This window comes from Lycorma delicatula, chromosome 5 (genome assembly GCF_047948215.1).
Source record: "Lycorma delicatula isolate Av1 chromosome 5, ASM4794821v1, whole genome shotgun sequence".
NCBI classification, from domain to species: domain Eukaryota; kingdom Metazoa; phylum Arthropoda; class Insecta; order Hemiptera; family Fulgoridae; genus Lycorma; species Lycorma delicatula.
Genome location: NC_134459.1, coordinates 113,844,764 through 113,916,852, shown reverse-complemented (window position 1 = coordinate 113,916,852; position 72,089 = coordinate 113,844,764). Strand labels below are relative to the sequence as shown.

At 30.7% G+C, this 72,089-nt stretch overlaps 1 protein-coding gene across 2 annotated transcripts; it reads right to left on the bottom strand.

Annotated features, from left to right (window-relative positions):
- Positions 1 to 13,653: 13,653 nt before the first annotated feature.
- LOC142325310 (sodium channel and clathrin linker 1-like) lies at positions 13,654 to 55,852 on the bottom strand. 2 transcript variants are annotated; one of them, XM_075366893.1, is made up of 11 exons: positions 55,171 to 55,852; positions 48,369 to 48,491; positions 45,021 to 45,282; positions 30,630 to 30,860; positions 27,912 to 28,054; positions 25,762 to 25,970; positions 22,677 to 22,850; positions 21,606 to 21,728; positions 19,010 to 19,144; positions 16,165 to 16,240; positions 13,807 to 13,927 (listed from the first exon to the last, which is right to left on the bottom strand). In XM_075366893.1, exons 1-10 carry the CDS (start codon positions 55,264 to 55,266, stop codon positions 16,213 to 16,215), a joined length of 1,524 nt encoding a protein of 507 aa, XP_075223008.1. In that variant the 5' UTR covers positions 55,267 to 55,852; the 3' UTR covers positions 13,807 to 13,927; positions 16,165 to 16,212. The 2 variants fall into 2 exon arrangements, with proteins under 2 accessions (XP_075223007.1, XP_075223008.1); XM_075366892.1 differs by lacking the exon at positions 16,165 to 16,240 and having other exon boundaries at positions 13,654 to 13,927.
- Between the last annotated feature and the right edge of the window lie 16,237 nt (positions 55,853 to 72,089).

The following is a 72,089-nucleotide window of genomic DNA, read 5'->3' as shown; positions in this document are numbered from 1 at the left end:
AGCAGGAGGTTTATTTAGCGGTATGCTGACTGAAGTGGTTTTCAGCACAAAACTGTTAAGTCTTTCCATCAGAGCTATCTTTCTTGTTTGAATTATTATTAGTTAGCTTTAAAATAATGGTTTTCTGTGAGACCACTTGGTCAGGTAGTACTGAAAAAGCTGTTTCAGTTCACTGCAACATCCGCACTGTGTAATTACCAGCATCTGTATGGATTTCTTTGATGTAGTGACTGCAAAAGAGACACCTGTTTTTACCAGGTTCCGGGAGTTTAACATCTTATACTCTTTTCGAACGGCTGGAAAAGAAAGCTTCTGCTCAATACAAATTTTTAGAATTGCCTTCTCTTCTTTGAATGTTGGGCAATCTCATGAGCGAGCTGAATGTGATTCCCCATAGTTGACACATTTTTCTTCCTCCTGGCATTCAGAGTCGTGGCCTTCTTTGCCACATATATTGTGCACATATTTCAGTGTTCAAGCAAGAAATTGTAGTGTGGCCGTACCTTTGACACTGGAAACATTGCCTAGGGTTGGAAATTAATGGTCGCAATTTAATAGACATGTAGCTTACTCTTATTTTCTCCAGTGGTACGAGAAGGTTAAACAATAGTATAAGAGAGGGAATAGGTTCCTCCATTCCAACCTGATGTTTCATAATTTGTCTCACCTCTACAACACCATGGGACGAAGTTCATCGGCAGTCTCACTAATATCGATCTCCAAAAGGTCTCGACAAAGGATTACTCGTCGGCCGGTATTCAATCATTTGTGGCATACTGCTTTTATATTGATACCACCCATATTGGTAAGACTCAAGAGTGACTGACTTTGTTTGTCATTAAATGTCTCAACCAGTATAGTTCCGTCCCTCAATTTCTTGGTGTGTTTAGGTGAACCATATGAGCCTGTTATCACTCTATTTATCAGGAAAGGTGAGATCATTTGAAGGGAGCCTCTGCCCTGAATGTTTTTAAGAACAACAAATCTTACGTTCTTATACTGTTGTCGGGATGCATTACCAATTAAACTACTCTCATCAATACTGTTTTTATCCTTATCAGACAATGCTGAGTGAGGTCTTTTCACATGACTTCCGATGGTGTTTTTTTCAGATAGACCACCAACCATTATATGGGTTTCTCAGAGTTTATTATGAATTTTCATATGGTTCTTTTCATATGGTTCCCTTGAGTATCAGCGATGTACCAGCGATATAAAAGACCACTCCAGCAGAGACATGCGTACTGGAGCTAGAGCTAAATACAACTGGGTTTGCCCAACTGCCCAGAGGACATCATTCAAGACTCACTACGTAGAGCCATCCAACCATTGGTACAATATTTTCCATCTTGGGTTACGGTTGCGTTTCGTAAAATGTTGCAACACTGCCGAGTGTGTGAAGAAGAAATAGTGTCGAATTTTGTTGTGTAGGGGGTATATGTTGTAATTTATGTAGTGTTCTTGGTGTAGTGTATGTGTATAGTGTAAAGTGTTCTACAGCTTAGTGTATAGTGGGAAGAAAAGCTGCAGAGGCTAGGCCTTTGGAGATGCCCCAAAGTCTTAAAGAATAAGACTCTCTGTCAGGGTAAATAGAAACAGTGCTTATTTGATTAATTTGAAATTTATCAAATAAACACTTCAAGTTAGTAAATTTTAAATGTATGGTTTCTATCTGCTTCAAAGTGGCTATAATAAAATGTGCCCTCTGCTATTACTGAAGGAGCTGAGTATAATTTATTGAGAAGAATTTCTAAATGGTCAGCCATTGAAGATATTATTAATTCTACAATGGTAAAATATTGCTATTTCCTAAATAAAATCACACAGTGATGAAGTACAGTCATCAGAAAAAATAGCCTCTCTAAGGAGTACAACTATCTTTCACCAAGTACAATTAGGAATTAGCAAAAAAAAAGAAGAAAAACAGGCAACAACAATAAGTTCATAATTAACAAAAACAATATGAAGTATAAAAAATAATGTAATTAACAAATATAAAAACAATCAATTATCAATAGGAAAGATATAATAATTTCAAATACTACTAATAAATGAAAATGTTGAGTAAATACGGTTTCTTGCAGTATTTACTCAACTGCACTCAACAGTTGCCATTTATTAGCTTTTAGTTTGTTCTATTTGTATCTAGCATGGGCGTAACCACGGTGGGACAAGATGGATTATGGCTTCCCTGTCTCATTTAGTCAAACGAAAACTATAGGTCAATATCAATAGGTTATAATAGTATTGCACAGCAAGAAAGCATGTTTGAATCGTGTCGGGAGCACTCTCTGGTGAACGATTGGGGGGGTAACTGGTAGTTTAAGGTCTGGTTGGTACGTGGTAAAAGAAGATACCTGCGGTAAAAAATGTTTTACTGATTTTCAAAAAGCTGTAACTTTGTGAAAAGTTATTGTATGGAGATGATGAAAAAAATATTTTTAAGCTTGGAGTTTCTAGTTGAGAGTCCATTCAGAAGCTTAGTTAGAATTCTTAGTTGCTTTAATTTTTTGGGGAAGTGTAGTAGTAGTTATTTTCTTTTTGGGAGACAGAAGAGGAAGAAATCCGATAAAAACAGCAGTGAAAGTGATAGCAGCAGAGAAGAGAAATCAAAGCAAATGTTGGTGAAAAATCAAGTGGATCTTCACTACCATTTGGTACTGGTGTACAGGAACAAATGAATTTTGATAATGATGTGGGTTACTGGCTTGGATGTTCGTTTAGTATGGCATCTCAAAAAATGGAAGTTTGGAAGTTTTAAAAAACTGTTGGTCACCAACTTCAAGTTACGACTTAGCTAAGGATGCTGTGCAATTAAAAAGAAAATTCAAATACAGCTGGTTGGCGGATTATGCTCCTTGGCTGACATACGTCAAGAAAATTAAAGGGCGCGTTGTGCATTTACTGTGTGTTGTTTTCACCAACTAATGTGCATGGTGTTTTGGGCTTTTTCATAGTGAGGCCCTTTACTCACTATAAAGACATGCATGAACTCGCGAAATCTCACACGTCATTGCACTGGCACAAATCAATGGCCACAGCAGCAACATGTTTTGTTGAAAATATACCCGTTGATGTACAGCTGATTTCTGTCCATCAACAAGAAAATTGTTGCATCAATAATTTTGACTATTGTTTTGTGGTACACATGACCTACCTTTGAGAGGCAAAGAAAATCATGAAGGTGTTTTTGACGTCTTGATCAAACTCAAAATTGGCGCTGGTGACCACATTTTAAAAGAGGTCATAGAAAAAGGTGCAAAAAATGCCATTTACTTGTCGCCACATTTTCAAAATGAAATAATTGTGCTATGTGGTGATGTCATTAGAGACGACATCACTACTGATGTAAAGAAAGAATGTGCTTACAGTATCCTGGCAGATGAGAGCAGCAACATATTAGGGAAAGAGCAACTTTCCATTGGGGTTAGAGTTTTTGATGAAGAAAAGATGATGGTTCATAAGGAATTTCTAGGTTTTGTAGAGTTGATTGAAATGGATGCAAAATCAGTAGCATCTGCAATTAACAACTTTGTAGAAAAGGTAGGCCATGATCCAGAAAAGTGCATTACACAAGGATACAATGGTTATTCCAGTATGACAGGAAAGGATGGTAGTGTCTAGAAAATTATTTGAGAAACGTGAATGAGAGCGTTATACTTTCACTGTGCTAATTACAAACTGAACTTAGTTAAAAACAACTTAAACGAAATAGCAGTGATAGTGATATGAAATACAGTCTCCACAATTAAAGAATAAATAATATTCTTCTGAAAATCAGCCCTTTGTCGAAAATGAATACCAAATACACCAACGTCCTGTGAAACCCGTTGGTCTCAAAAATATAAAAGTATCGCTACATTAAAGAAACATTGTGTGCAAATCGTTATGGCGCTTGAAAAACTATCAACAGACAGTAACAATGCAATGAGAAAAACTGCTTTTCAAATGTATTACGCTGCTACAAAACCAGAATTCATTGTTGGTGTTTGTCTTTCCGCAAACATGGTTAGCTGGTTCAGAGGGCAATGATGTAGAACATTCAAGATGTCCGGATGAGGCCTGCAGCAAAGGCTAAAGCTGAGTTTATAAATCACTGATGTCTACTGAGGCATTTACATCAGTGGCATCCCAACGAAGCCTGGCTTATTACCGTGGGATGTAAAAAATCTGAGAAATGTCCCCTATCTGGTTGGGGTGTTAGTGTTTGTCTCATGGCAAAATATTCGACACTCCTGCAACCGGTGGTAAATGCTCTTCAGTCAACAAATAAGGACTTACTTCAATGTGCAAATCACATAAAAAAAATCACAGACGTAATGAGAAAACATTGTGGAAATGCAGTTGTTGAAAGTGAAAGTATTATAGCAGAGGCTGAAACAATCGCTCAGCATCTTGGGACAGATTTCAATATGCCACAAGTCATAAATCAGCGGAAACATTGTGCGAATCCATTAATAATGTCTTTGGAACAGTGTTTTTCTAAGCGGAACTTGTCCGCATTCTCATTGCTTACGTTGCACCTTCATATAATGCTTGATATGACATGAGGATTTTTTAAAACAACCTACAAGGTTTTGTAGTTACAATTTGAATGATTTTCTCGGTGAAGCTGAACTTTGGTACAGTCAATAGAAAGGAAAAAATGTGCCATATGCCAATCTGAAGTAAATAGAACTAGCTTCACTAGTTAAAGAAACCCAATTGTTCTACCCATCCATAAAACGGGCGCTTACTTATATTATTTGCTCAGCCCTGCACAACATACACTATCAAAAACTTCTTCAGCACCTTACACAGGGTAAAAACTTGATTACGATCATCAATGACAGAAAATCTGCTTGTCGGTATTTATATGATGATTGTGTATGAAAAGAGGGTTCTGGAAGCTAAAAATAGATTTGAGAAAGAAATTTTGTCAAAATTTAGCCAGAACTCTCATAGGCTAGTGCTGAAATAAGATTTAGATAGGTTCGAATAGCATTGCAAATAATTACTGCGTTTTCAAATGTTCAAATAAAACACCATTTTTTAACAAAAAACATTATCTTATTTTTGACCTCGCTGGAGAAAATCCTGGCTATGCCTATATGATACCTGATCTCGATTAAAATACTTAATCCTGAACTTGTACAGCACTGGACAAGTTGTAAAATTGTTTACAACTTCTTATCTTATATTACACAAAGATCAAAGCTTGGAGGTTTGAGTGTAAGTAAAGTAGCTTTGCTCTGACTTTAAAACAACAGTTTATTAAATTACAATGTTCTTCACTGTATGTCTAATCATTATTTAATTCTACTTCCTTAAACACTGAATGACTGCAACTAATTGGTTAGCATTACTTTATAATCAGAATAATATTTTGTTAATCCTAAAACCACTTCTACTTTAAAATCTGGGTATTGTAGATAATACAAAGATCATTGCAATCTTCCTCAAATTTGCAAGAAATTCTTCAATTTTCTTAATTTTCCGAGAAATTGTTCAATTTTTCTTGGACTTGCAAGAAATTCTACAATTTCTCTTTAATTTGCGAAACAGTCTATAATTTTTTTTTGAATTTGCGAGAAACTCTTGCTAACACTATAGCTAAGTATTTACTCACTACCTCAATTTTCTGATTAACATATACAAATTGATTTAGAGTGTGGTTGAAATTTTATTGAGTTGGTTCATTTAATATATTCACTGTGTGTATAATATTAAATGTTGTTTAATATTATACACACAATTTAATATTAATTACTTTTAGGTACATGGTGGTGTAGCCTCATCAATTACATTTCTGTAAAATGTTGATTATTTATTGCTTTTATGTATTCACTTTATTTTTTATTGAACCTACAACCTGTTTTACCATGTAAAATAATTGTGTAATCAGAAAAGATCGGTTTATACGTTCCAATGGCATTTTGTTTGGTGGTTGTTTGATTTTTTTTTGTTGTGATTTACTTTGTTTTTGTTTGTTCTGACAGCTATAACTTATCCAGATTTTGACATATTAATAAAGATAAAATGAACGTACATTAGATGAATGTAATAATATTATCATATTTCATAGCAGGAGATATGGGTACTTAGCATTGTTTTTTAAATTCTAAGTAAAAATTCTTCTCTAAGAAATGAAAAATATTACGAATATAGTGTGTGAATATTATGAATGCAATATTATCAGAACCCTTCTGCTATGCAACTTTAAGATCTTTTATGCACAGATGCAGTATTTATACATCACAGATTTTGGTATTTATTTTAAAATTGTAACAGTTTAATTTTAAAAACTGGTGGTAAATATTTAAGATAATCTGTTAATGGAGTATTATTAAGTATTACTAACTTCAAATAAATCTCCAGCAGGAAGCAAGTAAGTACTTTCCCCCAACACTTTTTAAAGATTTTTTATTAAAAAATGCAATACATAGATGAATGATGAAATAAAGTTAAATATTATTCACAACAAAATGATAAACAAAATTTCAAGAACAATTACAAAGTTCAATTACAAAGCTCAATTGAAAAACATAACAACATTAACAGATTAATTATATATTAACACTCATAACATTTTAATAACAGTGTAATCATCTTGGCAACAACATACGTTGATATGGACAATGTTTTCCAGTGTAAAAGTTATTTGATTTTGACATGAAAGTTATTTGATATGTGAGCCACTCTCACATGTTCATTGGCCCCAGTGCTACGCTGGTGGGGTTCAAATGTAAAAACTAGTTTATGATACATACCTACCAACCTTCAGTCAGATATTACGTTACCATTGAGTGAAAAATATGGATTCAATTCCTAACCAAGAGTGAAGCTTATATAATCTTTCTTAACCTGTGGTATTATGCTTTTTCATACCATACTTTGCATTCTGTGTTTACCAAGCATATTTTGTATATAACGGTCGACAATGTTTCGGTTTTAAGATTATGTATTTTTAAAATAAAAAATCACTATCAAAATAAACACACAATACTGTATGGCAATGATAACAAAATATGATGGGTGTAATTAGAATAAAAGAGCTACCAGAACAAACATTTACTTTTTAAAATAAGTCATTCATACAGTCATGGTGATAATCCCAAAAAATGTTATAAATCTGAAAAGTTGTTATAGTTTTTGTGTAAAAGAAAATAAATGTTATTACACGGTTAAACATAATATTGTTTCCTAATATGTGAGTGATACTTAATTTTAATCTATTTTGTGATGTTGAAAACAAATGTGCACTCAGAATCTTTCTCACCGGCAATATTTGAAAAATGTTTAAATTGTAACTAAAAGGATTTTTTTCATTTTTCAATGTATAGTTAGCATTTTAAGCTTCTATATTGCATATTGTTAGCTCATTTTTTATTGTTAAACTTTGTTAATAAAATGAGTAAGCTATAAATAAACAAAACTAGACAAAGAATTAAATCATATCATAGACATCATATCTAATATTGAAGTGTCACCCTTCATGGACAAGATTAATCATGTGTGTGCAGGTCAAATATGTCGCTGAAAACACAGCAGTGTTGTTTGTATTAAGCACTGGATTTAGGAATGAATTAATTTTGATCAGTGTTATTGCTGTAAGTTTGTTAATGCAGTGTCATGATGCCTCAAAATTGTGTAAATGATGTGAATGCCTATTGTTATGTATGTGGTTAGTTTACCGTAATATCATATAGAAAAATCATTATACATTTAATAAAAAAAGCATATCATTTGTACTTTTAGTGTAAAATTGGTGATCAGGATTAGATGTGGGGTATACCTCATATAGTATCTGCTAATTGTTCTGTATATTTAAGAGGATGGCTAAAAGATTTTGAGGTTTGGTGTACCTATGGTTAAGCGTGAACCAAAGAATAATGTAAACAATTGTTACCTTTGTTTAAAGAGTGTGTTTGGCATTTGTAAAACATCTAAACATATGGTAAAGTATCCTTAATTGCAATCTGGAATCAGGCTGTACATCACAGTGAAATTATTCCAGTTCCTCAACCACCTGTGAATGTATGTTTCAGAAGCAACAATGAAGAATCAGGCAGTACTAAAAAAAAACAACAATGATTTTCATTTCCAATTATCTTCCAATAAGTGAAATCTTATATCACAAGGTGAATTGAATGACCTGGTAAGTAATATAAATTTATCAATAAATGAAGCTGCACTGTTATGATCAAGACGGCATAGTTGGAATTTACTTCAAAAATATATAAAAATTCCCATCTTTCGAAGCTGACAAAAAGAACTTTCTCAGTACTTTATTGAAGAATATAATTTGGTTTATTGCACAGATATTGATGAGCTTATGACCCTAGGATACCAATCGCTTATGGTAATAATTTTAAAGAGACATACGATGTGATGAAGACGTTTTTGAAAAATAAATTATAAAAAACATAATTGTGTCACTTTCAAATCATATGTGGTGATTTGAAAGTTGTAATTATTTGTTAGGCAAGCATTTAGGCTATACTAAGTGCATGTGTTTTCTATGCAAAATGGGACAGCCGAGCTAGGAATAAACATTATGTTACCAAAGAAAAGAGGAAATGAGAACTTTACTTCAAATGGGATTAATAATATTATTATTCATGAGCTTTAACTTGTAACCAAAAATATATTTTTACCCCTTTCACACATCAAGCTAGGGCTAATGAAAAATTCTGTAAAACCAATGAAGAACAATAGTCCCGGATTTTTGGACATCAGGCAGAATTTAACGAATGTGAGTGAAGAAGAAATTAAAGAAATTAATTGTTACTCCACAAATAAGAGCGTTGGTAAAAGATGATATTTTTAAACTAATGTTAAATAATGTAGAATGTGCAAAGTGGGCTACGTTTAAAGACATTTGGAAAATGTTTTTCAGCAAACAAAAATCCAACAATTGCCACGATGTTGTTAAACAACTTCTTACTTCATACAGAACTGCGGGATGTTAATACGTTTTTGAAAATACATTGCCTTCACTCACACCTGGATCTTTACTTGGAAAACCTCAGAGATATAAATGACGAACATGGTAAATGTTTCCACAAAGACATTACGGTGAAGAAAAGCCGCAATTAAAGAAAATGTAATACTATCATGCTAGCCGATCACGGTTGGTCATTGATACAAGAAATGCCTGAGGCTATTTATAAAAGAAAGGCTTCTGTAATATCATTCTAACACAGGAACTGCCAAGCGAATTTTTAATTTTTATAAACTGTAACTATAATTTCTGTTAATTTCTTTGAAGCGTAAATTTTTTTAAACTGAGGGTGATAGAAAAATTGTATTTGCAGATCTGTAATGTCCACAAAAACCAATTCAAGAAATAGTATCACACAAAGCGAAACATAAAAAATTTCATTTTTTGTCCTAACAGTAAAATTAAATCAATGACAACACATATTCTCGCTTCAATATCGCCAAGTACACTTAATATTGACCACCATCAAAAAATACTTCAGTAACTACACAGTCAGAACAGATAAGCCAATAAAAATTAAAACAATGACAAACCAAATTCGCAGAATTTACTTAACATTGACCGCTTTCAAAGTTTAATTCAGTAGCTACCCAATCAGAAGAGGAAAACCGATAATAATTAAACCAATGACAACACACACTCACCCTTTAATATCAAAGAATACACTTAACACTGACCATACATAGATTATTTCAGTAACTAACTACCCAATCAGAAGTGGAAAGCCAATAAAAAAAACCAATGAAAACACATTCACCATTCAAAATCCCAGATTATTTCAATAACTCTCTTATCAGTTAATCATTACAGAAAAGCTGATAAAAACACTGAACAATTTTTTTCCTAACATGCAATATGTTTTTTTAATTGGTATTTTGATATTGCAAACAAATATGAACTCAGAATTTATCTATCATATACAATTATTTTAAAATTTTTTACAAAGAATTTTTTTCATTATTTAACGTATAGTTAGCATTTTAAATTCCTATATTGTATTATGTTAGCTCATTTTTTATTGTTTAACTTTGTTAACAAAATTTTTAAGCTATTAGTAAACAATAGTTGACAAAGAATTAAATCTCATGATAGTCATATATTATGACTTCGTACTTAATGCAGGAGAATGAGCCTTCATGGACAAGATTGCCTGTGCAGCTCAAAACATGTAGCTGAAAAAAGCATGTTGATTGTATTAAAAGCACTGGATTTAGGAATGAAATAATTCAGCGTCAAGTCACTCTTAAGTTAGTTAGTGCAGTAACATAATGCCTCGAAATTGTGTAAATGATGTTGATGCCTATTGTATGTACATGGTGAGTTTACCGTAAAATCAAACAATAATATCATTTTACCTATAATAAAAAAAGCATATCATTTTTACTTTTAGTGTAAAATTTGTATATGTATAAGAAGTAAACTTTTCATATAGTATGCACTAATTGTTCTCTATATTAAAGAGGATGGCTGAAAAGTACACAGAAGGCTTTGACATTTTGTGTACCTATTGTGTAGCTTGAACCAAAGGATCATGTAAGCAATTGTTATTTTTGTTTAACAAGTGTGTCTGGAATTTCTACAAATTCTAAACATACTGTAAAATATCCTTCATTGCAATCTATAATCAGACCTCTTCATCACTCCATTTCTCCATTTCTGGGCTAACTGTAAGTATATGTTTCGAAAGCAGAGATGAAGAATCAGGAAGTACTGAAGAAGATATCAATGATTTTTATTTTCAATTATCTTCCAATAAGCAAAATCTTACATCACAATATGAATAAAATGACTTGGTAATAATTTAAATTTATCAAAAATTAAGCTAAACTGTTATGATCAATAATGCAAAATTGTAATTTACTTCAAAAAAATACAAAAATTTGTGGCTTTCGAACCTGACAAAAAGAACGTTCTCAGTATTTTATTGATGAATAGTTTAGTTCATTGCACAGATATTGATAAGCTTACTTACTTCATAAACTTGAGGACTGGTGTCTTTTCATACATACGTCCCAGTATTATTTCAAAGTGGGTCTACTACTGAACAGTAACAAATATCTTTCAATACCAATCACTTATGGTAATAATTTGAACTAGACATATGATGTGATGAAAGACAAAATTCTTCATTAATCTTAGTTTGATATGTAATGGAGGTAGATACACATTTTTATGATTACATAATGGGTCATATGTTTTAAGATTTTTCTGTTCAGGAATGATTGAATGAGTGATTCACATTTAGGCATTTTTTTCTTTCCTAATGAAATGTTTTTTCTGTCCCTACTATCCCATTCACAAAAAAAACAATACTTTGTGTAACAAAGCTGCAGACCAAGAATACGTGCAATTACCTTCAAATCACTACAAATATTCTATTCATACACTGTATTATGAAGCTTTTCCAATATAAATTTAAAGTTTTCATATGTTACTTTCATACTAGCAGAGTGAAACATGTGCACTGATAGGAATTTATTGCCATTATGCAGAAGCACAGCTTTTAAACTATCTTTAAAGGAATGATCAAGCTTGTCTGCAAATCTGAAGATACATATTATTTGAAAATACAATGAACAAGTGCTATTCTGTTGGATTATGTTCATTACAAAGTAACCGTAAAAGAAGAAATATCATTACAAAACACCAAGCCATTTTCTTCAGAAAAATAGTCTTTAAATTCAGAATGACGATTACGGTAAGTACTTATCTTTGTATTCTTTTGAAGAAGATTCCATCCTTTTAGCCAGGAAGTAAGCTTTTCAGTCAATAGGTGCTTTTACTTAACAATGGAAAAATGGACGAAAAAACATTTTAAAATATTTAAAAAAATAAAAATAACAAAAAACTGTGGGTGACAGAGAAATTCTGAATACACATTTTAAAACAGGATAAAAAACTGCAGTAAGTACACCTACTGGTACTCATTAGACAAATATCATGTAGACCAGTGTTATCGGAGCACACACTGTCCTTGATGGTGCGATGACTGATTTACATCTAATTAAACTAGCAAACAAAGAAAAGAAAATTAACATATGTTGGTACAATGGGAAAAAACAGAAAAAGAATTCCACCAGAATTTCTTCCTGAGAAAAAGGAGTAGTTGGTTCTAGCATTTATGGATGGTCTCATTCTTCTTTCTTTTATCAAAGTGATCAGAAACAGTAACTTTATTGTTATCAATGCACCACTCGGAATACTTTGACAAAAAGACTGTTAAGCCAGAAATGATTTCATATTATAATCCAACTAAATCAGGCGTTAATACACTTGACCTCAACTGTTCAAATTGTTGCACAAGAAGATGGCCATTAGCCAGCCATATTCTGTCACATTATATCACTGAGCTAAGTAAACAACAGTATTTTGTATGTTTCTAATACACACAAACACAGCAAGGCAATTTGATTTTATGAAAAAATTAGCCATAAGTTTGACCAAAAACCACATGGGAAAATGACTACAGATTCCAAATTTGCGATTTGATCTGAAAAATATAATTTCTAATTCACTGGGGCAAACAGAAGTTTAAAAACAAATTGTAAAGATCTAACAAATTAGATAAAAGGAAAACCTGTCATTACTGTCCGTACATGAAAAAGCAAATGACTGCTTATAAGTGTGTTTTGTGTGAAGTTTCTAACTGTCTATAGTGTTCAAAAAACTGTACATTAAATATGTAAATAAACTTTACACAATGTAAACTTCACTGTAACGTATCAAAATTATCATAAAGATTAATTTTTTGCTTTCATATTTTCCTAATTCTAAATGTTGTATTATTTTATTCAGTTATTTATAAAAACACTTCATTTTAACATACTTGAAAATAATTCACTATTGAATATCATTAATTTTGTGTTTGGATTAATTATTTATTATTTCGCTTACTTAGTGTTTTACATTTTCTTCAATAAAATTACATTTATATTTCATTTTTATTTTTTCTTAAAATCATTTAAAAAATCAAAAAAAGCTAATTTAGTTGGGAAAAACATAAAAAAATCAACAAAAGGGAAACAAAATGTCAGTACCTGCCTCGTAGACTGTGGTTTCAGATAATATGGTAACAACAGATGTTTCCAGTTGAAGGTTAACTTATTCTTTCTGTACTTAGTCTACTAGGCAACAGATAAACAAAAGTAAATATTTCACAAAGAGGTATATTAAATTAATACTGAGAGTTCATTAATGGTTTTCATTTTTAGGCTAATTTCCACAATACCTCTATTCTAACTTTGCTAAACAACCTAGCAAAAATAAGCAAACGGCACAAATTTATAAAAAATTATATATGTTAAGGATAAAACTTTTTTTTGTTTTAAATCAAAACAATAGAGTATGAGTATAAAAATACAAAAAATTATAAAGTACACATACTAATTGCACAAAATTTATTGTCATGATACAATCAGCATAGCTAGGCAAAGCTAGTGTTCGTTCCTTTATTAACAAATAAGTTATCTTTTGGGGTGGCTGTATTTACAAATGTCGTTAAGTGTAGTCAATGTGTGAATTTCATATATTATGCCAACTGTATTCTTGTAATTTACAGTGAGTTTTATTTCTATTATTTTGTAGTATTACTTTATTACATGTTATTTTTTATCTTCCTCATTAAAATTTATGAACAAGTACAACAATGTGTTTATAAATAAATGGCTAACATAATTTGTGTACAAAATAATTTTAATTTATTCATAGATTAAAATTGCACAATATAAAAACATACCACAACGCACAATACAATGTTTTTTTAAATAATTTGACAACTCAAGTATCAATGTAAATTTACATGAATGAATATAAAATTAACTATTTCACTTCTCACTATCAAAATTAAAAGGATTAATACAAGTTTCTTTTAATTCTTCTTCACTGGAATCATCAGGTATAGTTTTACTATCAGTAAAAGAATCACCATCATTAATTTTATCAAACCTGAAATATTACAATTTAATTAATAATTTTATTAAACATCATATTTTTGCATCAATTTTCATTTAAATCTTTTGTAATATGCAGCTAGTCACAAAATAAAATGTTCAATTTTGTCATTTTAACAAGTACATTTCTTCATATCTACAAGTAACAACATTTTTCATTCAATATTGATGGTTTGTAAAATATATGGTAAATGATGACAATTTCATTCATTTGCATATCTCATACCTGAAATATCACAATTTTTAATTAATAAATTATTGAAATTTCACCAACTCTTGAAATTTTCATGAAAATCTTTCATAATATGAAGCTATAACAAAATGCTCCAATCAGTTTGATAATTTTTACATATACTCTATTTAAGAATTGTCATTTTCATCCAATTTTATTTCATATTATATGAAATATAATTTTATATTATATGAAATATAATTTTATTGTCATTTTTATTTCATGAAAATTAAAAAAAATCTAATTAATAAAGAACTGTTCTTAAGGTATTTTAAATGCTGTAAATAACGCCTACTACAATGGCGAACACTGAGATTTTATTAATGGCACCCGTTTTAAAGTCATTAGAAAATCCCTATAACAAGGTAGATAATATGTTTAATTTGTAAAGTGTTTTATGCTTTTTTTTGTAAACATTTAACATTTTGTCATTAAATTTAACTTCTATGTAAATATTTCAAGCATGTTGAGAACTTCATTGTTATGTACTTATACAAAATTTGCTTGTAATGCTAACTTATCTTTTGTGTTTTGTTTCATTTTTGGAAAGATTGATTTGGTTATTCAGACTAGTCACATACAGTGCCTATGTGACTAGTCTAAATACAGAGTAGTATTTAGACCTGTAGTCTCTGACTACAGGTCCAAATGATGAATCAATCCCAGTCCAATAATATTTACCACTATAGTTTAATCTGAAAATTAATGGATTACTCTATCAATGAAGTTTTTTATAATTCTACATACTGTATTGTATATATCTCATGTTTAGCTTTGAAAATTATAAATTAACTTTCTTTGTTATTTTCAAAGCAAACAAAGATAACAAAAAAAAACACACACTGACATAAATAGCAACCTGAATAAGACAACAAGAAAGAAGGACAAAAAGGAATATAAAGATATTATATGGAACTGGTAAGTGTTTTAAACAAATTTTTATAAAATACCCAAGCAGTTTTTAACCCAAAAATATTTACACTTCTTAAATTACAAAACTATTTATTTTTTGGTTGTATTTTTATATATTTTTCAGGTTCATTGAACATTAGTGTTCTATAACACTTATAACGGGATATAATTACTTGTTTTTTGTTTTTTATTTTCTTCATATGTTTGATATTCTTCACATATTCACACATGGCTACATGCACACCAGAAGAAGCAATTCAAAAATTCAGATGGGAAATTTTTTTATCATTTTTCTATAGTCCTGATCATGAGTCCAGAAACTACCATCTCTTCTTTCAGCTCAAAAACTGACTTGCACTTCACAATTCAAAGAAAGTGAAGAGTTGAAAAGTTTGCTGCATAAGTGGCTACAATCAGGCAGCCCAGGCAGCAGAATTTTATGTAGTGGGTTTGAAAAAGTTTGTTTCATGATATAAAAATTGTTTGGAATGAAATTGTGATTATGTAGAAGAATAAAGTAAATATGTAAGTTATGTGAAACCATTAATAATTTTTTTAATTTTCAACTGTTCTCATTTTGTTACTGATCGGCCCTTACTTTTGAACCACATCTCATATTTATTGTTTTACATAATTTAAGAAAATAATATAGTAATCCCTTTATTAAAAAATTATTTTATAATTATACTCTCGTAATATATGTTGAATTATCATGCTGTGTTACTTATACAATGAAAAAGCGTAAAATATGAAGCTACATATTTATACTGTGCTATTTAAATAAATGAAAATTTCATTTATTATCAAGGAAGGTGCTGCTATCTATTGCAGCTTTTATGAGTATAATCTGTCTGCAGATTGATTAAGTTGAATCTTTGCTTATATTTATAGATACATTTTTCTAAAATATCTAAATTTTTATTTATACAGTACAGCTCCGCTATAACATGGCACAATATACCTAAGATACGGATATAATGTAGATTATAACCTGTCCCCCAAAAAATATCAGAATATCTAAAAAATAAAATAGGATGAAGAAACGCTAGTCACCCTACCACTGTATTCCACATCACTGTAAAACCCACCATAAATCCTTTGAAATAGTCAGCAATATGCTTCTAATATAACATCTGTCAATTAGTCACGACCAAATTTAAAGACCTGGAATTCCCAAAAACATGATTCAATAAAACTAGACACAGTAACACTTCTAATATTTATAATTCTAATACAATAATCTAAGTATATTTCTAATATAGATACTTCTAATCCAGTAATAGGAGAAATTCTTATGATATACTGCACATGACACATTTCCTGTAATAGCGATAAGACCATTAATATGCTACCTGTACAAGACACAGTATACAGTATCAGAATGTTATTACATATTATAGTTTATTCCAAACTGCTTTAACTGTGTTTATCAATATCGTTAAGTTTTATTATGTAGGTTAATAGATTTTGTAGTGTTTGTTTTCATTCATATTTGCCTAACATGTCGTCTAAACAAAAATCAGAAAAATAAGAAATTATTGAAAAGGTTAAGGCAGATCGTTCAAAAGCCAGTTTATTCCAGGAATTCGGTGTGCTTGAAGGTACTATACATGGTTGGATCAAAGAAGAAGATAAATTGCGTTCTTTTATTGATTCGGTAAATGAAACACTCTGACTTGATCGCAAAAAGGTTAGACTCGGTGATGTTAACGTTCAGATGAGTGTATGAAAATGAACAAAGAAAAGGTAACTTTTCTTTTGTGTGCCAATAAGTCAGGAAATCATAAATTAAAGTTGTTGATCATTGGCAAGTATGCCAGCCCATGTTGCTTTAAACACATTAATATGAATTCGTTACGGGTTATTTTTAAAAATAGTAAAAATGCTTGGATGATGTGTAATATTTTTTTAACATGGTTTAACAGCAAATTTGTGCCTTGTGTTAGAAATTATTTACAAGTTTGAAAATTGAAAGTAAAAGCTTTATTACTTCTTGACAATTGCCCTGCTCAACCGCTTACTGACTTGCTGAAATCTAAAGATGGGAAAATAATTGCAATGTTTTTACCCAAGAACACCATATCTTTGATCCAACCATTAGACTGAGAAGTTATTCAGGCATTTAAAGCTTATTTACGCATTTAATAGCCCATGCTATTCCAGCACATACAGTGCAGGAATAGGGATAGGAATAGGAATATGCATGGGTAACGTAAATTTTATTAAATTAAAAATTGTTGTTCAGTATTGTCACAGAGTAACACCAGAAGGGCATTGAAACAGGAAATGTTCATATTTTTACTGGTGAACATGCACTAGAATTGTCAAATTCAACTGGGCAAGAATTGTCTGTAAGTGATCTCAATGAGTGGGTTCAAGAAGACAATCAAACACCCATTGCCCATTACATGATTGACAAAGAAAATATAAATTCCATTCTACAACTTAACAATAATTTGTCGGAGGAAGAAGGGGAAGGTGTTACAGAGGTCGCTGTTACGGAGAGGTCTACACCCTCAATGAAATATGTTCTGGAAAATATAAATAATGTAATAACATGGATGAAGCAACAAAGTGATAGTGATGATCATCATTTATTGCATTTACAAAGTGTAAAGTCTTATATTATAAAGAAGAAATATAAGTCTCCCAATAACCGCGTTATAGTGGGGTTAAACTGCATTTCCTTTTTCATAAAATTAAGATATATTCAAATATTATTAATAGAGCCTACCCATTAAACATAAATAATAAAGAGAAATAAATACTATAAAACAAATTACAATTCAAAATGGATATAGTACAACAACTTTAAAAACAATACATAACACATAGGAAGGTTGATAATGTTTACTTAAAATATTAATAGACCAATAGTATTGTTGAAAATATAAACAAAGTTTATCACAGGGATAAATTTATACCTGCATATAAAACTAACAACCACATAATAAAATATTTAAAAAACAATAATAATACTGATTTATACAATTTATGTGAAGTTTATAAGATTATTTAAAGCCAGATTTTACAAATATTTTAGTTATAAAAATAAAAATTGGGCTTTTCTAATGTTGCGGATTACCTTAAAACAATAAACATTCTATTTCTGATGTCAATAGTAATTTGGAAATATTGGAAATTAAAAAAGTAAATATAAATAAAAATTTTAATATTTTAGAAAAATATTATATATATAAATATAACCAAAGATTTAACTTAATCAACCTACAAACAGATTTTGAGAGAGATATACTCATGAAAGCAGCAATAGATAGCAGCACCTTCCTTGATAATATATGAAATTTTCATTTATTTAAACAGCATAGTATTAGTATTTAGCTAACCACATACAGATTACTATATGTTTTTATTTTAGTTTACTTATGACTTCATATGCCTTTGCATACGTATATGTAACTTTAATCTTTTAATATTTTGTGTTTAATATGTAATTGTAGACAAATTTTATACATGACTGAAGATGCGGGATCCTGCAAAAGTACTATTGTCAAAATTATAAAGAAAATAAAAATAATAAAATAAGGTAAGCGTTTTCTTATTTCTATACTTGGATGGATTAAGTTGATTTATATTACACGTTTAAATTATTAGTGCAGAGATGATATAGATCTTTAAAGGATTAATTTTGGAAAAACAATATATATATATATTATATATATATATATATAAATATAATATATAGTATTACTACTATAGTAATTACCTGATTTCTTTACATACTTTACTCCATCAATCTTCATAACCAGAGTGGTAGCATCTCTGACTATCATTCAGTTGTTTTGGATTTGAGTCCCACAATCAAGTACAGCATTTTTCATGCACTAATCTTCTGGAAGTCACATGTAGGCATAACAGTATATGAAAAATCCTTATTTTATAATAAATAGTTAATATAAAACAAAAACTTACCTTTCTAGAGTGTGAGAAGATCCTAATTGTTTTAGAAGTCTTTTATAACGTTTCTTTTCCAATCTATTTTCAATTTTTAATTCTTTCATTCGATCATTAAATTTCATTGTTAATGTAGCATACTCATCTTTCCACCTGTAATTTGTAAAAAATTACAAACTTTTGTGCACGACTGCAAGCATGCATGCGCATACAAAACTTACATCACACACAGTCTTATTTTATTGATTTCAATGTACATAAAATGTTCAGTATAAAACAGATATAACAATCTAGCTTCTGGTTATTTAAGGATGTGAAAATTTAATATCAATATTTGTAGTTAAGGGAATTTTGCAGAAAATAATTTATGAATAGAAGTAATATTATTTCAGCTGATTCTTCATACAGGTATCATTTACTTACCTTCACTTGGTTATACATACATATACCACAAATTACCAACAATAAGTTCAGTGAAAATCCATGAAAGGACAAAAAAAAAGTATAATTTTAGTAATTTAGAAATCATACTGGTTCCTTAATATACTCTGCCACTTAATCTCAAGAATTGCAACTTTTCAATGTTGTTTTATCTCAAATTCCACACTTTAAATCTGAAATGGTGACTCTTTTGAACAAACCAGTTGAATTTAATTTACAAAAGATTTCACTCACGACACAAACTATAAAACAAAAAACCTTAGGAATGTGGCAGTTAATGGGTAAAGTATATGACAGAAAATCTGCTCTATTCCTTTACCATACTAACAAGAAGACAAATCAATTCTTATTTGTTGAATTAATCTAAAGATAATTTTCTAGGTTGATGGAACTTATCAATACCTAACCTAGAATAATACTTGTACTAGTACCTTCTTTCTTTTTTCTGTTTAGCCTCCGGTAATTACCTTTCAGATAATACTTCAGAGAATGAATGAGGATGATATCCTAATACAGTCTCAGTTCAACCATTCCTGAGATGTGTGGTTAATTGAAATCCAACCACCAAAGAACACCAATATCCACAATCTAGTATTCAAATCCACATAAAAATAACTAACTTTACTACTGTCCTAGTACCTAATAATATGATACTTGGCCTAGAAAAATATTAAAGAAGAAAAAAATTATTTTCAAGGTTATCTGAAAAAAATTTGTTTGCAAAACATTTTTTATCAATTTTCTAATGTAATGTTAATAAAAACTTCATACATAAGAAGATTAGTTATTAAACTAGAGACAAGATCAAAAATGAATCAGGCCTTTTCAATTTATACTTTTCAAATTTTGTACAGTGTACATGCTATTAATTGCAACACTCTAAAATCGAAACAGGCAAGAACAGATAGGAAGAAATCAGTCTTACACAATATTTTTGAAAAGATTTCAAAATCAAATTGTAGAAGACATATCACAAGCAGACACCTATCCCCTTTTATTTTTTATTTTTACAAGAAGCAACAACATTTTTTTTTTAAAACAAAAATGTTATAACCAGTCCCACGGATAAAAAAATTTGCTTTATTGATAATTTTACTTAAGTAAGAATGAGTAACAAGTAAAGACAATTAAAATATACTATGGAATTACTATTAGAAAAGAAATCCAATCTGAAAGTAAATAAAAGTAAAACAAAGTTAATAATAAAAAGATATGAATACAGAAATTGAAACTGAAAAGTTTTAAAACAAATTTTTACATTAAGGGCATAAATGAATCTTCATTTAATTTACAAGATTAATGCACAGCAAGATAAACAAAGTGTGTTAAATATTACTAAAGAAAAAAATTTAGTACACTGTTTAACACATACACCCTATTCATAAGTAACGTTTTTTTTATATTTACAAAGTACTGCAAGTAAAACCAAATTAACAAATAGTGCCATTTCTCCCCCCACAGGAAAAAATAACTTTAGCCAAAAACATTTTACAAAATAGACTCTTTTAGTTTCTTTCAATATATGAAAACCCAAATAGTTATTATCAACAAGATCTCTGCTAATACAAAAGTTATAAGAAAGCTAAGAAAAAAATAAGAAAATGGTATAATATTAACAAATGATATTTGATTTATTATTCGAAGAGGATTTAATTTAGAATAAAATACACCATTTGTTCAGCTTTTTCATTTATCTGAACACCTATCTCCTAATTGGTTTAGAAAAATAAAATTTTACTAACTTTTAGTTTCACAGTGACCTGATTTATAATAATTAAAGAGATACTACTATTAATAATATATTTATCTGTTGGCTGTAACAAATATAGTTTTTTTTGCTGATAAGATATAAAGAGCTTTACATTTGATAGACAAAAATAGTACAAAATTTATAATTAAGAAAGTTCCCCCATGATGAGGGGATAGAGCTCTATTCCTTAAATGCTAAACATAGCTCCAAACTGAAACACAGACTATATTTATCTGAAATAATCTTCCAAATGATCAGGTAAAAATTAAAAAAAAAATTAACTTTTTTCATTAAAGTAATAACTTTTTCAGGAAAATTGAAATTAATTAAAATGCAGATCTTCCTTGCAATCTACAATTTCCATGTTATTTATAATAAAACACATACATAAACTCTGAACTGAAGAAAAAAGTGAATATTTACTTGGATGTAATACTGTTATGAGCATTGACAAATCTCTTCAATTCTTGCATTGCTGAGCTGCTTTGAATTTTTGTGAGTTGAAGCTGTTTAATTAACTCTGAACTGTCACATTCTTTTGCATCTCTGTAAAAAATAAATGACCCAGATATAATGAATTTTATCACATATGATGATTAAATTGTAGTAACAGTAATTCTATGGGTACATTTGTTTCAATTGCTTACAACATATTTTAATGATTGACAATTCCACAAACCAAGGAAAAAGGGTTCTTTGAATACTATTTTCTACTATATGGTAAATACTGAAATGAAGATAGTAAACTTAATATGGAAGATACATTTTATAAAAAAGTTGTTATCCATGACTGAAGTTTAATCAAGAGTGGAACAATTTCACTTCAGAAGACATACTTTTAGTATAGTGCTGTCAAATTATAATTACTGAAAACTGCTGCAAATAAATAATGCATACACACACACAATAAAGCATACTGAGAAAAAACGTACTAAATTTATAAAGGCCAAATTTATACACAAACACAAAAGTCTGGATATGAATCATTCATTTGTTGTCAAAAACTAAAAAAGTTTTTAGTTTTTGACAACTAAAAACTTTATTGTACAAGATACAATAGGTTAGAGAAAATACAGTACTATGTAATTCATTGGCTATGAAATAAAATGCCTGCTATTCAAGAAACTGCAATTCCATAGACAGATCAGACCCTGCAAAATAAACCTAATAATTTACATCAGATCCACATAATTCAATTACTTAAGAAAGAAGCCCCAGTTCAGTTAACATACCAGATTCAATAAGTAATGAAATCAGGGATAAAATTGTTCACATACACGCTTACAGTTGTAACATACAGCAATGTGCATTCGTTGGCATATAAATGGCAAATATATCTGCCATTTGTTATATTTTAAAGAAAAACCCTTCCAAATGGCGAGAAATTACCAGCAAAAGTTAACAAACTTAAAAACTTGTAATTCTTAAGATTGTTATTTTTTTTTTTTTGTAATTTAAGTTATTTTAAAAAATTTTTCAGTTAAGATAACTAACCTTTCTAATATTAATTCACTACTCAGTTTATTAAGATGGTCAGATAACTGATTGCAATGTTCCACTGCTCTTTCAAGATTTTGTCCAGTTTCACTTAAATTTGATTGTAATTTTAACACTTGCTGCTCTAAAAATCTTCTTTCCATACCACATTTACTGAGCTCAGATTCAAATCTGTAATAGAACAATTAATTTAAAAAAGAATTTGATGTTTGGTAATATTTTAAGGAAATACAAAATAAAACTAGTTTATGATTATTTTATGTTTAGATGGTAAAAAAGTCAGTTGAATGTAGCATCAGCTTTTAATGGACACAATAGAAATAGCAAATGAACATCAAAAAAACATGTCAAAACAAATCAAAAAGTAAACTAACAATCTCACAAGCATAAATCTCTCATTTAAATTTCATAATACTCATTTATGTAGTCCTTTTATGTGACAGTATTTATATTGTAATTATTTTCACTCTATCTATCTTTCAACTGATACAATCTTTCAACAATCAACTGATACTTTGTGAACTAATAATTTTTTTTATCATTTATGTGCATTTTCTTATCTATTTTAGAAAATTATTTTTATACTTCTTGTAAAAATGATATCTCTTGTATTTTTATTTTAAATTTCCCATTAAATATTATTCAAATTTAATTTTTTTTAAATACTGAGGATAATAGATAAGAACATGTACATAAATGATAAAAAAACAGTTTACCAGCTCACAAAGTATTAGTTGAATATTGAAAAAAAGTTGTATCCATTAAAAAAGATAAATAAGAGTGAAAACAATTATAGTACAAATACTGTCACAAAAAAGGGCTACATAAATGAGTAGATTTAAATGAAAGATTTACGTTAAGAGATTAACATTATTCGTTAATCATTTGATTAACTTTATCTGTTTAATTTATTAATGTTTAATCTAGTGAGATAATTGAGTATTATGAAATTTAAAAACATCTTAGAGATTTTTCAAATCTTTCTGATCCAATGTTGTCTTAGAAAGAACTGCTACTTTCTAATAGTAGTTCTTTCTAAGACAACACTGGATATTATATACAAGGGATAAAAAAAATCCGAATGGGATCTGCTTTGGAATTGTTGATGCGCTACACAGAAAAAGGTGACGAGTTCCTTAATTCAATTGTTACCCGCAATGAAACATGGATTTCATATTATACGCAAGAGAGAAAATGGCAGTCAAGTGAATGGTGTCATCCTCAATCACCAACCAAACCAACAAAGATCAAGCTGCAGCCATTTGGACACAAATTGATGGCCACTAGTCTTTTGGGATCAGTTTGGCATACTGCTGATTGATTTTATGCCATGTAGAATGACTATAAATACAAAAGCCTACTGTGAAATTCTACCTAAAGTTATAACACGTCATTCAAAATCGGTGTTGTGGACAGCTAACTGACAGCATTGTCCTGCTGTATGATAATGCACGCACACATGTTGTGGGTCCAGCACATGATTTACTGAGAACATTTGGATGGGAAATTTATTATCACTCACCATATAGTTTGGACTATACCATTCTATAGTTTGGACTATAGCTCCTTCTAATTACAATTTGTTTGGGAAATTGAAAGAATTTTTGAGTGGTAAGCAGTTTGCGGGTGACAAACTTAAAAATTCTGTTAATAAGTGGCTATACGGAGTGGCATAAAAAAATAGTTTTCAGAAAAAACTTTTACAATGAAACGGTCTTGACTTTAGATATTAAAAATCCTTCATTAAAATAATTTCCAAATGGATGTTGTCTTTTTTGATATGGTAATGTGATTATAGATTCTCCATTATGGGTTGGCTGCAACACCTGAATCAGTAATTTTAATTACCTTAAAATGTTATATTCAATTTGTATTTGCTCATAGTTTAAATAAGCATTTTAAAATAATCAGACTGATTATTTGAAAAAAAGCAACAAAAACACTCATTTTAGATAATAATCATTAACACTGCCTCTGTGATTTGTTAGAAATGAGACTGACATTCAGTTCTCACACTCTTCAATAAATCATGTCTCAATACTCAGTTCATCAGAGTGCAAATACAAACTGGTAGCTAAACTTTCTAGATCTTACAGTATCTGAAATAAAAAACCACACAACCCATAATCAACAAACACAGAGTGGAAACATGCAGCTTTTTCATGTCACATACTGCTTTATCTGTAATACCTATGGAGAATTCTATATAATTTAACATCTAACATTTATGTTTAATATGGGTGGTTGGTTACACAACCACACTTAAGGGACAACCATTGTATGAAAAAAATAAATAAATACACACAGTCTTAAATAACCCTTGCATAAATTAACAAAATTTGCATAAAACTGCCAAACTTCAAGGAAAGAAGATTGCTATTTCACTAACAAAACCACAAACAAAATACATAAGATTATACTACTTGTGGGTAAGGTGGCTGTGTTGTTAAAATAACATTCGCTGATAAAACACAAAATCCAGGAACACACTAATAAATCTGCATTGATTGTAACAAATACAATCTGACCACATCAGATACAAGTATTACATTAAGCACAACAGATGCATGCATCACATATCAATAAAAGATAAAAAGAACAAACAAACATTGACATCAAAAAGGACTGCCTTATAAATCACTTCTAAAAAGTAACACACATACAAAGACTACATCATATAAACTTTAATGAAGAGTATACAAAAGTGATAAATTCAAGAACATGCTTGAATAATATCCATTTGAGAAATGTACTAAATTTATAATATCTTCAAATTATTTGAAAAAACACAACGTGTATGAATATCTCATTCACCCACATACTAAAGAGGATTCCCTAACCACTTCAAAACTGATACTTCATCAACAGCAACATATGTAACAAACTGTTAAAGAAGTTGCACGAAAGCTTTCAAAGATGTAGAAGCACACTTTAGTAATCAAATAATATTATACATTTTTTTCAAAAGTTTCACATCACAATCACAATCATCAATGATTTCATTAAAAAATACAATAATTCACTGATAAAAAGGAACAACACATCTACCAAACTTAGTAATTAATATAGATATATTTTTTACCTGTGCTGATTCTGCATAATTATTTCAGTTAAACTTTTGTTTTCAGTCATAAGTTCAATCACTCTTTTTTCAGCACCAGTCAACTGATCAGATATTGCTTGTAATTTACGCGGTGAAACACTTTTACGTTTTATTTCTTCTAACTCTATTTCCAGTTTTGTTATTTCTCCTTGCTGTTTTTCCAGCTGATTAATTTTTTTGTTTCTTTCCTAAATCATAAAAATACTTATCTTTATCAGAAAATCTTATATTTATCTTTTATTAGAAAAGTTAAATATGAACTGTTGTAAAGTAATGTTACAACAGTTCTTATTTAACTTTTTTCCAAATATCATAAAAATTAAAGGAATAATTTTTTTTATTTAAGACAAAAAAACACTGAAAAATGTTTGACGGCTTCTTCAATTATTATAAACAGCAGGAATACATCACAACCAAAAAAACTGATCCTTTCATATAGATATTGTCACAAAACCCTTTTCTAAACCCTTCTTACATGTCAGGTATTAATTTTTTCCTTACCCAATTCATTAGGCTGGAGTAAATTATATTATTAAATATATTCAAAATGGAAATTGCTCAGTAACTTTTTGGATCTAATTTAAAGCCTTTTTGTGCAGCATGAACATTTTGACTTTGATCTAATTTGTGGGAAAAAATTATTCAAACCAGATTTCGTTAAAAAATATTTATTGTAAAGACTAATGATAATTCACTTCTTTTTTTTTTTAATATTTATTTGAAATCAAATTTTAGCCAAATGCTTTATTCCTTTACAGCACATACAAATTCTTTCAACATAATTTCTGAATCAAGAAATGAATTATAATATGAAAGAAAAGATCTTCTGACACAATCTTTGGTGGTAACAAGAGTAATCTTTCCATTACTTTGATAAAATTACATTCTCTAAGCCACTTTTTTCAAAAATTTTTAATGGTAGACCAAAGATTATGTAAGATATTTGCTATTTTTTTTTTTTAAGAAATCCTTTTTTAGATTTATTTACTACATTTTTATACCTCTTGTTTTCAAACATCTATTCTATCAAAAATTCTTCTTAAAACAAATTTTGGGAAGCTAATTTATAGATAATCATAACTTACGTTTTGTATTTAATACTCTCTACTAAACCACTTCTTATTGTAATTTTTAAATCTTTACACTGCATTTATTTCATCTTTATTCAAATGTGGTATAGAAACTTCATAAAATATTTCATCAAGCATGTCTATATGTTTATTAAATTCAAAATTATAGCACAAGATCACTATAAATGTGCTAAGGATACTTAAATCAATATCATTTTTACAGGCATAACTAAAATTATTATTTTCATTGTCTTCACTCCCAATGTCATTGGGAGTTTCATTCACAGTTTACACTCTCAATGTCATTGGGTACACTGGGAGTGTTAACTATGTTCTTTGGGAGTGTCTCCCAAAGAACATAGTTATCAAACACTGAGGGTGATCTGAGTAGTTACATCACCCTCATTAAATAAAATTTTTATAGATCAATAATGCTACTGCTGCCTTGATGGTCACAGAAAGTAATTTGAGGTGGAGTATCACTAAATTATCTGTTATTAAACAGAACACCAGAATCTTCAATAAGATCCACCAGTCGTTCCATCTTCTACTAATAAAATGATCTAGACAAATCCTAGTTTCATCCAATTATCATCTAAACATACATAGATGTGTATAAAAGAACTAAATATACATATATATATATATAAGACAAAAAGGGAGAGTGAAAGACAGAGAGAGAGAAACAGAGAGACAGACACAGAGAGAAACAGAAAAAGAGACAGACAGAGAGAGAGTGACACACAGACAGACAGAGAGAGAAAAAAAAAGAGAGAGAAAGGCAGAGAAAGGGACAGAGAGAGAGCTTGCTTTTTTTCAATAGCATAATACCAAATTACATAACTGTGCCACCACGGTCAGTTGACTGCCATGCAGTGTGTAAGCATTTCTGCCTTTAACTGACCAGTTTTGGGTTCAAATCCAGGTAATGCATGTCATTTTCCACACACTGCAAAATTCATCTAATCCTAAACATAAAGAAATAATAAAATGACTAATTTAGCTTGAGAGTATTTACTGAAACAATTAGAATATTTTTCACATATTATATACACCTACTTTTTCTAAGGCATTAACTTGCAATTCAGCATCCATCAATTGTTTTTCAAAATTTTTTTTCACAGCATCCACTTCATTTTTTACTTTACAGCCTGCTTCTTCTATTAAGTCCATTAGTTCTTTCTGTAGTCTCCTGCATTCATCTACAAAACAAAAATATAATTATCAGATTTACATTCCTAACCAATTTAACTGAAACATTATTACTTTTAAATAATGCTCTTTTAAATTTTTTAAGAAAATAACACACAGATAAAAATCTATGGCTCGTATGGCAGTAATGCATGCATCAGGCAGAAGTTCCTAAAAATTAGTTTCTATACATAATATATAATACAATTATACAAAAACAACAATCCTTTTTTGTTTTTAAGTAGGTATAGATGTGTGAAGTATTCAGCACCAAGGGAACCTATAAAAGTACAAACAAAACTCTTTTAATATTGGTGAATAAATAAAACAATTTATTTATCAGATTAATCAGAATAAATTTACTCTGATTGGTTTAAAATTATACATAATATACAAGTATAGGTAGGTGTAGAAAAATCAATCATGGGAAACCTGGTAAAGCACTGATCGGATCAGTGCCGTAAATTCAAGCTGAAAGTTACATTCCATATTAATTTATAAAAGTAACTAACACATATGAAGTAATATTAGCATACAGACAAAGATACTGTATAAATAAATACAATACAAAAATTACAATTTAGGTTTTCTATAATTCAGAAAGAAACTATTTAAGCACAAGTATTATTAAGACCTGTGTTTTGTGCTCTACAGAAAAAAAGGATAGGGTAGTATAATAACTCTGATTCTTTAATGAGGTGTAGCTAAAAAATAACTGGACTGATTGATCACATACAGCACACTTGTGAAGGTCAAACAGCACATAGCCAAGTCAGTGGCTGCTGCCACTGTGAATTCCTTAGTTGAGGCCTTCATTCATATCAGACCTTTCATTTGCAGCCTATTGGAAAAATGTTAAGTGTTTTAATAGAGCAATACGTTAATATGAAATTTCTTGTAAAACTCAGAAAATCATTCTTTGTTAAAGGAAGTATACATGCACTCAAGTTTTTGAACGATTCAAAGAGGGACAAGAAATACTTGAACATGACCCATGTCCAGATGACCTACCATGTCAACGATGCACAAAAACATTAGTGTTTTGATCATAAATTGGGTACCTGAAGATCAAACTGTGAATCAGCAATATTACCTTGAGGTCCTAACCAGTCTCCATGAATGAGTAAGGAGAAAACTTGAAGTGTGGAAAAAGTTATGGATTCTTCTTCAGGATAATGCCCTGGCCCATACTATATTGTCTATCAAAATGTTTTAGGCCAAGCATGGAATCCCTGTGTCGGGAAATCCACCCTATTCATCGAACCTTGTCCCATGTGAATTTTTACTGTTCCCCAAGGTAAAATAGACAGTTGAAGCTGTGAAAAACAAAGCAATGAAGAACATGAACATGCTTTCTGAAAATGACTTCCAACACTGCTCTAATCAATGGAAAATTTGCATGTGCGCACACACACACACACACACACACACACACACACGCACAAAACTATTTTTGAAATAAAATTATTTTTTTACTATTTTTGAAAGATCAATGAAAACATGAAATTTTAATGTAGAGTAAGTTTAGATCCATGATAGAATATCTTTTCAATTGAGGAATAAGTTCTGTTATTTAAAATTACAGTTTTTATTTTTTTATTTTTAAATTAAAAACATTAATAGTAACAATATATACTGGAAGAAATACTAGTAATATATAGACCAAAAAAATATGTAAATTTTTTTTTTAAATTTCAAATGTAAATAAAAAATTTTTAAATTTCAAGAAAAATGTTAATCAGAGCTAATTATTTTTAAAAATACAAGGACTATCACTATAAAAAAATAAGTAGGTATGTATTTGGATATGTTAAGATTAATTTTCCTGTCTGATTACAAGCAGAGATACTCTTGCTAAAAAGAGTATTTTTAGGCTAACTACCTAGTAAGCCTAAAAATATCAACAAAGTGATAATACAAAACCTAAATACAGATCCTCTCATGTTCAGAGAATTTTGTAAGACTGTTACAAAATATAAGGCAAGAATGAATATTAGCAGAAAATTATTAACATATTCATTAATATCTTAATAGTGGACCTCATAGGAGGTAAAAACTATACATGAAGAAAAAACTGAAACCCAAAAAACAGATAATTAAAGATATAGGGTGCAGTAAATATTTTGAGGTTAAAAGATTAACAAAGAACAGAAACGAATGGAGAACACAGTATCAAGTCAATCAGTCAGCTGCTAACTCATAAAAGAAAAAAAAAAGGTTGGGTTAAAAAAAATATGTCTGTACTAGTTTGAAAATTGGAATTTTTTTGAGACTGAACTAATGATTGTCAAATCCTGATCAACATTTATGTAGCATAATTAGCACTAATAATATCACAAATTTAACTGAAATATCCAGAAAGAAAGTTTAAAGTTACTTATTATTTGTTCAGTTTTAATAAAGGTTTCTTAATTTAAAACTTTTAGGGTTTGTACCAAACAGACGAAACAATTAGAAAGACATCACTGAGTTTGAATCAAAAATATTTCTGAGATAACATACTAAATTAATGAGAGAAAAAAATAAGAGTTATCATATAGAATGTTTTAAATGATTTATAATAAATTAAATAAAAATAAATATTACTGTTGCATAACACCAGCTGATATTGAGCTTGTTGTTTTTCAACTAAAGTTGTTTCTACCATCATTATAGCTTCTGATACTTTAGATCTAGCTTCATTAAGTTGAGAAGCAAGATCTTCCACTAAATTTTGTGATCCTTCTAGTGCAGTCTGTAATTCATCACGTTGTTTTTCAACATTTTCTAACCGGCATGTCAATCTTTCTTCATCTTCTAATGCTTGAGTTGGTCGTACTAAAAAATAAAATCAAAAAATAGTAAGAAATAACTAGGTACATTAATCTACAATTTACAATAATTTAAGCATCCAGTAAACAGTGAAGGTTTTTAATAATATGAAACATCCAGAACACAACTGCTAAAACATTCATTCAACTGCTTAACTTCATTCATTATATATATATATATATATTATTTTTTTAAAAGCAATTCTTTTGATAAGCATATTCCTCTATACAAACACCAATTAATTTATATTTAATAGATTGACTCTAAGTACAGAATAATTGAAATAGTATGACTCACCTTATTTCATTACACAAACAGAAGCGCTTTTGCGAACTTGATTTGCATCATCAGCTGCATACATTTATATATATATATATATATATACATACACTTAATGAATGTTTTAGCAGTTGTGGTTCTGGATGTTTCATATTATTATCATAAAAATATCATGAACTTGTAATTCATGATAGATAACATACCACTTATTCACTTATAAATTTATATTAAAAATATTTTTAAACCAATTATATTTTAATAAAAATCTTTAAATTAAATTTAACTTATCATACTTTGAAATCTTTTAGAATTGATCTTTTAATATGGTTAGTAGAATAAATCCAGTGAAATGGCTGGCATATGATTTTGCTTTGCTTAAGTTTTTGTTTTTATTTTAGAAGTTTTGATTTTTAATTTTTATTAAAAAGAGAGAGAGAAAGAGACAACAAAATCTGCAACAAACTTGGGAAATCAGAGAATGGGACACTAGAAATAACCAGATCTAAAATAATAAACCAATGAGCCAGACACGGTATTATCTATCTATATTATTTTCATAATTTAGTATTCAACCTTGTTTAATTATTTGTATAATTTTTATTTTATAAAATAGTTTTTTTTAAATTTACTTTACATACGAGTTAAAACTGAATGATCAAAAATTGAACATAGAAGAATTTTGGAATAAGATAGTTATGAATTTGATTGTAAAAGATAATGAAAGTAAAAGTGATTACATTCATGATGTTAAGTAACTATGAAACCTGAGCAAAAAAGTAATTGGTAAGAACAGAACACAAACAACTTCAGAGACTTCTAAGAAAAGCAAGATTAAGTTGACACTTAAGTGTTTTCTTTTTATTTTTTTTTGGGTGCACAACAAAGGTTTGTTATTAGCGCCCAAAAGTAATGATTTTACAATATATAAATTACAAATGTGCTAAGTATAATGATATATAAATTAAAAACAGAAAAAAATTTATTTATTTATTGAAGCCAGTTTTGTACTTTTTTCTATACCTGTTTGTTGGCGTTGAACTTTATGCCACGCAAAGCTTCTTTCATCAGTACAAACAGATGAAAGTCTGAAGGGGCAAGGTCAGGGGTGTAACGAGGATGAAGTAGGAGCTCCAAACCCACTTTGCCAATAGTTTCCAGTGTCAGTTGAGCCACATGAGCTCAAGTGTTATCTTGAAGAAGCACGCCTTTTCTCTGCCATCCCGAACATTTTCTCTTCAAGGAACTTGATTACTTTCTCAATCATGGCTGGGTACTATTGACTGTTCATAGTGCATTGCTCCCCCAAATAATCACAGAAAATCGGACCATGGGCACTCCAAAAGTAGTTAACATGAACTTACCGGCCGATGGTTGCGTTTTGAATTTCTTACGGGCAGGCGATTCAGGGTATTTCCACTGCATGCTTTGATGCTTGGGACTCGAAATGATGTGTTAAATTCCTGTCCAAAAACGGGTCACCTTCGTTATTGGAATGATTCTTGGGTTTGGTGAAAAAGGGAAATCTCTCGGCTTTGCGATAAACGGTAAGCTCTCTGGGAACCTACCTAGCACAAGTCTTACAGCAGATCAGTTTGTTTTGAATAATGGAATGAATTGGATTGTGCCGACATTTTTCGGCAATTTGTTCAAATGTAGGTCGTGGGTCTTCTTCGGTAGGTGAATCAACACTAGAATCTAACGCCGAGGTCGACACTGTTACCAGTCGCCGGGAGTTGTGCTCCTCGGTCGCGCTTTTTTGTGGCCACTTTTAAACGGGTAAAAACCAGTACAGCTCATGCAACTACTGTCGTATTGTTTGTTCATCCGAGTGAATATTTCTGACAGTTGTACACTTTCCGAAAAGAAAAATCGGATCACAGACACTGTTCTTCAAAAGTACTTTCTTTGAGCGGACACGCTATCGTAAATAAGAATTTAAAGGTTATGTCCCTGACTTACACTCTTCGTAAGGTTGCCAACTAACACTTATAAAAGTTTCAATTAACTGCATTAAGCATTTCATTCACTAAAAATGTTTGTCTGTTTTAAGTATAGAATGACCCTCGTATTACAATAAGTATTAGAAAATTTAATATAGATGCCCGGCTTTAAGAAAAAACAAGATATTTGATAACATCCTCCAACTGTTTCTAGAATATCTCGGATGGTAGCTCTTAATTTAAATTTCTGACGCAATGCCCCATAACACACGCGATCCACTAGGACGTGGACAGTAGCAGCGAACAGAAACGTGTGCATCGGTCTAATTCATTAGGTGACCAAGTGTAAGATTAGTATCCTCTAATCGCAAATAGTAACCTCCTATCAATGGTTATTAAGGAATTGAAGAGCTTCATGGCAGCATTGTATCTTTGATTTATCGTAATTTATTATCTACTATAGCAGTGACTAAGGAATGATTCCTGAAAGAGGGCAGCAGCTCTTTCAGTAGTTGTTAGGGGCGTGAGTCACAATGACTTAAACGGCCGTATCAACATCACTCAGTCCTCTGAGTACTGCGCAGCTGAAAGCAATGGAAAACTACAGCTGCTTTTTTTCCAAGAAAATGTGGCTCTCTGCATTTTCACATAGCAATAAGGCACTTCCATGGCGCCTTCCTTGGTAAAATATTCCGGAGGTAAAATAGTCCCCCCGTTCGGATCTCCGGGTGGGGACTACTAAGGAAGGGGTCACCAGAAAATTAAAAAATAACATTCTACGAGTCGGAGCGTGGAATGTTAAAAGCTTAAAAAAGGTTGGAAGGCTAGAAAATTTAAAAAGGGAAATGGGTAGGACAAATGTGGATATAGTAGGAATTAGTGAGGTTCGATGGGAAGATGAAGGCGACTTTAGGTCAGGTGATTTTAGAGTAATTAACTCAGCGTCAAATAATGGGCAGGCAGGAGTAGGTTTCGTGATGAACAAGAAGATAGGAAGGAGAGTGGAATATTTCAAGACGCATAGCGATAGAATCATTGTAATAAGGATAAAATCAAAACCTAAACCGACAACGATTGTTAACGTCTTAAAAACGTTAAAAATCACAATAGAAGAATATACACTTGGAAAAAGCCAGGCGATACTGCAAGGTATCAGATAGATTATATCATGGTTAAGCAAAGATTTAGAAATCAACTCGTTGACTGCAAAACTTACCCTGGAGCAGACATTGATAGCGACCATAATTTGGTGATAATGAAATGTAGATTGGGGTTTAAAAACCTGAAGAAAAGGTGTCAGATGAATCTGTGGAATTTAGAGAAGCTTGAGGAAAAGGAGGTAAAGAAGATTTTTGAGGAGGACATCGCAAGGGGTCTGAGTAAAAAAGATAAGGTAGAAAATGTAGAAGAAGAATGGGAGAATGTTAAAAAGGAAATTCTTAAATCAGCAGAAGCAAACTTAGGCGGAATAAAGAGAACTGGTAGAAAACCTTGGGTTTCAGACGATATATTGCAGCTGATGTGCAAACTGGCGAAAGAAGAGTGGATTAAAGAAAAGTGTTCAGAAGTGGAATGAGAAATGAACATTGGTAAAATAGACGGAGCATACAGGAAAGTTAAGGAAAATTTTGGGGTACATAAATTAAAATCTAATAATGTGTTAAACAAAGATGGTACACCAATATATAATACGAAAGGTAAAGTCGATAGATGGGTGGAATATATTGAAGAGTTATACGGAGGAAATGAATTAGAAAATGGTGTTATAGAGGAAGAAGAGGAAGTTGAGGAGGATGAAATGGGAGAAACAATACTGAGATCTGAATTTAAGAGAGCATTAAAAGATTTAAATGGCAGAAAGGCTCCTGGAATAGACGGAATACCTGTAGAATTACTGCGCAGTGCAGGTGAGGAAGCGATTGATAGATTATACAAACTGGTGTGTAATATTTATGAAAAAGGGGAATTTCCGCCAGACTTCAAAAAAAGTGTTATAGTCATGATACCAAAGAAAGCAGGGGCAGATAAATGTGAAGAATACAGAACAATTAGTTTAACTAGTCATGCATCAAAAATCTTAACTAGAATTTTATACAGAAGAATTGAGAGGAGAGTGGAAGAAGTGTTAGGAGACGACCAATTTGGTTTCAGGAAAAGTATAGGGACAAGGGAAGCAATTTTATGCCTCAGATTAATAGTAGAAGGAAGATTAAAGAAAAACAAACCGACATACTTGGCGTTTATAGACCTAGAAAAGGCATTCGATAACGTAGACTGGAATAAAATGTTCAGCATTTTAAAAAAATTAGGGTTCAAATACAGAGATAGAAGAACAATTGCTAACATGTGCAGGAACCAAACAGCAACCGTAACAATTGAAGAACATAAGAAAGAAGCCGTAATAAGAAAGGGAGTCCGACAAGGATGTTCCCTATCTCCGTTACTTTTTAATCTTTACATGGAACTAGCAGTTAATGATGTTAAAGAACAATTTAGATTCGGAGTAACAGTACAAGGTGAAAAGATAAAGATGCTACGATTTGCTGATGATATAGTAATTCTAGCCGAGAGTAAAAAGGATTTAGAAGAAACAATGAACGGCATAGATGAAGTCCTATGCAAGAACTATCGCATGAAAATAAACAAGAAGAAAACAAAAGTAATGAAATGTAGTAGAAATAACAAAGATGGACCACTGAATGTGAAAATAGGAGGAGAAAAGATTATGGAGGTAGAAGAATTTTGTTATTTGGGAAGTAAAATTACTAAAGATGGACGAAGCAGGAGCGATATAAAATGCCGAATAGCACAAGCTAAACGAGCCTTCAGTAAGAAATATAATTTGTTTACATCAAAAATTAATTTAAACGTCAGGAAAAGATTTTTGAAAGTGTATGTTTGGAGTGGCGCTTTATAGTGCCACTCCAAAGTGAAACTTGGACAATCAGAGTATCTGAGAAGAAAAGATTAGAAGCGTTTGAAATGTGGTGCTATAGGAGAATGTTAAAAATCAGATGGGTGGATAAAGTGACAAATGAAGAGGTATTGCGGCAAATAGATGAAGAAAGAAGCATTTGGAAAAATATAGTTAAAAGAAGAGACAGACTTATAGGCCACATACTAAGGCATCCTGGAATAGTCGCTTTAATATTGGAAGGACAGGTAGAAGGGAGAAATTGTGTAGGCAGGCCACGTTTGGAGTATGTAAAACAAATTGTTGGGGATGTAGGATGTAGAGGGTATACTGAAATGAAACGACTGGCACTAGATAGGGAATCTTGGAGAGCTGCATCAAACCAGTCAAATGACTGAAGACAAAAAAAAAAAAACTATAGCAGTCCAGTCACCTTGCCACCTTCCTCGAAGAGTTTGTTTAACAAAATTAAGTCTGTTATTGAAATAGACGGAGTGGTGAAAGACGGTTGGCTACATGCGTCTTTAGCAGCAGAATCTGCACGTTCTTTATTCGGAATTCCTACATGGCCAGGAATCCAGCAGAAACTCACTTGTGTTGCGGTAGTTCAACACTGCAATTGCGTTATGAATTTCAGTGACGGTAGTATGTCAAAAATACAAATTTATAACACTTGAAGTGCACTAAACGAATGACTACAAATCAGGACGTGACGGTGTTTTGGATAAATGATATTAAAAGCCTTATTGATGGCATACAGTTCAGTATTGTAGACACTTGTAATACCAAGTAGACTGAACATTATAGGTTCTACCATTTATAACAAAAGCGCACCCAACATTATCAGTCTCTTTCGACCTATCAGTACCTATCTGGGTTTGTTTTGGATAGAAACTGGTAAAACATTTGTTGGCATGTAATAGGAGTTCATTGATTTTTTTTTATTATGTTAATGAGGTAATAATTAAAATTTATCAAGTTGAGTCTCCACAGAGGATATGAACAGAGATAGGTTGGGAAAATAGAAGGTGTATCAAAATTTAAAAGATCGAGTAAGTGCCAGGTACGAACACCCATTGATGCTGTATTATGTGGATGGTCTTCATACAGTTGTAAATGAAGGTTTGCAAGGGCTGCTTTAAAAACCAGAAGATTTGGTTTACTTTAAGACAGGCAGAGAAAGATGCTAGCAGCTGGTCCCGTCTATCCCAGAATAATGGCTCACGCAAACAGCATCAACTGCTTGCAACAGGACTTGATCTAAAGGGACCTGTAGCAATACAAAAAGCGTGGTGTACAGCATCTAACTCGTAAGTAAAGTATGACACACTAAAGAGTAAGCGATGCAACCATATTCCAAATGGGACTCAACCAAAGAATAAAAACATAACAGACATGATCAGTCCACTCCCCACTTAGTATTGCTAAGGACTTATAGCGTATCTAGAATTTTTAACTCTCATTTTATATGTTTGACCCACGTAAGACAACTACCAAAAAGCAAACCTAAAAATTTAACATTTAACATTAGGAGACGTAGTAATTGGCGCTCTATTAACAAGGACTTGTGGAATGAAAGGGTCTCATATCTGTGAGACCCTTTTATTACTTGTAGTCTTAAAGACTACATATTTTGTTTTCTTGGGTGAGAACATGAACCTTAGACCAAACATCAAGGATTAGTAGTCTCTCACCTGTGGCTGTTGAGCGGGTCATGATGTATATATAGCAAGATCATTGACAAATAGAGAACATAAAACAGGTGACTTCACACGTTTAGTAATACTATTGATAGCTAAAGTAAACAAGGCAAAATACCTTGTTTAAATACCTATCCTTACCTTGGAGTACCTCAAGGAATGCACTTCCTTGAGTTACTCCAATTACCAAGGTGATAACGCTACACAACACAACACAGAATCTCCAAACAAACACAGAAAGTCTGGTCATTTAAGAAACCCCTAAAAAAAAGTCAAGCATATTTCCCATGACTCCCCGTTCTTTAAGAGTGTTTAGAATGTCACGTTGCCAAGCCATGTCGAAAGCCTTCCTGATGTCAATGAAAATAGTGATGTTTTTGATAGTTGTTTCCAGTGATACAAGATAGTCAATAGAAAATTGTCCTTGATGGAAAACACATTTTTCTGGAGATATCAGGGCATGTTTCTCTAAATACCATGTAAGCCTGCAGTTCACCATTCTCTCCATCACTTAACACAAAATGCTTGTCAAAGAGATAGGGTGATAGTCTGAGGAACATGCTTTGTCTCTACCAGGTTTAAGTACTGGTATGACAATGGTTTCTGACCAGACGGGTGGGAAGACTTGAGAGAACAAACCATTAAAAATACCAAATAGGTGTTGTAGAACCAAATTGGGAAGGTTTGTGAGAATACCGAGACGAATGTTGTCGGGACCAGAGGAGGTATCACATGAGTTTTTTAATGCATGCAACAACTCACTGAATGTAAAAGGAGTATTTAATTCGCCAATAGAATCACCAACTTTCAAACATACTATTTTTATCTGAATCTTATACCTCTGAAATTCATTAGTATATGATGAAGTTAGGGACAACGAACAAAAAAAATCTGCCAGGTTAGTTGAAACACTTTAGTGAAAGCAGAAAAAATCTGAATGGCAACTCCTGAGGTATAGGGAAAAGATCAGAAGGAAAGCAGAAATATATTTGTTAAAAGGAGGAATCTCAGTAATGAATTTTATCAATATCAATTTATCATTTTATTAATAATTTATTTATATTAAATAATCAATTCAGTAAATTTTTTAACAACTCTTATGAAAGCAAGAGTACATTATTATTATAATTACTATCATCTTTTTTGACCACATAGGATTCACTTTAGTCAGTCTGTTATCAAAGTCTCTTAAAATAGGACTGTTCAGGCCTTGCGGTCCTCCCAGTACTTTTTCATACATTCTGATCTTTGTGCCCTTTCTGGTGATGAAAATGTTCATAGTGTAAGATTTTTTCTTGTGAGTGTGAAGTGTTTTTGTTCTTGATTTTCTTGTTTAATTTTATCTTATCTGTGGTGTCTACTGGTGTAAGGCCAATTTCCTTCAGATCCTCTCTTATTTCTCTGATCCATATGCATCCTATCTTGGTGTTTTTCAAGTCGAGATTGTACTGTACTAACTGTTTCAGATGTCTTGAATCTTGCATGATATGTCCAAATAATCCTTGTCTCCTCTTATGCATGGTATCAGTAATAGATTCTAGCTCTTTGTATACGACTTCGTTGGGGAAGATCCAGTCTTTCTGTTACTTTTTATTGATGCAGGTTCTTTCAATTTTCTGGAGTTTGTCTGTCTTTGATTGTTCGTTCAGGTGGAAGAGTGTTTCTGCTGAACAAGTGGCTTCTGATTTTATAACTGTTGTGGTGTCTTATTTTTACATTTATTGATAGGCATTTTTTATTGTAAGTGTACCAGGTTAAATTTTGAGCTTTAGCTAGTTTGTTTCTTCTTATTTGAATCAAGGTTTTTTCGTTTGGGTTGTTTATTACTATTTCTCGGATGTATTTAAATCGGGTTACTATTTTAGTTTTATTACCATTTATGTTTACTTCTTTTAATCGTGTTGGTAATTTCTATCTTTTCAAATGAAATTTTGAGACCAATTTTATTTGCAGTTTTCAAGTTCTAATACCTGTGATTTGTCGACGTTGTTTGTTAGCAGTGCGAAGTCATCTGTGAAACAAAGACAGTTTGTTTTGATTTTTCAGCCTATTTTAACTTTTGGGGGCATTTTTTGAGCCATTCCCTCACTACTATTTCTAAAGTGCAGTTGAATAATAGCAGTGAGAGCCCATCTCCTTGGCACAGTCCTGCTTTGATCTCAAAAGGTTCTGAGAGCTCACCTCAGAATTTTAGCTTTGATTTAGTGTTTCTGAGGGTCAGTTTTATCATGTTTATTAATTTGATATGCAGTCTGAGGTGTCTTAGAATTTTTTGTAGGTTTTTGTAGATGCAGTCATAAGTTTTCTTTAAGTTTACAAATGTTATCATCATAACTCTGTTTCTTTACCTGTTGTAATACATTATTAGTTTGGGACTCATGATATGATCTGGTCTGGACAGCTCCTCCAGGGACTGAAACCTCCCTGGTATTCTTCTAGTCCTTTCTCGAGTTGTGGACCGATCCTGTTGATTATTCTTGAAAGAATTTTGTATGTTGTGTCTAGGAGTGAGATTCCCCTGTAATTTTTAGGGTCTGTTTTATCCCATTTTTAGTGTAGCAGATGGGTGAGGGCTGTCATCCAGTGTTCTGGTAGTTCTTTGATTCAGATGTTGACAAGCTGTTGCTGAAGGGTAACTTTTGTTGATCGTCCTGTATGTTTCCACATCTCTACAAAATTCTGATCTTCTCCTACTTCTTTGTAATAATATCACTCAGTGCTTGATAGAATTCTTTTATTGTGGGAAGTTGATATTTTCTGGTGGTGTTATTATTGGAATGTTTGTGTTTAAGTTTAGGAATTCTATCGGTTCTTTGCAATTTAATAGTATGTTGAAATATTTAGCTAGTATTTCCGCGTTGCCTTTATTCTTATGAGTCAGTTTACCATTTTCATTTTTTATTAGTAGGGTTGGATGTTTGTATTTTTGGAACTGATTTTTGAAGTTTTTGTAGTAGTCTCTCAAATGTGTTTCATTGAATTCTTCTTCTACTGACTTTATGGTTGTCTTTTTATTCTCTTTAGGGTTATGGTGATTTCTTTTCTTTGTTTTATTAGATTTTGGAGGGATGCTTCTGATTTTTGGGATTGGTGAAATACCCATGCTTGATATATTTTTTCACAGTTTTGTCACATTCGCTGTTCCACCATTGATGTGTTTTACGAGATTTTATTGGGGTTAATTCTTATGCGATTTGTTTAGGTTGTCGACTAGATCCTACAGTTTACCCATGATTGTTATTTTTTTGGTTTCATTCTTGATTAGTTAGGTAGGGTCCATTTTTCTTTTAGTTTTAGGGGCTTGGTTTTATTGTTTTCTTTGAGAAGTAAATTTAATTTTAATTTTCACTACATAGTGATCTGAGTCTATGTCTACTCCTCAGAGGACTTTTATGTTGTAGATCTCATTGTGGTGGTGTTTGTCCATGAAAACATAGTATAGTTGCCATTCTCCTTTAATGTAGTCAGGGTGTTTACAGGTTTTCAATTTTTAAGGTTTCCTCTTGAAATATGTGGATTTCGAGGTTAGGTTGTGGTTTCTGCAGAGATCTAGTCTCTGAACATTTCTGTTTGTTTTCTTTTGGGTGGGCCATTTTCTAATGATGCTGCAGTATCTTCTTTCTCTGCCCAGTTGAGGACTGAAGTCTCAGATTAATTGTTTAACATAGTTTTTGGGGAAGTTATTTATAATCTGGTAGAATAGATACCAGAATATTTTTGTTTTTTTATGGTCTTTTGGAGAGTTATTTTTATTATTAGTGGGTGCATGGGCATTTATTATAGTGTAGATTTTATTAGAAGCTTTTAGGGTGAGTGTTGAGATTATCGCAGATTGTGACTTGAATTCTTGTACAGAGTTTATTATTTTGAGGCTAACTAAAAAGCCTGTTCCAAACTGTGGGACATTTTTCATCACTCTCTTCCCAGGTATACCTTTGAACAGCTTGTATCCTTGAGATTGCATGGCATCCTGGTTGATATTTTTTATTCCCTGCAGACCCAAGGTGAGAATTGATTGTCCATTAGGCCAGTTATTATTTTCCGTTTACCAGTCAGCATGAGAAAGTTTGCATAATGTTTGGAAATACATATGATTTGCTTTGGTTTGATTGTGGACTTTGTAATTTTCTTGTTTGTGTGTGTGTGTGTGTAGTATAGGACCTTCCAATGCTTCCAATAGCATGTTATCTTGTTAAGTGACAGCCCACCATATCCAAATGCTGCTTTCTCTTAACTCTGGTGTAGCTTGGTTCAGCCAGTGGAGTATTTCTTAAAAGACCTTTCATGGTTGACTATCAAGGGATCACCTGTGGTTGGTCTAGGTCCCAAGTTACAACTCTAGATGTGATCTAGTGAGGTGTGATTTGATGATAAATGAAGCTGTGAAGTTTGTTTCACTGAATTTCAATAATTTCAAAAACTTTACAAATTTCTCCTATTTGTTCTGGATACACCCAGGCACACCTCATGGAGGCTCAACCAACTTTTGTTAAAGTTGTTATTTTGCAGAAAAGTTACAAAGTCTGATCCTAAACATTATGCTCAGTGTACATTATAATACCAAAGGAATTTAATAAATAAAAAGTTTTTTTGTAAAAGTTACACTTAAAGTAATAATAATCAAGTTAATACACAAATTTCAACTGAATGGTGATGCTGTATTAGTTACATCTGTAGATGTACATAGGAACCCCCAAAAAAAAAAAAAAACAAGAATTATTTTCTGTAGCCAAGTGAGTTGGCAATGCTGCCCTCTCCCGCTGGTTCATTTACTAGATACTCTCCCTGGTCAAGTTAGCCAGGTAGCACTCATGAGAAACCATCACAGCAGGCAAAGTGATTGTTTTTTTAAGCCCCTCTCAATGTTGTTGGCAATTTTGTAATGGCAAACTTTAAGGAGCAATGCACCAACATCAAATTCTGTTTCCTGTTAAAGAAAACAGTGACAGAAATAGTTGCAATGCTTTGGGAAGCTTTTAGGAAGGAAATTCTAAGCCAGGCATGAATTTATGAGTGGTCTGCCTAGTTCAGAAGTGGCCAAATGTCACTTGAAGATGAACCCCGTTTGGGTCGCCCCTCAGCGTCCGTCCAGAACATGTTCAAAAAATATTTAAAAATGATCAAAAAGTGCACAATCCCATATGTTTTATCAGCATAGAACAATCGACAAACTGAAGGAAATATCTGAAATTTCCTAGCCTTCATGTCAAAGAATCCTAATTGAAGATTTGAACATGAAAAGCATCATGGAATAGTTTATTCCACAACTACTTTCTGATGACCAGAGGGAGAACCATCAAGGGGTGTGCCCTGAGGGTGTGCCAGGAATTGAAAGAACAGGCATAACTGACCTGGATTTTTTGTCAAACGTCATAACAGGGGAGGAATCTTGTTATAGATATGATCCTGAACCAACACAGCAGTCCAGCAACACAGCAGTGTCCAGTCAAGGCAGCTACATCAACAGAACAAAAAAAGCATGGCAAGTGAAATCAAATCTGAAGTTCATGTTGGTTGTTTTTCAGACATCAAAGGAATTGTTTACATTGAATTTGTTCCTCAGGGCACCACAGTGAACTAACATCAGTATCTGTGAGTACTGAAGCGATTGTGTGAGAGAGTGAGAAAAAACTACCTGTACTGTGGGGATTGGGGGACTGGCTGCTTCATGACAATGCACCTGCTCTCACAGCATTAAAAATTAATCAATTTTTGACAAAATACAGCATGCCAACAGTTTCTCACTTGCCTTAATCATCCAACCTAGCTCCCTGTGACTTCTTCTGATTCCCAAGAATGAAGAAATTCCTAGGAAAAGCGATTTCAGGATGTAGAAGAGGAAAAAAAAAGAAATCGCTGGAAGCACTTAAAAGCATTAGTTCAGAAGGATACAGAAAATATTTTGAATAGTGGAAAAACCACTGAACAAGTGCATATCATCTAAAGAACAGTATTTTGAAGAGGATTGATGTTTTCAAGACGTTATCTTAAATAAATTAAAAATTTACCTCATTTTTTTTTGGATACCCCTTCGTATGAGTTATCAACACTTATAAATAATGACCTCATCTGTACTGCTCAACACTTACATGCCTTCAGATTTATCTTTTACTATAGTTGTACTTTTAAGCCAAAATCTGAGCTAAATCTTTCAGTTGTCCATAACCTACACTACTGTCCTTCAAACATAAATGTATAAAACAACCTTCCTCTTTAATTTCATTAATAGAACACATTACTAAAGTATTTCTATTTTTTATGATATACTCATAATATTGTAACAAAACCTTTATTGAACAAATATTGGTATACTTTTATCGAATACTAATACCACCACTTAGTTCTCTCAAATCAGAGGCATTTTCAAACAAATTTCTTAATTCACTGTTAATTAATAAAAAATTTACTTACCGACTGCTACATGGTGACTTCCAGTAGCCAGGTTCTGTTATTGCATTAAGTATTTTCTGGAATGTTTTTCATTTTCTATCATATGATGCCATATGAATTCAGCAAAGTAGGATTCCACTTCATGCTTGGCAGTTCCCCTCTACTTTTTATTTGCCATTTCAATGACTCCCAGTCATTGAAAAGTGTTTAATGCCATACAATATGGCATTAAACACAAGCCTATATGACAGCATCTGGTTTTGCAACAAAACGTCATACCATCAGTTTTATAAAGATGCATAACGTGTCCTTTGCACAATGTTCTGGTTTTGGTAGAATGCCACCCAGTTGTAGGAATTCCAATGTATTGTGTTTTTAACTTGATAAATTCCAGATGTTCATGTTAAATGTTGATAGAAAAATAAACTGTTTTCATAATAATCATACAGAAGTGACTCCAGGTAACCAGCCACAGTACATTAGATAGATAGAGAGTTTTACAGAGAATTTACATCATTGTGATGAGACAATCTTATCAATTCAAAGCGTTTAAAATCAAATAGCATTCCTATATTGTTAAAAAGAAATACAATGTGTATTTAAACACATATTCACTGGCACCAATTCGATAAAAGTACTCAAATGTTTTTCAAATACTCTAATCAAGCACTTCTTTACATGATGTCCGTCCTATCAGATATTTTTTTTCTGTTTATGTTTTTTTGTTTGAAAAACATTGGCATATATAGTCTTCCAATTTTATTTTTACAAATTTTCATACTCCCAGTCAATTGATATATTATAATCAACATTTGACACCCATTTTATTTAAATATATGCGGCCAATTTAGAATTACAGGATGCAAACAAATATCAAGATTGATTCCCCTCCAAGCAGTTTAGTAAGGTAAAAATAATACAAACAATAAAACTAAGAACTTACCACGTAAGATACTTTCAAGTTCAATACATCTACTTTCTAACTCTGAACATCTTTCACGAAGACCATGTTCTATCTTTTGCCATTCAACTTGTGATGCCTGAGTAATTTCAAATTCATTTATTTTTTTTTGTAGGTCAGCAAGCTCAGCTTCCTTTTGTAAAACTTTCTTTGATTCAAATTCAAGTTCTGAACTAACATTTAATAATTTTTGTTCAAGAATTTTAATTGCATCAGAATAATCACTTTGCATTTGCAAATGTGCCTAGAATAAATACAATATAAAAATTTCAAGTTTACATAAAATTAAAATTTACATATATCCCAACAATTTCTAAACAACACATATGCATAACAATAACATATGCACATGTAAATTAACAATTTTAACAAAGAAGTGATTTAATTACATCCATAATAAAACCATCAAGTACTTTATAGTACAAAATACTTCAGTACAATGAATTTGACCAATTAACCTCAATAAAGAACTTTAGAACGATAAAAGAATTTTTCAATTATTTAGAACATTTTATATACATTGCAATATTGAATTTCGTTTGTACAAGCAAAGCAGATTACAATAATGGAATTATATACAGTCAGACATAGGACTTGAAATATTAATAAGCGCATTGTTCCAGCCCCAATTTATTATTTTTTTTTTAACCTCCAGGACCATCGTTAGGTATTGTTTCAGAGGAAGAGATGAATGGTTTTGAAGCATGTATGAAAATGCCATGCCTGACTGGGATTCGAACCCGGGACCTCCAAATGAAAGACTGAGATGCTACCACTCACACCACAGAGGTCGGCTGCCCCAATTAAATTGCACTTGTTTATTGTTACTTTAAATTAGTATAGTTGATAACCTAACTTAGGTTGCATTGTGAAAAGTAGCAAAACAATAAGGTTAGGTTCAGGTTGCTTTCATATGTGCAACCTATCTTTACGCTGCTTTTATGCTGCTTTACTTTTGTTTTTACTTATATTTTTGTAAATAAACCTAAGGTAATCACAAAAATGTTTCAAAATAGTAAAACTAATTCAAACACATCTTCGTATTTACTATTTTCTTTACTTTATTTTATAAATTTATTTTATTATAAATTCAAAGAAACATTCTACTACTTAGGAAAATATAAAAGCATCAGATATAAGATGTCACAAACATGAATTTAATTATAACTATTACAACATATTAACTAGATTTATGTACATGCACTACTACTAAGTAAAAATCACTTCAACAAAAAACAAAATAATTAAATTTAAAAATAATCTTTAAATTTAATAAAATTAAAGAAAAATGGAATATATAAACAAATTAGATTGAGTTAAAGATATGGTTAAATTGTTCATTTAAATGTAGGATTAAAGAATTTTCAAATGTAAACTTTTAAATTCTTCAAATAATAAACACTGTAATTTTGAAAGGTATCAAAATGTATCTAATTTTTAAAAATAAATCAATTAATGAACGATTAATCTCTGAAAATATCATTTTACATAAATGATTATTAATGTCATTTAATTTAGTAACATTATTTTTATTACTTATTAAATAAAAATAAATATTAAATAAATAATAAGTTTCACAATTTAAACCTATAAATGAATTTTACACTCAAAGAGACATAAATAATCCTAATGACAAAATAATCATAATTTTATATGCATATACTCCTGATATTATGAATAGCTAAAAGCATTTTTTTTATTTTATATATATATGCAATTAAATTTTTTGTTATAATCTGTTGGTAATAAAATATTTATAATACTTATATAATAATTATACAAACTGATTATGTTTGTGTTTGAAAAAAGACCAACTGGCTAGGCATATAAAAATGGTAGACACTTTTGAAAATGTTGTATAAGAAATGAGGCAAAAAGTAAAATATCTGATAAAAAATTCACAAAATAATGATTAGAAAATATAGAATTGACTTTTTAAAAGATATACAATCCTGGTTAGACATGAAGAGACATAAAATATTAACATCATATTGGAAAGGAGTGGTAAACTCCTCTGACAGAAATACAATATTATGTCTGGTGTCCTTTAATTTTATTACACAGTATAATAAAATTTATTACATTATAAATAATTTTACATGATAAAATACCAAATTACATACAGCACTGAGAAGTAACGATATAATAACTACTATATCTTTAAAATTATACTTTACCTTTGATGTAAATTTTATATCTTCAAAAACTTCCTGGAATGTAACAGTTTTATAATAACTATTCACATCAAAAAATTGTACCTTTCTTTCATAGTTTCCTTCAGGAGCTAGCTACTTACTTTCACAGACATTCAACAAAGTTCTGAACAATCTCAGAATCTATTTTTTTAACCTCTTCCACCTGCTTTGTTGCATTAGAAATGGCTTAGGTATCATTTTATCAGTTTCCTTTTAGAGTCAACTCAAACAAGGAAATAAATAAAAATCAACTTGTGCATTGTCATGAGAGTGTGCTTGATCGTTAAACAGAAAAGTTATACTTTGCTGTTCTAGATGCTTCTTGAACACCCACCTTTATTCAAAATTTTTTGAATAGTGTGTTAACAAACACAATGCATTCTCATTATGAATATGTGGCAAATTCCCACTGATATTGCACATCACTATCTTCAACAGATTTCTAATTTAGTCATACATATTTTTTTAATAATCTTTTTTTTCACATTTCTAACAGACTATTTCTAAACCTCAAATAAATTTTCTTCTATCAAACATACATATGAATGTTTTCAAGATTTGTTGCAGTTAGAAAAAACAACCACGATTAACATAATCATTAACAGCAATACTTCTCTAATAATAAACCTGCTTTTCATTCTCATTTTATGATATGCTTTTTCATGCAATTTCATAAACGTTTTCAGTGAGTCAATTAATACACATATATATATATATATATATATTATATATGCGACAGCGAGTTTTGAAAAAAAAAAAAATTAAATGATCAAAGTTACTGTCATTAAACAGTAGTTAAGTATATAGTTTTTTTATAACTACAAAGATGTCCAGATTTGATTAAACATTTACACCGGTAGGTATGAACAACAGGTTTTAAGAACAAACAAATATGTGAAACCATTCATATTGTGACAACATGCTTCTAACTTATGAAACAATAATTTCCTTATCATAATTATTATTTCAAACAAGACCGTGTTAATTCCAGGAACTTTAAAGCTATCTGGTGTGTTGTGTTATCTGCATATTATTTTCTGTTTTATTGAATATACAATTTTTCTGTTTGTAATTTTATTTTTCATACTTATATTTAAGCTGAATAAAGAATTATTAATAAATCCAACTGGTGTACCTCTTTCATTTGTCTTTTAAATATATCAAAATGTTTTTTGTCATCATTATTGTGCAATTCATCTTCAAGAAGTTCTATACGTTGTACACTATTTTGAAACAACTCAACTGCCATATCTTTTTCCTAAAACAAGTAACAGTTCATCTGCCATCACTCTAAGAATATTCTTATTCTTAAAAGTAAATTATCACAGTACAATAAAAAAAAGTAAATAAAAAACTTTCAAATGATATATAATTGTTTGCATAACAGTTCTTTTAGATTTATAAGCATATATATTTTTAAATAATGATTCTTATAAAGATTATTGAATTATTGAACATTTTTTAAAAATATTACAAGAAGATGAACCAAAAAGTGAGTAGTTATAAACACTTTTTTTTAAATCTAACAAAATGGTATAACCAACAGTAGAGTAGCAATTCAAGAATTGGTAACTAACCCAGGTTAGAAAACTAAATAGGTGGTAGCTAAACATCCCCACTACAAATGATTTTTTAATTTAGTTTCTGATTCCTATAAAGATTACCTCTAAACTCGCGATTAAGGAATTTTTATTGATTTACACCTTTGGACAGAAATTAATAAAGCTAAATACTGCAGATGAAATATTATAATTAGAACTTATTACAATTATTACTACACTCACAAATATCATTAATAACAAACTACTCATATACTTAAATAATTTCAGTTGAAAGTCATCGTCAGTTGACTGGTTTGAGCTATTCTCCACTCCCCGTTCTGTTCTAAGCTAATATTTAAACCTCACTAACTACTAACCTTTTAACCACCCTTTATAATTTAGCCATCAAATTATACTGCAGACCAAAACATAAAAATGATTGCAAGAATCATTAACAATGGATACATATCCATATGTTCAAATTAATTTAACAATTCCAAAGCCCACACCAATGATTCAAATGAAAAATAAAAAGTTAAATAGCCTATCAGAATAATCTAGGTTAAATTAGCCATCAAAGGAACGTAATAACTAAAATGAAAATAATCAACTTGGTTAAAATTTAACACACATATTTTAACAAAATCAACTTATAAAAACATTCAATGTTACATTAAAAACCCAATAAAATAATATCTGATACACTGTGAAAGTATACAGTTTCATTAGTAGGTGGTTAAGTTGCTTATAAAACCCACAAATTTCATTCATAATTTTTAAATACATCAAATAATAAATATGCCTTAAGATTAATTTGTATGGATAAGCTCACTTGCACAGAAATTCAACAATTTGTTAAAGTTACATCATAAAAAAAGTTAAAGTTATATCAATTTGTTTCTTACATCATATCCTATTAATTTTTCAAATAATTTAACATCTAACCAGGTAATTTAAGATCTAGTATAAATATTATTGCGCTAGTGGCTCTTAGGAATATATCTTTTAATTCTATTAACTAAAAGGGAGACAATTCTGTAAAAGATGTATAAATATATACATAATTATATTTATATGAAAAGATTAAATCATTCCAATACTGGACAACAAAATTTACATATATGCTCATATCATTGATAACATAAAACATAATTTCAAATAAAGAAACAATAAAAAGAATGTGTTTTAATGTAATAGATGTAGAATTTAATACCAACTGATGATGTGGAATACCACGAAAACTAGTAATTATAATTTAATATGGTAAGTTTAACTTATCTAATAAATGTGTTTTGGTGGTTTAAGTTTCATAATACATATATTCCCGATTATTTTGTGATTTATATGTGGAATAACACAACTAACTGACTTTCATTTCTTAATTTTTAATTTCCCAGCTAGCACTGTAGCAGAGCTATGCCTTTAGACAGAAAATATTTTAATCTGTCCAATTTGCGTATACACAGTTTTCACTGTATATTTACATATTGACACCTAAGGAACCCAAAAAAACTCAAAAACCAGATGGAAATTTTTCAGATGTTTGTATGTACATGATTATGTTCAGTGTTGCCACCTAAATCACCTTATATCTCCTCTACTAGTGGACAAATTTTAACCAAACTTTGTCAGATTACATCTGTATATGGGGCATTGATGCCATTAAATTTTCAACTTAAAAGGTCAAGGAGGTGAAGCTGCAGAGCAAGGTTACCCCAGTATCTCGGGATTTCACCTAATTAGGTATTATTTTTCTTAGGCACATTTGTTAACAATTAAATAATATTTCCAAAAAAATTTGGAAAATTGCACTCCCACCCCAAAAAACGCTCTAAACAAACTAGTAGCTAAGTGGGTAAACTGTGTCAATAGTACCTGCTCTCACCACAAGGAGTGCTAGTGTAGCAGTGATATACAGCTGCTATAGTCATCTGCTATGTGGTGATGTCACAGGTGAGCAGTAGAATTAAATAAATGAATAATATTTCAAGTGTAAAAAGTATTTAAAGTGGCAATACCACAACCACACAAATGAATACAGATGCACATATGCTTTAATTCAAATCATTTTATTTAATTAAGTTGTGTATGTAAAAGCCGTGCATCAGAAAATAGCCGCATGATTAAAAGTCTTACAACTCTACTGTCAGCTTTTTTCTACACCAGTTAAAACTCATTTTTCTACAAAAGATTAAAAAACCCAACTCTACTAACCAAAATCTAACAAAGATTTGTAACTACACTGTTAACAACATGTAACCATTTAACAAAAAAAAATCCATTATATATCTTACTTTCACAAATAAGTAATATAATTCAATAAAAAAAAAGAAAAAAGGAGTAACCAATATCCAAAGAAAATGAAGTCCACTGATAAACAACATCATAAAAAAAAAATAAAAACCAACCACTACAGTTACAAGAAGTTTATAGCAACTTCATAAATGATATTTCTCTTTTACACTTGTGCATCATTTTGATGCTTGAAATTTATTTAAAGAGTAATTTATTTATTTATTAATTAATATATTTATTTATTTTAATTGGTAATTAAATATGTATCTAATCCACAAAATGAAAATTAAAGGAAAAGTTTATCACAGCAATTATAACAAGTTCATCATATAAAACAAAGACCTACCCAAAAGTACTAAAAAATTCAGAAAATGCCTTTCAGCTTTGAGATTCGATTAAGGAAAAATCCTGATATTCACCTCACCGTGATAGAGAGGGCAATGACTGTATAAACTAACAACTGCTAGTATGAAGCAGCTAATAAATGAAGGGACCAAGATACTCCCAGTACAAGGATACTCCCCATTACAAGTGCCAATGGTCTCCTTAGAAGATGAATGAGTGGTGATGGGTAGAGGGCACTTTACTGCCCTGGGGGAGTGGGAAACTGTCTCCAAAAGCAGAGAAAGCTCTTCTGGGAATAAACGATATTAGAATAGACAAGGCAACAGAAAATCACTATATTAAAGATCCTAGTGAAAATTCCATGCATAAGTTCATGATGCTGGCTTCTATTTAAATGTTCCAGTGTTTAAATAGCTTTTCAACAAAAGAAGAAGCAACAAAAAAAGAGAAAGGACCAATTGTGTAGAGGAACTTGGAATGTCAAAATTTTGTTACAGATTAGGAAGTTACAGAATCTCAAGAGGGAAATAAATAAAATGGATATATTAGAATGATATATTAGTAATGTTTTACAAATTAAACAATGAGTTAAGAAGGGAAACACAAAAAGCTAGGGAAAGGTGACAATGAAGAATGCAATGATATTAAGGTTGTAGAAACAAAAGAACAATTTGATATTATGTATATAAAGATAAAGAAAGAGCATTACACGGAATAAATTGAAGGGAATGGAATTAACTGAGAATAAGGATAGTAAAATGCTAATATGAGAAGAAAAAAGTAAAAGAAAGATGGAAGGAACACATGGAAGACCTGGATATGATAAGAGAGAAACCGAGGAACTAAACATAAAAAAGATATGGGAGGTAGCTGAAGAGGATAAAGCACCATTGATATTAAAATATGAAATACAAAAAGGCAGTGAAAGAATTTAAAAAAATGAAGAATACAGAATTGACTGGAGAAGATGAACTTCCCATATTATTTTATAAATGCTTAAAGGAGGAAGGAATCAAAGAGATAGTTGAATAGTGTAATAGGATATACTGTATAGGAGAATGGGCTGAAGACTTTGTGAAAGCAGTAATGTTACAAATTCCAAAGAAAAAAAGTGGTAAAAGAAAATATATGAACACAGAACAACAAGTTTAATAGCCCATACCGCTAAAAGGTGTTAAGAGTCTGAAACCAGAAGTTGGGAAGAGAATGCAGAAGAGGAATAGGATGACTTCTGGAATGAAAAGGAAAAGAACCAGAGATGTCATCGAACTACTAAGGATGGTTGGAGAGAGAGAGAGAGAGAGAGTGAAAGAGGGATTAGTCTGTGTTGCATAAATTTGGAGAAAGCAATTGATAGAGTCAAATGGGAGAAAGTGATGGAGATTCTTAAAGAGAAAAACACAGAATAGAAAAATAGAAGGTTAATTAAGAATTATACATGACATGAGACAAACATCAGCAATGAAAGCAAATAAGAATATGACTGGGTAGATGTTAGGCAAAGAAGCTGTCTCTCAAGGACACTGTTCAACATTTACATTGAAAATATGAAAGGAATATATTAGAAGAAAGAGAAGAAATAAGCATAGGAGGTTAAAAAATAAGATGCATAAGGTTTGCTGATAATACAGTAATTCTAGCTGATGGCAGGTATGTGCTTCAAAAATTGTTAACGATCCTGGAGGAAGGAATGAGTATGAAATAAAAATAAATAGAAACAAAATTAAAGTAATGGAGTAAATAACAAAGAAGTTTTCGGGGAAAGCACAGGTGAAGGAAAAATAGAAAAAATAAAATATTACAGATATTTGGGAACTATAATGACAGAGGATGGAAGAGCACAATGTAAATAAAAAGAAGGATAGCGTTGGCAAAGGATGTCTTCAGTAAAAAGATGGAATTACTATAGTTGTGTAGTAAAAGTCTGGACTTAGAATGAAAAAACAGGTTAGCCTAATGCAATAATTGTGACTGTAGCTGTATGTAAGTGAAACATGCATGATGTGGGAGAAGGACTGGAATGAGGCTTTTGAGATGTGGATATGCAGAAATAAAATGGGCAGATAAAGTGAAGAATGAAGAAATAATGAACATTAATAAAGAAGAAAGAGCACTTGGGTGGGAAGTAGAAAAAATAAAAGGAAAGGTTAGGACATGTGGTTAGAGGAAGTGGAATCATGACAACTGCATTGGAAGAGTCAGTAGGAGGAGAAAGGAAGCAGGGAAGAAGAAGGATAAGTTAATAGATGATGTAAAGATTGGAGCCTATAAAGCAATAAAAGAGAAGAGTTGTGGCAGAAGTAGATGAAGACACGGGTGCCATAAGGAATTTGCTGCTAGGCAGAACACCAGTTGATGATGAAAAACAAGGTTTGCTGAGACATAATAGTGGTTATCAGACACATTAGAGGTTAAACTGTTAAAACATCAGAAAATAGTATCTGAAATACTGTAAAGAAATCATGAAACACATAGAATATATAGCATAATTAAGCATACAGTATAATGTTATCATGAAAACATATAGCATAATTAATAGAATCCCAAATGATTCATCAGAAAGAATATACAAACACAGAGCTGCAATAAGTAAAATGAACTCAATTCATCTACAGAATACTCTAATTAATCTTAGGATACTAAACCTCTGACCAACTGATTTAGGAGCCAGTACTCACAATAATTAGGTAGAAATTCTTAAAATTACAATTTTGAATTCACCCAAACCAGACGTTACAACTGATATCAATATTTTTTCTTCTTATTAATTCTCAATTACAAATATTTAGGTGTTTGTTCTGTAATTAAATTCAGCTAATTTAAATTAAAATAATCCAAATAGATATTGAATAAAATTTACCATTATTTTCTACATACAGATGTTGCGGTTTAATTATATATTTATACCTGAGCATAATACAATTCCTTGATCTTCATTGTTAAATTTATCTATAACAATTAAAATAGACCTTTAATAGATTCAAAATCCAACTCATTCAGCTAGATACTAACCTGGATCTTTTCACAGCACTGTTTATCAGTTTAAAAAATACCTGTTTTTATCTCCAAATGTAATTTATAAAAAAAAGGAAAGATTAACTAAGAACCAGGGAAAATGAAGTCAATTAGTAAGACTTCATCTATTAAAATTTACACAATACCACAAACAAGTAGTAATTATGAACCACTTGAGTTTGAATAAGAACCACTTTAGTTTCAAAAAATAAACAAACAGATCACTATGGTTACTAGATGTTTACAGAACTTCATAAATGATATTTCTTGTTTTACATGTAAGCATCTTTTTAATAATGCATACTTTAATATAATTTTAATTATTAGTATATATTTATCCTTACAAAAATTAATCTGAGAAGTAAGTTATCATAATATTACATCACAAGAAAATTTAATAAGTTTTTTAATACTATTGTTACTTCTGTAATGCCAAAATATCAGTATTATATTTTATAAAGTATTTCACACAAGACTGTAACTTTTTTTTTTTAATAACTAACAAGGAATAAGTAGTATACTTAAACAAAATTAGCAAATGGCTGGATTACAAGAGTATACTAATTAATTATCAACTTAGAGAAAACCACAAGTTTAACAAACTATTTATATTTCATAATCAGGCATACTACATCACTGTATCAACATCACAATCTCTTAATCACATTTACTAATCTTTATTTCTTCCAAACTTATGGTGTAGTCTTGTAAATAAAAATGTAGATTTTTTTCTTAACATACCTGCATAACTATTTTCAAACGTCGTTCAATACTTCTTACTCTTTCATCATTTTCTATGCACTCAGGGCATTTAGGACAATCTTTCATTTCAATCATATTATGGTATATTAAGAAATATAATAATAAATAATTAAACGAACAAACAGAAACTGTCACAGGCTCATATCAAAAATAAACTACCAGTGAAAAAGGTTTACTAAACACAGAACATGACCAATTATTGGATTAATTAATGTAATTATAAAATTCCGCAATTTTGAACGACAAAACTTAAGAAATAGTAAAACAAAGATTGATTAAATCCGGGTATTCTTCAAACTTTCAGACGTTATTCTTTGTGATGTCAATCCGTAAATTCGCTTTATTTATGTTTTGATGATGTGAAGAAAAATTAAAAGAAGGATTAATTTGCAATGATATATGAGCATAACTAAAACAAGACGACACTCTGAACAAGCTATTTTAGACCATACATTTAAAGCCACTCATGCCACAATTTTTCAAGGTACACACTGGATCTGACTAACCAATAAATTTAATCATTTTAAGTTTACATTTTTCAAATATCAAGATAAAGAAAAAAGATAAAAGTCATTGTATACTTAAGTATTAACAAGAAACTAAAAGGAAACTGGGAATAGAAAAAAAAAAGTAAGGAACATCGGGGAATTTTAGTACACGACTTATATCACATAAACATAAACAAATAAATTCACGTAAGGTTCTACTACTAATTGGATACTGAACAAAAGTAAAGAGTCATCACAAGGAACTAGTTACGTTTAATCAATGAGCGTAAAAGAAAACAAATGCATTCTATCACCAAATTTTTATTCATACAGCTATCTAATTAATTGCATTTTCAAATAAATTTTAAAATTTATCAAAACAGTTATAAACTTGTTACAACTTTTCTCTTCTAGACAATGTAAAATGTAACTTCTCTTGCATTTAAGAAAACATTGTTAATAACATTTACAAGCCCCGTAGTAAATTGCACTTATATATTATAAATAACTATTTTGCATTTTATATGGCCTCACATTCCATGTCTTTGACAGTGTTTACTTCAGCATTCAATATATTCTTTAGAAGGTTGAGCAAAAATTACTAGGTTCAAATTTACATCTGAAAAATCTTATATTCGCTTTTCTCATCTACAAACAAACAATACTCCAAAATTGTTTTTTAATAAACAAAATATCTCAGTTTTACGCGTAAAAATCCTAGGTCTCTATTCTGTTAAACATATGGCATGGATTAAGCATCTTCAGAAACTAAAAGTGTGTTAAAATTTTAGATATGTTACGTATAACAAATCTAGTTGGAATTTAAACATATGTTTAAACTCTACATATTTTAGAGACATATGAATTTGATTACTGTTCTATACATTCTCTTTTTCTACCGCCTAGGTTTATCCTTAGGCCATTCTTTTTTCTTCTTTTTGCCATTTTCATGAAGGCCTCGAGGCCGAATTCCAAGGTGTCTGAGGCATCGGAGATGGAATCTTCTGATTCTCCGCAGTAAATTACAGAGCATGTCTTGCTGCCGGCATCTGATGATACTGGCTCCAATGATACGGTCAGTACGCATCATAGTCAGGACTCGATTCACCCCCTGCTGAAGCGTATGGCGCAACTGAAAGGCTTGCCCTCTCCCTTTAAGACTTCCGTGATTTCGGAGGCTCTATTGCTGGTCGTTCAAAATGTTTTCCTTCAAATATCTTTACTTCGGGCTTCTCAGATCCCACATCTGAACTCTGACTTACGATGTATTTGGCTCGGGCATTATTTGGGCTTTTGATTCACCTTAGAACGGGTGGAAGGCTAAATCCTTGTTGGAGAAGAAATCCATGATTTAGTAACATCTGTTACCTTCTGTAGCAATTTTTGACTGGTTTCTTTAACTGGTCTACTTTTTAATTTCTCGTTAATAATGCGTTCGACCAGCTTAGCTAGGTCGAACGCAACTAGTTAGTTGCGATATAACTATTTTAAAGAAAGCTGCAGGAGCTCCAGCATCCTGAATATAGGACGCAACCTTCGGTGATGTACTAAACACAAATTTTTTAGCATCATAGTATTTGAACTTCTGTACGGTATTTACTTTCTGATTGTAAACTGGATAGTTATGGTTTGCTTGGCATTTCTCCCGCCACCACCCCATTCGGTCGCCCTAAAGCATAAGACCGAATGTCTGTGCCACAAACGCCTATTGAGCCGGTCGAAACAGCTTAGCGACCAGTGTCCTAAATAGCTCTTAGAGCTTACCTAACAGCGTGAGCGGACTAAGCGCGATGCCATACACCACCGGCATACGTGTCCCAACCGCTCACATGTCATATATTTACTAAAATGGGTAGGCGTACCCCGTCAACTACTATCCTATCCACCATATTAAAACGCTTGGAGCCCTAATTGGCTGGTGTCAACCATATATAAGGTTAGCTCCCACAGCAGTGCATTAGGAGTCTTTCCCTTACTAAACTACTGATGTCGGTTGAACATAGAAACCGCATCAAGGAACTCCCACACGGACCGATAATGCGTCTCTCGCTACATTGACTCGCCGCTTGTGAATGGCCAATTTTCCCCTTGACCTCTAAGTTCTAGGGTGGCCCAGTCTCTGCCACTCCCCCCCCCCCCCCACCAAGATCAGGGCAGTCAAACATCAGGGGTTCATTTGACTGAACCTCTCCGCAGACGCACAGCTCATCAGCTGCCAGGCGGAACCGAAACAGATATTGGTTCAATTTAACATGGTTGGTGAGCACCTGGGAATGGAATGGAATGCAAAGTTGGCAGGAGTTTATTACTCCCTACTCCATCGCAGAACCTGGACAGAGTCCCTTGCTGCTGGATCATTCTAATCGGGCTTGTTTTTTTTTAAAGGGTTAATTTTAAATAGCGGGTCTAATTTTTTCAAGTTTTGTTTATTATTATTTAGTGTTTTAAGGACGGATTTAATTGCATTCCAATCCGTTGTTAAACCAGCGTTATCGAACCCATTTTACGGGCCGACCGCGGAAGGCTAGGCTTATAAAGCCTGTCCTCCCGACGTAATTCCCCTTCAGACCGTCCACTGAAGAACTTTCGGTGCTAACTCTTTAATAGGCTAGCAGGAATACGCCACAACGGGGCACTACCTGTAAGGAGGGAGCAATGCGTCCCCTTTTCCGGAGGAGTCGCAATTGCTGGGTGATTTTATCTTAAGGTGAGCACCTGGGCACCCGTTTCTCTTAAAAATGAACTCGAGGCATACCATCCCCTCAGATCCCATATAAACTTGTACAGGGATCTTCCCTTAGTCGTAGTGTCCCATTGCAGCTGCTATGCTTCCATCGCGAGGTTCTGCAGCCTCTTCCGCAGACGGAAGATGGGCAACTGAACGAAATTTAAATCTGGTGCATTGTGATCCCGGTACTGGCCCGGCCCAAAACCGTATCCCAAATACCTCGGCCCCCCGGCCTCTTTTCAATCTCCACATGACTGCCCGAACTTTCACCACTAAATCGACTGGGAGAGCCTTTCCCAATACGGTAGTAGCCTCGTAGGAAGTTGTTTTAAAAACACCAGTACATACAATTAAGGCTCTGCACTGGGCACTACTCAAATTTTGAACAAGTGCTTTATTCATAAACAACCTATGCGCCCAAACGGGCGCCGCGTAAGAAATCATGCTTTCAAAGACACCTCGGTACACTATGTACATTTGACGGCCACACAACCCATAGTCCTTCTGTGCAATCCTCCTAAGTTTGTGCATCATTGAGACGGCGTCCACCGCTACTTACCTAATGTGGTTGCTAGACAGCAACTTCTCATTAAACAAAACACCTGGGTACTTATGAACTCTCACTTAGCTGATTACACAGCCTTTATACTTAATGTGGAGAGGCTGACGGGGCAATAACTGCCGAACTCATTAGGATCCTTTCCTGGTTTTAAGAGCACCCTCACCAAAGCTGCTTTCCAACAAGTTGGGCAGCAGCCCCAGCTAAGGCATCCTGTGAACAGCCTGCCAAGTGGCTCTCTTATGACAGGCAGAAAACTGGATAGTTATGGGATCTAGCTTAATGATGTTTATCACAGTTGACACAACAGGGGACCTTGTATGGGTCATCAGGGCTCATTAAGCGCGCGCGCGCACGCACACACAGACAGTGAGAGAGAAAGATTTGTTTTCTTGTGCATTGTGAATGCTGGCTGTCCGAATTTACGGCACACAAAACACCAAATTGGAATTGGGATGAATGAACATCTAATCATTAAAACCAACTTTTATCTTCACTGGACATTTTGGTTGAACATCAAGACATGTGTTGAACATGTCATTGTTGAACATTAAGACATGCAATGCGGAGTGTTCAACTTCTGTATTACATTGTGTGTTCAATCTTTGATACCCAACAATGCCTTGATGAAGCTCCTCGGTGATTTCTAAATTGCAGTGGCAGCTTGTAGCTAAAATTAGTAGGGGGGTGCTGCTCCAGAAAATTTTTTTCTGGGCGTTTTCAAGGCCATGGTTAAAGTTTTCTGTAAAATAAAAGAACCAAAAAAAAAAGAATAAAACAAATAAATTAGCTGGAAGCAGGACAATAATCTAATTCTACAATTTATCATATTCAAGAATATGGTACATGGTTTTTAATCACTTTGTCCTTAAAAACCATATTTGGTTTAGCCAAAGAAATAATAAAATGTCAATACAGATAATATTTTTAAGTATTATTAGATAATAATTTAATAACATGCCCACTTAAAAACACTTTAGTCCAATGGTGCTTAATTTAAATTTCTATGTTCACAGAAACAAATACATAATTAGGTTTTACTAATTATCTTCTCTTTTGCTCCATCTGCACGTTTTTGGACAGATTTGGCAATCAAAGAGCCCTTGATTTACGCCATCTTCTGATCACTACTGAAAAAAAACAACTAAACCACTTTCATATTCCTTCCACTGACTAAACTAGAAAAGGGAATGAACAAGAAATGTTCCATACACACACAGATTAAAAAAAAAAACTACCTTCCACCAGCATGCCAGGGTCGACACTGCAGGAGTGACAGTGCTCTCTCTCCCTCACAATATCACATGCAGCTTCCTATGTGCACATGTGCACAACAGCCAAACATCATGCTGCTGGAACTGTGAAGTGTACAATTCCATACAAAGATTTTTGTATCTTTTTCATAAACTGGGGGATTGCTACTGACATTAAGCTTAAGGATTGTATATTGTACAAGTATAAACAAAGAATTAAAGAATGAAGAATTTATTATATTAAATGTTATTGATAATATGAAGTGGAAATAGGGGGGGTACTACAGTTGCACAGTGCCTATCTGCGAGTCGCCATTGCTTCCTTGTTTCCTTAACTCCTGCTGCTTCCATGATCTCAAGAGCAATCACAGAAGGACTTATCTTGGTAAAATCCCTTTCTTTTTTTTCACTAAACATTTTGGCATCACTTCACTGACTTTTAATCAAAACTTGATTTGATCCTTCTTTTTCGTCTCACTGAATTCAATGCTCTTCCTCCTCTTCGCTTGCAAAGACAAAGGCTCTCTTAGATTTTATGAGGACCCTCTGCCACACAAATAGTGAAAGTTGCAGTTTCCACATATTACGTTTCTTCAGTCAAAATGTCACAAGATGCGGGCAGAAGATTGGGCATGCCCCTGAATCATTGGTCCTGCCTAGATTCCCCAGTCAGTCGCCTCCCACAGATTTAACCCAGACCAGGTCATCAGGTACTGCTTGACCTACTGTACCCATCCCAGAACCCACACATAGCAGTAAAGGCTCCAATTCCCTTACCCATTGAACAATTCCTCCCAAGGGACAAAGTGCCCAACTCATGTTGAGCAGCACAGGACTTCAGCAGAGCTAAGCTCACATTAGCTCATCCTCAACCTGGCTCCGCAACTAGGAAGAGGGATGAGCATGCATCCCAGTGTCAGCAAAATCACCCCCCCCCTACTCATACCCCCAGCAAAATCATACCACCCCTGTCCCTACTGCAAACAGCAAAAGTGAGAAGCACAACCACAATTACCTTGAAAGCTCAGTACCGCCACTTTGTTACTCCACAGGGGAGCTCCTGAAAATACCAAAGTACCATGTCATTGCCCACCCCATACATATATATAGAGGTTGTTGCACAGATGTAGAGGTGTGTTTGTCCAGGACTTTTTTTTTTTCTGAAATATTACAGCCATCAACTAGTGTCAAGTCACCGTTGGTCTCATAAAATCAACACTTATGCAAATATTATTTCTAGAGCAATCAAATACACATATAATAACAAAGAAAAGTTAAATAATAAAATAAACATCATAAAACATACAGCCGTTAAAAATGAATATGATATTACTTTAATTAATAATATTTATAAAAAAAACAACTATCAAAACAAAATAAATACCTTACAGTGTATAATATTACACAAAGAGTGAAAAAATATATAGAAAGTATTTATATACTAATAATATCATTGAAAACATTACTAAAACTTACAATAACGAAATATTTAAACCACCATACAATCAATACAAGCTAAAACCATATAATAAAGTAATTTAAAAAATTTCCTGATAGAAATATACATATATATATTGATTTGAGTTTTTTTTTACAATATTAATTTCTCCATTTTTGATACACTGATCTTCCATCATAATTACAAGGCTTGAGTAGTTCTGATGAAAGAAGTTCTGAAGTGGAAAAAAAGCATAATGAAGTTAGCTGCTAAAAATATCATTAAATATTTTTACAATGCTTTGCATCGACTGGTACAGTATCTTCATATTTAATTATAGATTTATAAAAATTCAACTATTGGCTTGTGTGACACTGTTAAAAAATGTTTAAAAACAAACCATATTACAACAGTAAAATAAAATTATGAGCAAAGCAGAATATTAGTATCATACTGCAGAGAAATGTACATTTAAAATGCAGTAAATCCTATAGCATGTCAGTAATATTGCAATTAATTTACTGAAGACAGTCAACTTCCAACAAAAAAAAAACCAATTACCATCATTAATCCATGATTTATGGATTATCATAAACTATGGCAATGGGAAAGTTGGGAAGTGATTGGATTCAATCTCTCAACTAGTACTTGCAGTATTGTTTACTCAAATGGTGTTAATTTTTAATGTTGTTTGGTACTACCAGTTTTAGTAAAACATTTATCAAATGTAATGTATAAAATATAAACTCCTACACACTAAAATATATACACTGATTAAATTACCATATAAATAACTCCCTTGATTGTTTAAACAAAATATAGTCCAAGGTAAAACAGGTTAAACACAGCCTGTTATGAGGAGAACCTGCTTATTACTTATTCTAAAGAGTTATAACATAAAAGATATTTTGACAGACAAATACAACTGTTAATAAATCAAACAATCCTCTGAAAATATTTAGTTGTGAAATCACAGAAAAAATCATGCAAATTATATTAAATGTATGACCTGTTGTGTAATAAACACAAAAATTGTGCACAAACTGTTAGCATTTAGTATTAAGTTTTATGCATTTAGTTACTGCATACTCATATGTAGTATTTTATATAGTTCATTTTTTTTCTTATTTTTTACTCATTTTTTATAGCTAATATTAAGTATTGCAGTACTGTAGCAAGCAAGAATTTGTTCACTCAAGTTTGTCTTAAAATTGTACACGCGCGCGCGCGCGTGTGTGTGCGCACGCACGCACACATGTGAAACATAACGTACACATGTAAATCATAATTAAAACAATAAATATAATGTAAAAATACGTAAACAAATAAAAATATGTGATTAATAATTGGCAATAAAAGCCCAAATATGATGTTAATATAAACCAATTCATGAAATAACACAAGCATAAACTGCTCATAAAATCCAATCATTTCTATCAATGTGGCACACACTGAAGTCTACCACTTTAGGGTTTATCTTTTTATTAAAACAATAACTGATTGATATATATATATATGATTTATCAAAAATCTCTAGATATCTAATACAGCTTTCTTAACTTGAAGTCCACAGGCCCATAACCATGGGATCCTTTATTCGTGCTATAAGTGTACCTGTAGCATGATCCGTCCCCTGACTGCTAGACCAGGATATGTTGTAATTACAGCTGAACAAGAGATGTAAAGTCAGAGCTGTAAACATTAAAATGTAAACCTCCAGTGATTAACTAGTACTAACCACTTCATCACTGTGATATATATACATACATATATATTAAAGAACTATAATTCTGGTTTTTTATAAAGAGAATTTTCAATCATTTTTGTCACATTCTGGTATGGCCAGTGATGCTAGAGAAACAATTTATTACAGAAACAATTTTCATGAATCTATGATTATAATTACTATGAACAGATATTACTTAAATAAATAATTTAAAGAAATTATGAATTTTTACCTTACCAAAATACAATACAATCTAAACTACCATGGTAGTTATGTTCAAATACATTTTATTTGTAATAATGATTCTTCAAACAAACATAATTAAGCATTAAACTAAATTAACAATCCTTCATTCTTATTAAAATTGAACTCACTCAATTTTAAAAGTTTTACATCATAGTTCTTTTCATTTCTTTTTTAATGTACTGTTTTTAACACTATAGCACTATTTAAAGTTTATTATATGGATTATGAATGTAAAATGCAATAAAATTAGTCATGCAGTGCATTTTACCTAATTTTATGGTTAATATGATTTTTCTCTCATTGCAACTTTGAATGCTTATAACTCAATAACAAAGAATTTACAGAAAAACGGGTTTCACCATTGTTTTTCTTGTAAAATATTAAATTAAAAATATGTCATATTTAAATAACTTCTTAATTAAAAAAATTAAGTTTGATTCAATATGGCAGTTCCAAGATGGTAGAAAAATTAAAAAACCATCAAATGCAAATTCTTTTACTATTTAGATCCCCCATTTCTTTCTGCCTCCAAATACCTCTCAGATATGCAGTATAAAGCTGTTTCCATACTTAAATATCACCTGGTATAAAAATAATATTATAAAATAATTTTAAAGAATTAAATTTTAATAATACAAACAATTAAAAATTTACTCGATAGTTTAATTATATCAAAAACATAACTTCATCATACATAATTTTAGAATAAAACTTTATAAAAACATTCTTGGAGTGATGACTAAACTGACATATCTTTATAATAAAATACAACCTGTTTGATAACAGGTGTGCTGATGCTTTAAAAATTCAAAAGTTTCAATGTTATATAATGTAAATTCTGGTAGTCAGAACACTGAATTACGTAGCATTCTAAAACTTAAAAGTTATAGCCTACTTACCCTATACTAACTTAAGTATAACTTTTCATGAAATTATATTTAAATTGCTGTCAACTACATTTATGCATTCAAGAATATAACAAGAAATAAAATTTTAAGTAAGTTGTTAAAAAAAGTATGGTAAAATCTATTATGTGCTTATACATTGTGTTATATATTTAAATAACCAATAACAAAGTACAAGTTTATTAAATTTAAAGTTAAAAATATGTCAAATAACTTTTTGTTTTTATATTATAAAATCATTTAAGTAAATAAAAACAGTTGTGAATAATATTTAGCATAAATGTTTATTTTATTAATTACTTCTAGGTGTTACTGAACTGGTCTGTTTGGCTACTAGGTATCACCAGTACTTAATTATGGTACTTTCTTAATTGTGCAGATCTAAAATTTCATATTTTACTTTTATAGTAAATTTGCCATTTATTTTTTAATTTAAGTATGAGTAAAATACATAAATATACTGTTCATGCCTAACTGGATTCAAATTTAGATTCTAAGATGGATAGGAGATCTAGATTTATCTTTAGCCTTCAGTTTAGCTTTTTTGCAACCTGTGAATAGAAACATAGTTCTTGAGTCCTCCCACAGGCAAAGCCATCATCATTAAACCCAATTAAAAAGTAACTGCCTTGTTTTCTACTAGAAAGTATGATCATTATAGTCCCATAGATAGAGCTACCAGTTTCCATAATAGATTCTAAGAAAATTCTACCTCTGATTAGGACTGACAAAGTAGGTTTGAGTAGTTAATGTAAAATATGTCATTTAATTTTTTTAAATCTAGAAATGATAACTTAAATCTAAACTTTTATCTAAATTGTTTTTACAAAGAAAATAAAATTGTTCTCTACAAGGATGTAAAAAATAGGCAGTCAAGTACTGCTTCAAAAACGTTTCCATTAATTTGAAGTTTAAGCTAAACTGAACTAACTACTGTAGTATTCAATAATCAAAGATGTTTCCTTCAGTCTGGGTAAAACCCATTTCATGTTTAAACAGTTCAACTTATGAAGTTTACTTTTCCAAAGTGCACATTCATATAATTGGTTTCTTGATGCTTCCACAACAAACCTTCCTCAGTATCAGAAGATATTTTGCCATTAGTTCTCAACAAATTGAAAAGGTTTACCTATCTTGGCTGCCGCTTAAGTTAGTCAGGGAAATATCTACCCCATACATTTAAACAGATGCTCACAATTAGTAGAAATTGTAGAAAAGATTATCAGATTGTCAACATGTTTTCCATAGTTATTTTAGAGGTATTTTTTATTATTAAAAACTATATTTCAAGAAATTTCTCTTAATTTTTTCTGATTTTATTTCATCTAACTGAAATGCAAATTTGGATTTTTGTCCAAATATACAAAAATCTTCAACAACTAATTCAAAATATTGGTATAATTTTGTTCTATTTATTGCCACCCACAGGTAAAGTGAATATCTTTCTTTATCTACACTAGTAGAAAAAAAATAATAATAAAATTAAATTCTATTAAATATACCAGCTAGTACAGAATATTGAGGTAAAACATATCTTACCTTAATTTTTCATGAAAGTACTTTTGCAGGATCCCACATTCCCATTGTGAATAAAATAATTACATTATTGCATAAAAAAATTTCATTATTTCAATCACAACTGAGGATGTGGGATCCCACAAAAGTACTTTCATGAAAAATTAAGGTAAGATATGTTTTATTTAAATATTCTGTATTAGATGATTTATGTAATAGAATTTAGATATAATTTATATAATTTAACAATACAGGAATTATTTAACATAAACCTTAAAATTTTTGTTTATCTATTATTTTTAAATGACATTGTATAATGATAAAAACAATATTAAATAGATTAGGATAGTTCCCCTACGTAATATAAGCATTTTTAAAAGGAAAAAACTACATGTACACCAATATTCTTGTACAGAAATATTCCATTAAGTCCTACTGAGCTGAACTGCCTCCCAAGGGAATAATCACCTCAAACAGCCTGCCTGACGCCATTCTATTAATGACTGACCATTCTTATTGTTTATTGGCCCTTCTTGTCAGAATGCAACTGTAGCTTTATTTAGTATTACAAAACAATAAATTTATTAGAGGTCAGTCATTTACCCCATGTTGTGGAACTGTAGATTTGTGAACTATTGAGTTTTTGTTTTTATTTTCAAGATCAAACTTTCTAAAAAATTTTAATTACACCTCTTTACATTAATAACTCTTGATAAATAATTTAAATATGCTTATGCATACTATGCATCAAAATCAATTTTATTATAAAGTTTGACGTTCGATATTAATTTATAAGTATTTAATGAGAAAGAACGAACGAATATCAATAATTCATTTCAAATACTCTTTTTAAAACTGTCAATATTTCACAAGAACTTCATTAAACTCTTGTAAATATTTCTACATCAGTATCATTATCCTCTATAAATAAAATCTATCATTATATAAACACACTTACTCCTTTGTGAGTATTGAAGTTAAGCAACACATTGCACACACACACACACACACACACCCACACACATACTCACACACATTTATATATATATATATATACATATATATATATATACAATACAACATTCTTTCAGCCTCTGCAAAGCACAGAATTAGAGAAATACTCTTACCTTTACTTTCTTTACTTTTTTACTTTGTCATAACGTTTTCAGGCCTAAACCCATCTTCAGTGATATTTTTTATAAATTTTTAAACTGTTTACATTTACACATTACTCTATTAGCTTTTTAAATTAAGTAAAAATTGTTGGTTAAGAAAGAAATTTTAAAAATTTTCTTAAAAACATTTAAAATAAATTAAATTAGAACAAATATTTTTCTATATTCAATACAAGTACAAATATGTTCTTTATTTTAAATGTTTTTAAGAACATTTAAACAATTTTTATTTTTTATTTTTGACACCAGTAATTAAAATAACATTTTATTTAATGTAAAAAATAAAAATAATTCTGTTTAATTTATTAAGTAAATTTATGCTTCTTCTGAAATTTACATATATTTTTTATTAGAAATGTTGAATATTTTATATCACTTTCTTGAAAATTTTTCAGTTATTCTATTACTTCTGAAATTTTATGCTTCTTCTGAAATTTACATATATTTTTTATTAGAAATGTTGAATATTTTATATCACTTTCTTGAAAATTTTTCAGTTATTCTATTACATGATTTACCTTGTTTTCAACACATTCTAATATTCTAGATACCATCAAGAAACTTCTTTAGATAATATAAAACACTTGCTTTTTACTTTTAATTTTTTTTAAACATGTAACTAATGCATTGATATTACCTTTTTACATTAACATTTAACTGCAAAAAATTTAATACAAAATGCAGTGGTGGAGGAATAAGGATTATAAAATTTAATGAAGACTAGTATTATATGATTTGTTTTTAAAGAGAATTACAGATGTATTGTATTATAGAAAATTATAAAATTCCAATAAAGATTAATAAAATGAGACCCCTACAGCAAATGGAATAAAGGATACATTACTCCAAACTTCTGGATCAAAGTAAAACTTGTTCAAAAGAAAAGAGTCCAGAAAAAAAGATTATTCACAGTTTCTTCTAACAAGTTATAATTATATAAAATATTAACATTTAATTATAATTCAAAGGTAAAAATGACCAGAAGTAGGACGGTGAATGAAATAAATTACACTTTTCATTAATGCTATCTAAAATGAAGTAGTCATAGCAGTAATTTAAGCTCTTTTATTAAAAGTTGATCTAAGACTACAAAGAACCAAAGATTAGAAAGGATCCAAGACTACAAAGTAAAAAATTACATTCATCACTAAGATTGCTGTGTGCCTCACACAATATTTCTGTCTGTCTTAAATTATCTTTCTGTAAATGAAAATATATTTGACACCAATGTACAAGCATTTTTTTTTAACAGTGCAACTCTATTTCATCAGGGAATAAAATAATTTTTTTTTTTAAATGTATATATATATATATATATATATATATATATATACATACATACAAACAGAGTGTATTACAAAGTTATCCCAGGACTTTCATAACCTATTCTACTCATTAAAATAATCTAAAAAAATTCATGTAATCATATGTCCTAAAATGCTTCGTTTGTGAGTTATGGGTAGTGAAAGATTTCGCTTGGATTTCAGCTACCCCGGTAAAATGAGGTCTGCTGAAATTTTTGGAACTTTAATTAAGAGGCAGAATTAGTTATCTCTTATGGTTTTTGTCCTAAAAAATTGAATAAAATAGGTCTCAGAATCGTATATGCAGTAGTTTTTGAGAAATATGGGGTGAAAACCAATTAATTGGAGGCAAAACCTGTTTTTTATGTTTGAAATACAATAACTTTGTTAAATGGGTAATAAATACAAAAAACTTTTAAAATAAACTTTAAAGAATTTAATGCTGAACAAAATGGTTTAAGGTAAGTTGAATAATCAAAGAAAAGTTAGAAAATTTTTAATTTTGTTTTTTTTTAGTTTAGAATTTTAAATTTAGAATTAGATTTTTAATTTAGAAACAGTACTTTACTACATTTGTCAGAAAAGAACTTATTTAATAAGAACAATAATCAAATTTTTTTAGTGATATGAAAAATTAATAAAAACAAAATTTACTGTTAAAAACTTCTATTAAAAGATGTTAAAAACTGCAAATTACACAACAATTGTAAAATAACAATGATTTGTCATGATTGAAATAATTGTTATTGTACAATAAAAATTTTAAAAACAAAAATACTAAACTAATGAAAATTACGTATTAATTTAAACAAGTGCTGCTATCTGTTACAGCTTTTTATGAGACTGCTCCCTCAAACACTGTTTGATGGTTTATCAGATTGAAATTTTGTTTGTATTTAATATAGTATGCAATATTTTATGATATATATATATATATACGAGTATATCTAATATTTTACTTAGGAAAAAATAAATCCTTTAAAACTAGATTTCTTGAATATTATAGAAATTACAAAAATAATAAATTAGGTTTATTTAATATGTCAGATTATATAACAAACAATAAACATTCTATTTCTGATATTAACACTAATTTAGAAATCAATAAAGATAACATAAAATTATATAAGCATATAATGTATATATATATTGTCATGTGTTCGGGGCTCAATCAGGATACTGAAAGAGTAACAATTAAAAATGTTTATATAATCACAATTTATTAGTTTAAGAACATAAACAAAATAAGGCAAATCAGTGATAATAAAAATTACAGTAGTTATAATAGTTATAGTTAATGACAATAACAATAACCACAATAATAATAATAATAATAATAACAATGACAAAAAAAATAATAATAACAGTGTAGTATAACCACAATAATAATAATCAATAAATTACATAAAATAAATTAAAAGTTAATCATAAAAACCAGAATTCAGTCCCATTGACAAAAGACACTAAATGACCACTAATATTATTTACACCTTTAACAACTAATATTGTAATAAGTACTACAGAGATAAGATTACTCTAAAGTTCTTTCACACTGTAAATACCAACTTTTTACAAATAAAACTATCCTAGCAATTTATGAATGCTTTTAATACTTCACTCCTTCCACTAATTGTCTATAGTAACTCACCAAACAACCTCCTGCACTATCCCACTGATCACACTGGAATGCTTGTGACGTCACGTCGAATACTACCCTGCACCCTGCAGTACTAGATGTTGACAGATAACAGCGTCTTACAATAGTGCTGGACACAACCAGCAATACGCCTTTACTCGCCTCTTCAAAACTGATCTTAACTCATCTTTCCTGGAGTATTCATACTCCTATATTCTTGACCTGTAGCACCAGACCCAAGTTGAAGTGTGAGAATCATCCTCCTAGTCCTTACATTTTCCCATGAATTCCTACCCTTGCCAGTAATTCTTCTCATTGAACAACATCTGTTGAAATCTGTCTTGGGCAGTAATACAACGAACAATTGTTAAATGGACCTGTTAACCTTAGAAAAAGGATTCCTTTTAGTCCCTTTCTAGATTCCTTTCATTTTTTATTTTCCACTACTTTCTTCTTAATTGGCAGGAATCCGTTGCTCAGCTCCGTTATACCGGTCTTGTTACAGTATATAAAAAACCTTATATTTAAATTTTATTAAATAAATCACCTAGAAGAGAATATTAAGATAACACATACTTTACCTTAATTTTTCATGAAACTTTTGTACGATCCTGCACCCTCAGTCATGACTGAAATAATTCTGTTATTTTAATTTTCAGCAATATTGTATTAGAATTCTAACAAAAATGACCTAAAATTTTTTTTTTTAATAAAAAGGGTTGTAAAGATTTTTAAAATAAGTAATTTAATAGGAAAGAAATGTGCTTCTTCTCATTACATTAGCATTTTTTTTTTATTTGTGTCTAATAACAATAATAAATTATCTTTTCAAAAAAAAAATAATATAAAATACATTATGTTTCATAAAAGCTCTAAAACCAATCAGTAAAATACAAAAATTTAATCCCTATTATGAAACTGGTATAACATCAACTTTGTGGATTTATTAAAATAAAACTGCTAAAGCTAAGTACAAAAGGGGAAAGAAATTACAGGAAACCTAAAATCCGTTGGGAAATAAGGAACAGTGCAATTATATAACTGCTATTCTGTATTTTAAACCGAATTAGTGAAAATTCTAAGCTGAATGGATTTTTTTTTTATTATTATTTCTATTTACCAAATATATACGATGCTGTATTATTATTTTTTTATTGTATAAATGTACTTTATACTGAGCAACATTATAATTTTATGACACATTAAGGAAAAATAAAATAATATTATAAAACCACTTCGGTATTGTAAAAATATGTTTTTAAATATTAAATATAAAATGTCAGTTTTAAGTTCTTTCTCTCACTCTTTTTGTGTCTTAGTTTGTTTTACATATTTCTCATCACAAAAGGTAGGCAACAAATTAAATGTGGATTAATTATAATGGAAACTAATGTGTATTAAATTAATATGGATTAAATAGAATGTCCCTACGAAGAAACTGAGAACTTTCAGGACATGTTCTACTGGTGAAAATAATAAAAAAAGGTAACGTAAACATAGGTCTGAAACGATCTGTTTTCGAGTTACGGGTAGCGAAATATTTTGCCTGGATTTCAGCTCTTCTAATAAAACGAAGTCCTACTGTAATTCTTGAGACTCAGATTAAGGAGTAAAATTTGTAGTTTCCTAAATAATTTGAGCTAGAAAATAAAATAAAACAGGTTCCAGAACTGTAAGTTTAGTATTTTTTAAGATATCCGACGTAAAACACAAAATTCGGTGTCGAAAAACTAGCTTTTTTTAGGTTTGTTAAGTGACTAATAAATGCGAAAGATTTAGTACAAAATTTGTAGAGAATTTAATTTTGAAAATTAATGTAAATACAGCAAATAAAAGTTAAATAATTTTTAAAAATCTGTTTTTTATTGAAGCAAAACAGACGAAAAATAGACAGAATATTTATTATTATTTCTATGCCTAATAAA

Coding starts and splice junctions, on each gene's coding strand:
- LOC142325310 (XM_075366892.1), bottom strand. CDS start 55,266: ATGATTGAAATGAAAGATTGTCCTAAATGCCCTGAGTGCATAGAAAAT. Junction 22,851..25,761: donor ATTATGCAGAATCAGCACAG/GTAAAAAATATA, acceptor GTTCTATTACAG/ATTTGAATCTGAGCTCAGTA. Junction 19,145..21,605: donor CATAACAGTATTACATCCAA/GTAAATATTCAC, acceptor TACAAATTACAG/GTGGAAAGATGAGTATGCTA.